At 41.9% G+C, this 71,542-nt stretch overlaps 3 protein-coding genes and 1 long non-coding RNA gene across 16 annotated transcripts; 2 read left to right on the top strand and 2 right to left on the bottom strand.

Moving 5' to 3' along the window:
* Positions 1–14,339: 14,339 nt before the first annotated feature.
* Positions 14,340–19,418, bottom strand: bambia (BMP and activin membrane-bound inhibitor (Xenopus laevis) homolog a). The gene is made up of 3 exons (XM_054765418.1): positions 18,881–19,418; positions 16,648–16,908; positions 14,340–15,272 (listed from the first exon to the last, which is right to left on the bottom strand). The coding sequence occupies exons 1-3, from the start codon at positions 18,954–18,956 to the stop codon at positions 14,857–14,859; spliced, it is 753 nt and encodes a 250-aa protein (XP_054621393.1). The 5' UTR covers positions 18,957–19,418; the 3' UTR covers positions 14,340–14,856.
* A 3,895-nt stretch (positions 19,419–23,313) lies between these two features.
* On the top strand, positions 23,314–30,779 carry LOC129173969 (uncharacterized). The gene is made up of 3 exons (XR_008567334.1): positions 23,314–23,968; positions 24,751–26,682; positions 27,678–30,779. It is a non-coding gene; the product is annotated as an uncharacterized LOC129173969 (long non-coding RNA).
* On the bottom strand, positions 25,930–36,999 carry waca (WW domain containing adaptor with coiled-coil a). 9 transcript variants are annotated; one of them, XM_054765407.1, is made up of 13 exons: positions 36,702–36,999; positions 34,535–34,565; positions 33,740–33,932; positions 30,221–30,312; positions 29,776–29,891; positions 29,574–29,692; positions 29,043–29,291; positions 28,844–28,966; positions 28,617–28,768; positions 27,783–27,907; positions 26,451–26,658; positions 26,208–26,335; positions 25,930–26,131 (listed from the first exon to the last, which is right to left on the bottom strand). In XM_054765407.1, exons 1-13 carry the CDS (start codon positions 36,758–36,760, stop codon positions 26,062–26,064), a joined length of 1,665 nt encoding a protein of 554 aa, XP_054621382.1. In that variant the 5' UTR covers positions 36,761–36,999; the 3' UTR covers positions 25,930–26,061. The 9 variants fall into 9 exon arrangements, with proteins under 9 accessions (XP_054621382.1, XP_054621386.1, XP_054621388.1 ...); XM_054765411.1 differs by having other exon boundaries at positions 25,931–26,131; positions 26,451–26,652; XM_054765413.1 differs by lacking the exon at positions 36,702–36,999 and adding an exon at positions 34,752–34,955 and having other exon boundaries at positions 25,934–26,131.
* On the top strand, positions 35,926–67,647 carry mpp7a (MAGUK p55 scaffold protein 7a). Of its 5 annotated transcripts, XM_054765403.1 has the most exons (21): positions 35,926–36,206; positions 43,389–52,197; positions 52,275–52,423; positions 53,286–53,404; positions 53,501–53,578; positions 54,128–54,208; positions 55,012–55,143; positions 55,231–55,312; positions 55,451–55,536; positions 56,572–56,646; positions 56,979–57,175; positions 57,367–57,431; positions 59,184–59,204; positions 59,335–59,349; positions 60,816–60,848; positions 63,672–63,842; positions 64,775–64,855; positions 65,123–65,216; positions 66,035–66,143; positions 66,272–66,415; positions 66,874–67,647. In XM_054765403.1, the coding sequence occupies exons 3-21, from the start codon at positions 52,387–52,389 to the stop codon at positions 67,051–67,053; spliced, it is 1,800 nt and encodes a 599-aa protein (XP_054621378.1). In that variant the 5' UTR covers positions 35,926–36,206; positions 43,389–52,197; positions 52,275–52,386; the 3' UTR covers positions 67,054–67,647. The 5 variants fall into 5 exon arrangements, with proteins under 5 accessions (XP_054621378.1, XP_054621377.1, XP_054621380.1 ...); XM_054765402.1 differs by lacking the exon at positions 43,389–52,197; XM_054765405.1 differs by lacking the exons at positions 43,389–52,197; positions 59,184–59,204.
* The last annotated feature ends 3,895 nt before the right edge of the window (positions 67,648–71,542 follow it).

Here is a 71,542-nt window from a genome sequence, read left to right as displayed (position 1 = left end):
TCACCAACGACCGACCAATCAGACTCGGCATGCAGGCGGCTGTACTGGATTCTTTCATAGACCCGATGTGCTCACTTGCGCCGCATCTCTGCATCTGTACACCGAAAGAGGCAAAAAGGCTGACTTGAAACGGGTTTTCTGACTGGCTGGTCTGAAGCCGCTGGGCTGACACAGAAGACGATCACCGCAATTGTTGAAATTCCTTCAACAGTAATAAATAAATACAAATAAAATAGAGTAAAATAAATAAATGTTAGGAATTAATTAAGTTTAAATTTTTAAAGCTTTTTTTATCCTTCAGTGTGGTGAAGGTTGTCATTGCTGAAATGACTTAAATAAATTAAATAAATAGAAATGAATTTTAAATGTCTTTAAAATATATCAATTCATGAATTATAACTTCATTTAAAATAATTGTAAAAGAAATTCCTTCAGCGGGGCGCAGTGAGCTTCCTCAGGCCCTTTCGGGACAAGCAGTCGCCTGAGTTGTTCTCGTGCTTTGTGAAACTTCGGGGGGGGTGGGGGGAGAAAATGTAGCCCTCTTTAAACTCAGTCGGTGCTTAAAACCAGCTGTTTGTCCGTCAGCTTCCCAGGTATGTGTGTGTGTGTGTGTGTGTGTGTGTGTGTGTGCATGTGCATGTCACAGGGTGCTTCTTCTTCTTCTCATTTCTTCATCGCTCCTTCCACTAATGACGGTGGTGAGCCATTCTTGGGCCGTGCATTAAGCAAAACAACACATAAGAGAAGAACGTGGCACAACTTCAGGAGTTCACACGCTTCTAATAACAACGCAGCGGCGCGGAAATAGAAGGTCATAGTTCTACGCCAGACCATAATTATCACACGACTGTGAAACGTGCATCTCTCTGTGCTGTTGCTTCTGACACACGAGACGCTTCTGCTTTGTTTTCACACAAAGACGTTTTCCAGCAAGCGCCGTTTTAGGATGGTGATGATGAAATGCCGCAATGTGAAGCACCGTCACACGAAACGCCGGAGCGGGAAACGCCCTCACATGAAACGCTTGACACGAAACGCCGCAGCGTGAAACACCAGAACATGAAGTCGGAACATGAAATGCTGTAACATGAAATGTTGTAACATGAAATGACGTAACATGAAATGACGTAACATGAAATACCGTAACATGAAATGTTGTAACATGAAATGACGTAACATGAAATACCGTAACATGAAATGCTGTAACATGAAATGTTGTAACATGAAATGACGTAACATGAAATACCGTAACATGAAATGTTGTAACATGAAATGACGTAACATGAAATGTTGTAACATGAAATGACGTAACATGAAATGACGTAACATGAAATGATGTAATATGAAATACCATAACATGAAAAGTTGTAACATGAAATGACGTAACATGAAATACCGTAACATGAGAAGTTGTAACATGAAATGCCATAATATGAAATGAGGTAACACGAATCATGGTAACACAAAACGCCGTAACATGAAATACCGCAATATGAAACGCCATAAAATGAAGCGCTGTAACACAAAACTAGGGAACATTTAAATGCCGGAACAGGAAGTTGCAACATGAAATGCCGTAACATAAAACTCTAAAACACAAAACATGGGAACGTGAATCGCCGGAACTCGAAAAGTTGTAACATGAAACACCGTAACATGAAATACCATAACATGAAATGTCGTAACATGAAACACAGTCAAATAAAATACCAAAACATGAAATGCTGCAATGTGAAATGTGGCAACACCATACATGGTAACATGAAACACCATAACACGAAACAACGGAACGTGCAATGCCGGAACAGGAAGTCAGAACATGAAACGCTGTAACATGAAACGCTGTAACATGAAACGTGGGAACATGAAATACCAAAACACAAAAAGTCGTAACATGAAATGCTGTAATATGAAACGCGGTAACACAAAACACAAAAAAATCTGAAATGCCGCAGCATGAAACAACATAACATGAAACGCCGCAAGACGAAGCGCAGTGACATGAAATGCTTCAGTATGAAACGCCGGAACACAAAAAGTCATTACGTGAAATGCTGCAACACCAAACGCTGTAAGACAAAATCCTGTAAGACAAAACGCTGTAAGACAAAATGCTGTAAGACAAAACGCAACAACATAAAATGCCATGATATTAAACATCGTAAGAGAAAACGCTGTAAGACAAAATGCTGTAAGACAAAACGCTACAACATAAAATGCCATGATATTAAACATCGTAAGAGAAAACGCTGTAAGACAAAATGCTGTAAGACAAAACGCTACAACATAAAATGCCATGATATTACACATCGTAAGACAAAACGCTGTCACATGAAACAAACGCAGCATGGCTGCTTGGTTTTCACACAACAATGTTTCTCCAGCAAGCACCATTTAAAGTTCTCTGTCAAAAACCGAATCACACAAACGCTAAAAGAAAAGCGAGGTTTGAATGTTTGCCACCTTGTTGTGTTCTGTATGAAAGGCGCTGGCAAATAAAGATAGAAAAGAAGATGACGTGTTGACTGCTTGGGGAAAAAAAGGCGCATCTGTTTCAGTCTTTTACTGAAGTCTTTGACCATTTTGCATGTCGTGTCTGGAAAACTCTGCCTTTTATCATTTGGTCTGCTTTCCTGTGGCGCTCTTCCTCTGCAGCAGGAAGCTGAGAAGAAACCGTAACCAAAGCAATGCATCCAACCCCCGGGTCCACCCTTCCTCTCCTGTGCCCATCTTTTGATGAGCATTGCTGGCTTGCAAGGAAATGAAGAGGGCCGACTCCGACTGCGATGAGGAGTCATCACGCGCAGGGAAAAGAAGAAGAAAAACAATCCGCCTTAAACCTTTAATCTGTTTCTCATCATATTTTCTTTGAATGTTCGCAGGCCGGCATGTGTCCCCTAAAAGAGGGAAGGACGGTGAGGAGGGGAGAGAAGGAGAGATTGTTAACTAAACTGTAAGTGGTCGTCTGCTTCAGGCGGTAACAGGATATCATAATGAGTGAGCCCTCCCGCTGGGCATCTCTTCCTGTCTCTGCTCTGCCTCACACAAGCTACCGCAAGCACTCTGTTTGCCTTCCTCTGACTTTATTTCAACATTTTCTGTGGGACGGGATTGAGTTTCTTCTTTTTCTTTAGTCTATTTCAGTGTAAACACGCTTTACATGCTGTACAAAAACACCAGCGTCGGACAACATGATACAGTCCGAGCCCTTTTTAGGCAAATGTTCACTAATGCACCCCTCGGACTGATGATGCATGGACTCTAAAATTACTGTTTGGGAGCAAAAGTCACACATGCCGAGGGCACAAAGTACTTTTGAGAGTACTGCCACATCCTGGAAAAACAGGACGTGTCCTGGAGAAAACGGGATGTGTCCTGAAAAACCAGGACACGTCCTGCTGAAAAGCGGACGTTTGGTCAGCCTGGAATATGCCGCTTGGTGAGAAGCAGGTAGAAGCTGATTGGCGCTGTGATATGCGGACCTGGGGGGCCGGCACGGGGGTGTGGGTAATGCTACCGTGGAGACAGACATGCGGGGGAATGACTTTCATTAGCCGAGGACTCAGCAGGCTCCTGTCACTCACCCTGCTACTGGAGCAGAACCAGGACGGAGCGGGCCAAGCATGAGGGAGCCTAATCAACAACGCGGCAAGAAAAACAAGCTTCAAAGTGGACACGTCAATACGCACATTCAGCCACGACAGTCGGGAGACGTGTGAAAGCACAGAAAGTCCTCTGTGCTTTCCTGCTGGACGTCCAACCAGCACAGACGTCCATTAGATGTTAAATCAGCACACAGTTTCCCTGATTCTGCACCAGGACATCTGAGTCATAAGAGTCCTCACATCCTCCAAGCATCTCAAACGAGCCGTGCAGGAGCTCTCACTGTTGCTGAAACACTGTGGGCAGCACTCGTGCGCTCCCTCAGAGACTGTAACAAGGATCCAGAATGCTTTGCGGACTCGTATATTCAGCACAAATGGAAGGAAGCTCTCAACTATCCCTGTTACGTCACTGAAGACTTCCCCTGGACGAATGTGATCCTCGCTGGGGGAGATGGGATCAGGATGAAGTCTTTTAAGGGGGTCGTTTGGGGTCTGTGGTTGGACCACATGCACCTTGTCTCTCCTTGTAGAAGCGCAGCGCCTGTCTGTCTGTCAGCACGTCTGCGTTCATCATCTGGTTCCTGTTTGCAGCTTTATAAGTTCCTCCTTCAGCACCAACAAGCAACACCTCGTACATTCATCTGGCTGCCCTCATTACAACACCGAGTCACGGAGGTTGACCTTTCTGCCGTGCGACCTGGGGGCCATTTGCAGGCTGCGCTGTTTTTTTTATGAAAATGTAAAAAAACAACAACAACAAAAACGGACAAATCCGCGGTAATTTCAAAATAATAAAGTCGAAGTTGTAGTATTACGAGGAAAACGTCTTTTTTTTCAAGAATGAACTTGTAATCTTGCGTGGATAAATAACGCCATTCAAGTTGACGTATTAAAGAAAAAAGTTTAATGAATAAAACTGTAATTTCTGGAAAGTTAAGTTGCAGACGAAGTGATAATGTTACGAGAATAAAGTCAAAATATTACGGACATAAAGTCCAAACTACAAAAAAAACATTTACAAGAAGAAATGGGAAAAAAAAACAGCTGTAATTTTACCAGAATAAAGTCAAAATATCAAAATATGAACAAGAAACAACAAGAAAAAATTGTATGAGGATAAACTCATCACATTATGAGGAAAAATAATGTTGTTTTAATTGCAAAGACTTTAATTATTGAAAAAAAATTCAAGTTGTAATATTATGAGAAACAAACAAAACAGAATTACGTTGTAATTTTTGGAAAATTATGGTGGGGAAAAAATTAGACTATTACTTGAATAAAGTCAAGATATTATGGGAATAAATTCATAATATTCCGAAAATAAATTTTATAAAACCCACGTCAGTAGAAAGTTGAAATATTTAGAAAATTTAAAATAAAAAATGGAAGAAAAAAAGAGCAAAGTTGATAATAATAATAGTTTTTTTCACCAATCTCACCAGTATAAATAACTTCTTAGCATATCGACGTGTGCTGCTTTACAGAATATCAAAAACGTCCGTTCATTTTTCACCGGAGAAAGTTAGGACACCCCAGTTTGGGCTAGTCATAGTGTGCGTGTTTGAGTGAAATATCGGGAGGTTTTAGGGGCAAAGCGGCGGGCGTGGGGGTGAAGATGGTGGGTGATGGAGAGTCTGGGACAGACCTGCTACATAATTTGGACCAGAGGTGGAACCTGAGAGCCTTGCAGTCTGACAGGAAGCGCTGGCTTAACTCCTGTTCCCTTTACATGACAGCCTGGAACGGCTCGGCTTTTAGAACGGCCCAAATGGGACTTAACTCCTCGCTAATATCTGTTTTCACTACGCGCTGAGCTCGTGCGGCCCCGTCTAACCAGGCAGGGCGGCAGCATTGGTGATGTTCTTGTTCATAAATCCACAAACACCCAGTGAGCTGCATGTCTACAAGGGCGTCTGTCTGAGACTGTGACAAATAATAAAGCCTCTTAAAGCACCTCCGGGTTTAATGCGCCACATAAGGGGGATTACGCTCCAACCAAATGAAAACGCAGCATTTATAACCTGAGCTGTACCCTATCCAAAATCCCGGGAGTCAGTCTGCTGTGCCGAGACACTGGAGTCACGTAAAACAGGTTAGTGAATGTAGGCGGAGCTTTGCTAATGTTAGCAGCTCGTATACATGCTGCCCAGGTGGCAGCGTTTACAGTCATGTGATGTTTCCTCCCCTTACATTTGATTTGACGTTTATCAATGGAAGGATAGAAAACACACAAAGGCTCTGCAGAGAAGCACGTATAGCGTCATGCTAGCACCCTCCGTTGTGAGCACATGAATAAGACAAGTGTGCCTTTAAATAAAATAAAACTGGAATTATGTGCTTTAAAATGTCATTTTTGCCAACATTTTGGAATGGATTCATCGGATTTGCGTTATCTGCTGTGGGGAAATTAGCTTTGGTTGTTGTATGTTTTGTATTTTGTAGGACCTTTTGGAAGAAATGATGAACAAAAACCAAAGCATCACTGTGAGTATTTGATCCCCAAACAAAAGTAACTTAGGAGAAACCCTTGCTTGCACGCGCGGAGCTTGTGACCTCGTCTTGTAGTTGGTCAGCTGGGTTGCAGGCATCTCAGGAGGGATTTGCAGATACTCGCCAAATCCTGAAGGTTTTCAGGCCAGCACTCAAGGTTTCCACAGGGTGAAGGTCTGCAGGCTGACTCGGCCACTCCAGCTTCTTAATGCGCTTCTTTTTGAGTTGCTCCTTTGTTGGTTTGAACCTGGTTTGGGTAGATGTCCTGCTGGAAGACCCATCCATGACGCATCTCGTGGGCTGGCGGTTCTCAGGCCCAATCATCGGTCTTTGCAGAGAAACGGCGTCAAAGCGGGATACTTCCACCCAATCTGGTCCATCTTTTTCAAGTAGATTTGCAAAAACAAAACGAAGATTTGTTGGTTCGACTTGCTTATGCATATTTGGAGATATTTGCTTTGGTGTTTGAACCTTTTGGATTTTCAATAACAAAAAGCAAAGTACCACCAGAAGTATTTGATCCCCAAACCAGCCTAATTTAGGAGAAACCCTCGTTAGCAAGAACAGAGCTTGTGAGCTCGTCTTCTGAGTTGGTCAGCTGGCTCGCACACATCATCAGGACAAATGTGCACAACTCAAAGGTTCAGCTCTCTCCCTGTACGGGATGGATGTCCAAAGACTGACTAGGCCCCTCCTTTGTTGGTTTGAACCTGTTTTTGGAAGTTGTCCATGACTCATCTTGTGTCAGCCCCATTCATCAATCTTCCGTCAAAGCGGAATGCTTCCACCCAAACCGGACCATTACCTTTTTCAGGTTCATTTGCAAATTTGGTCTGAATGTGGTTGTCATGCCAGGAGGTTCTCAGCCAGGATTCTGGAACTGTGAAACATCAAATACATCAAATACAGCATTTACATGAAGTGCAAAAACAGCACGGCCTCATCCTCCCCCCTTCGGTCCCGCCTGCAGACAGCCGAGGTCTGCCCAGTGTTGAGGAGACAGCCTTAATTCGCTTCTGGTTCTAATGCTCCACAGATGAAGGACGCCACGGTCGCCGTAACCACACAGGACGTCGCTGGCTCCTGAAATGAGCAGGTCTGGGCTGCAAGCAGTTTCAATGTGCTTGTATGCGGAGAGGAGACGCTAAGTAGGAGCTCCACCCCACAGGGGAATTATCACAGAGATCTTTTGAACGAGGGGAAAAATGAAGAAAAATGTGGTGGAATGGCCACAACCTCCCCCCACATTTGGAGGGGGAAGCAAATAAAAACCAGAGTGGCTGCTCCCAGTTTTCAGGTTAGGTCCAAAGTAGCTCAAGCTCAAGGAGAAACAGCATAGATAGCATGGAGGATGTCTCTCTCTTCTCAATCTGATAAAAGAAGCTTCTTTTTTTAGCCATTTTTAGCCTTTAGTCTTCGAGATATGATCTCCACTGTGGCCGTGTCGTGCTCTCAGTGTGCGGGACAACAATGGATCTTCTCAGAGAGCCTGCAAGCATGTGCCGAGGACCTTGACCCCGGCAGTAAACAACGTTTCCACTCGGTGATGAATAGCAGACCTGAGCACGACTCGCATCTATTTCCACCCCGGCTTCTGACTCCGCCGAGTCAAAGAGTTCAGCCAAGCTGCTAAATAATTAATACCTGTCAATAAATAGCATGCAACTCCCTTTTGTTAGCGAAGGCTGCAAGTTATGTTTGGCTGGCGTCCAAGCTGTCTTCTCCTCACCGAGCCGAGGCGTAATTATCTCCTCCGTTTTTGGCCCTGATCTGAAACCCAAGTAAAAGATCATTTTACACTGAAGACGTGCTACAGCGGGGGTGTCCTAACTTCTTCCACTGAGGGCCACATAGTGAAAAATGAAAGGATGCAACTTTGCCAACTTTGTAAAGCAGCACGTGCGGATATGCTCAGAAGGTACAGTATGTACCTGTAATGTACCTGTAAAGTACCTGTAATGTAACTGTAATGTACCTGTAATGTAACTTTAATGTACCTGTAATGTACCTGTAAAGTACCTGTAATGTAACTGTAATGTACCTGTAATGTACCTGTAATGTACCTGTAATGTAACTGTAAAGTACCTGTAATGTAACTGTAATGTACCTGTAATGTAACTGTAATGTACCTGTAATGTACCTGTAATGTACCTGTAAAGTACCTGTAATGTAACTGTAAAGTACCTGTAATGTAACTGTAATGTACATGTAATGTACCTGTAATGTACCTGTAATGTACCTGTAATGTACCTGTAATGTAACTGTAATGTGCATGTAATGTAACTGTAATGTACCTGTAATGTACCTGTAATGTACCTGTAATGTACCTGTAATGTAACTGTAATGTGCATGTAATGTAACTGTAATGTACCTGTAATGTACCTGTAATGTACCTGTAATGTACATGTAATGTACCTGTAATGTGCATGTAATGTACCTGTAATGTGCATGTAATGTAACTGTAATGTAACTGTAATGTACATGTGCGCGGTGTTTCACCTCTGCTTGGTGGCTGGAAAAGCATCTTTTTAATGTCAACTTTTTCTTCAATTTTCCAAACATTTCAACTTTGGTCTTAAAATACTCTTTCGTCATATTATGACTTCATTCCCTTAATATTATAACTTTTTACCAAACCTAATTTTCCAAAAACTACAACTTCATTTTGTTTTGTTTGCTTGTCATAATATTTTCCAAAATGACATCTTTTTGTTGATATGTTTCAACTCTACGCTCCTAAAAAGACATTATTTTTACTCATATTACGAGTTTATTCTGATAAATTGCAAGTTTTTCTCGTTCATTTCTCTGTTATTTTTGGAATATTTTGACTTTATTCTTCTTTATTCTCTATTTTTATTTTATTTTTTTTTTATCATGCTAAACATTCCAATCGGTGTCGTCCCTTCCCTCTTTTTGTCATTCTCATATAAACATATTCCCGGCCTCATCAACAATTCACCTCCTATAACGCGTCTGTTTACTTTCCACGCGTTCTGCCGTAGCGATCTGTCACTCAGCGCCGCTGCATCAACGGCCGTGGCGACATTTTCCCAAAAACATTCCCAGGGAAACGTCATAAAGCGCTCCAGCCGGGGAGAGTAATTACCCCCCCAACGTACAGCAGCCCCCCGTCCCCCAGGCACTGCACTCAACATGTGCTTGCTGTGTCACTTACAGCCAGAACATCAACAAATAGATACATTCCGTTTGTCAGGAGGAGGGAGTTTTAGTGCTCCGCTGGCTTTTATCGCGTCCCAAGTTGTTCAGCAGCGTGAAATAACGGGTCCTCTCTGGCAAAACACCACAACATGTTGTACGACTTCACTTGACGGAGCCAGAATAAACACCAGATGAAATAAAGAGACACTATTTAATAGCCTGTGGGGTTCTTTTACAGGAGGGTTGGGGTGGGGGGTGGGGTGGGCTTAGGGCAGGGGTGCCCAAACTTTTTCCCCAAAGTGAAAAATGAAAGAAAGCACCTCAGCTTTGTGATATACTGCCGGTGAAAAAGGCTGTTATTAGTGTCAAGTTTGCTCCTTGCTCTTTTTTCCCTGTTTTTGCTGTTTTTGCTGTTTCTTTCCAAATATTTCAACTTTCTTCTTCAATAATCTTTGTAAATGTTCTTTTTGTACTATGACTTCATTCCCATAACATTATAAGTTTTTCCCCCAACTTAATTGTGCAAAAATTACAGGTTTGTTTTGTTTTGTTTCTCATAATATTCTGACTTCTAAAAAACACGTTTTTTCTTTAATATTTCAACTCTATGCTACTAAAAGAGGATTCATTTTCCTCATAATATGATGACTTTATCCTCGTAAAATTGCAAAAAATGTTCTCGTCCGTATACAGCTTTTTTGGCTGATGCTTGACAAAGGCTGGAGTTTCACTGACCCACGGGTACGCCACAGAAACTCAAGTCTCACTGACTCGCTGGTACTCGATATTGAGGTTTCACTGACTCACGGGTGGAGCGCTCATCAAAGTCACACAGCAACACTTACAGATTTTGGAATCAGTACACACATAAAGCACGCCCCATTTGTAAAACGCCCTGCCCATTTTGGACTAAATTTAAGACTTTTAAGTGCGCCTTATGGTCGTGAAAATACGGTAATTTAGACATTTTTAGCCTTTGTAGCACTAAAGTGAAAAGTTTTAGACGTGCACTAGGTTTCGAGTAAATCCATGTGAACTAAGCGTGCTGTGTTTGTTCCACCTGACTGATAAAGTAGCTTTGGGTTGCGCGTGCGGGGATGAGGCTCCGTAATCCCTGGGATTTTACAGCAGCGCCACACTGAACAGCATCAGAGAAAACATCTCGTACCGTCGTACCGAGTTCCGAGGCTCGGCTGTCAGCTCAAAGTGCACTTCTCCATTCCGGAGAAACCCACAACACACACACACACGCACGCACGCTTTGGGAGGTCACCGCAGTTCTTCGTGTTGGTTTATCAAGTGCACGGTGCTCAGGTCGTCATGGCAGCTCCTCGTCCGCACACATTGTTGCCCCGAATCAGACGGAAGAATGTGCTTCAATCCAATCCAATCCTGTGTTTATTTCCAGGAATTCTTAGTTTGTTTGTTACTGCGAGATGGTAAACAGCCATGAAGGATCACTGATATTATTTAGACCACAACTACTCCACAATGAGTGATTAGGTTGTGGGGCTTTCTCTTTCCCGTGCCTTCTAAAGATATAAAAAGAGGTAAAAAGAGGCAGGTGATGAACGCATGTAATGGGACACAACTATTAAAACACCTCCAAAAAGCTCCAGCAAGGTTTTATTTATGGTTTTCTGTGCATGCTGTGAGCGTGTAGTAACGGGTACATTCATGATAACATGACTTGAGTCTTTGTAGAGCACTCATGAGTCATTGAAATGTGAGACTTTGTCGCTTACCAGTGAAACGTGAGCCTTCGTCCAGCACCTGTGAGTCTGAAAGTTGAGTTTTCGAGGACCATTGAGCCAGTGAAATTCGAGTGTCGAGTACCCGTCAGTGAAACTCGAGTCTTTGTCAAGCATCAATGAATCAGTGAAAGTCAAGAATTTGTCGAATACCCATGAGTCAATAACACTCGTGCATTCATCCATCACCTGTCAGGCAGTGAAACTTCAGTATCGCGTACCGGTGAGTCAGTGAAACTCAAGTCTCTGTCAAGTACCCGTGAGTCAGTGAAACTTCAGTATCGAGTACTAGTAAGTCAGTGAGACTTGAGTTTCTGTCGAGTACCCATGGGTCAGTGAAACTCGAGTCTTTGTCAAGCATCAACGAATCAGTGAAAGTCAAGTCTTAGTCGAATACCCGCGAGTCAATGAAACTCGAGTTTTGGTCCAGCACCTGTGAGTCGGTGACACTTCAGTATCGAGGACCGGTGAGTCAGTTAAACTCGAGTCTCTGTCAAGTACCTGTGAGTCGGTGACACTTCAGTACCGATTACCAGTGAGTTAGTGAGACTCGAGTCTCTGTCGTGTGCCCTTGGGTCAGTGAAACTCGAGTCTTTGTCAAGCATCAACGAATCTGTGAAAGTCAAACCTTTGTCGAATACCCGCAAGACAATAAAACTCAAGTTTTTGTCGAAAAACAGTCAGTCAGTGAAACTTGAGTTTTTGACTACCAGTGAGTCAGTTAAACTCGAGTCTTTGTGGAGTACATGTGGGTTAGTGAAAGTCGAGTCTTCAACTAGCACCCGTGAGCCAGTCAATCTCGACTCTTCATTGAGAACCCGTGATTCAGCTCGGCAGGAAGAAAAAAGGAGAGTTGACTTGAGGTTACGGATAGTTCTAGTGTAACACTTGCACAGTTAATGACGTCACCTCTTTTAATTTAGAAATAGGTAGCAGGGGTGAGTTAACCAGCACCAGTGAGTGCCAATTCAGTAAAAAAAAATGTAATGACTTGTTCATGACTCTCACATCTGTGCTCAACAGTACATCCTGCTTGAATCCCATGAGGACCGATCGTTTAGGCTCCCCAAAGAGTCAAAGAGTTGCATTGATTCCCGCCATTCCTGGTCAACGTGAGGATTAATAATGTCTGCTCCCACAGTGGGAGGTGGGCACCCCTTCTTGTGTGTTCAGGTGTTGACGGGTTCCGTGTGTGTACACACTACACATACAGTATGCACTGTATATGCAACCAGAGGGGGTAGACGCTGGGATACTACTGCAAGGATCGAACTGCATGTACAAACATCAGGAGTGTCGCTCGTGTGAGGTTGGAGGAGGCTGCTGATGCTGGATGTGGAGGTCGAGGGAAAGCAGCAACAAGCTGCACAAATTGGGTCCCTTTGATGGCAGCCGGTCAGCCACCTTGTTAAATTTGCATGTGGATGAGGACAGCTTGACTGCCTCTTGTTGCGCAAAATGGACGATGCTAATGATCTTTCTTGCCTTGGCTGCCGGGCTATTGTCACAACCCAACTCTGACTGATGGACGTCACTCAGAGGAGTGTGTGTGTTCACATTGACTGCGGTTAACTTATTTTTACACTTGACTGGCCGTGAGGAATGTGCAAATATACCTGATTATTGCTTTTTCTATGGCAAAAGTAACATATTTAACATAACATATTTAAGAATTGTGTTCCACTTTTTAAATTTAAATTGTTTGGGCTTGTTTTTTGTCTTCATGTGTTTAAATATTTTTTTTATCATTTTAATACTTTATTTTAATACTGGCACATTAGTGATGTTAAAATGTTAATACACGTTTGAGAATAAAAATATCTTGATCATAGACGGGTTGAAAAAACTGGCGTCCAGACTGTCGGATCAGCGTGAACACGATGTAGTACATAAGGCACACCTACGTGTGGCGCTGTAAACAGACTCGCAAACAGAAACACGTGACGCAACAAGACTATAGAAGAAGAAGGAACGCATGCACATCGTCTTCCGCTTTCCCGGCTTATTCGGATTGACGACGAAGTAGAATAACCTCTGCGGGTGACTTTGGAGTGTAAGGCCAAAAAACTCTAAGGAAAAATGTCGACTGAGAATCATGAAAGTCGAAATATTCAGATGTTACTTTGGCTTTTCGACATCAGTACGCAATCGGTCACTTCTGGCCACGTGATAGCGACGTCATCATTCTCGGTAAGTAGTGTTTTGCTTTTCGTAACACGAGCAGTTTCAGAAGTGGTTGTCTTTTGTGGAAGTGCCACACGCACTGCCTCATCTTCCAGGCTGCCACCTGACACCCCAAGCCAGCCAAGTGGACTGAAGCTAAAGCAAATATCAAGTCACATTAGGCAAGCCAAGCAGAAGACATTGTTATGATTACATGTGTAATAGTCCTGGGGGGGCGAGAAGACAGAGAGACCCCCCGAGCGCTGGCAGAGCCCCCGCTAATGCAAGCTGCCGTTAAGTGGTTTGCTGCTAATAGAGGTTTCCTGTCCTAATGCGCTCGCAGAAGAGAGAAAAACTATCCAGTGAGGTTTAGCTCAACACTAAATAATATCCATAAAGTTAACATTACACTCTGAAGCTTTGCCAATGATGATATTATTCTGGAAAGGGAAAGTTTTGTACTGTTTCTAGAGCCAGAAAAGCCCGTTTATGTATCGAGGTTATGCGTAGGCGTGCAACAATGCATGCATCTGTATCGAACCCATCCACACACATCGGTGTACATTCGGTACCAGTAGGAATCCAATGAAACAGTATTGCATTATTCAAATTTCGGAACAGATGAGTCAGCGGTAAGATGCATTCACATGCAGTAAAACTTGTCACTGCATTTGTAGCGGCTAGTTACATGCAAAACCTGAAAAAAGGTCAATCGTACCCCCTGGATTCCGGAAATGTGTTTTCTACACTTGTTATCGTTGCTATTGTTTTATGATAAATTGAAAAAAATATTTTTATGGCTTAAGTTTTAAATGTGTTGCCTTGACTTCGGCTGTGTTGTCATGTTGCTACAGTATATATATATATATATATATATATTTGTGCCCCATATCGTGATAGCAGGGACTGGGCAGTAGATAAAAGTGAATATAAATCTATCAGCACTGGCAGAAATACTGCCTGTGAAGAAGGGGGGGGAAAAACTTGAACTCTGGGGAGAAGCACCCACACTGAGTAGTAACAGCTCAACTATAAAACAAGGCCTTACTGTTCAACACACACACACACCCAACATGAAAGCACCACCCTGGTAGGCAGACCTCTGCATCCTGCTTCACATGCAACTTTGGAGGTGCCAAAAATGAGACAAAAAAAGCTCCAAAAGTCAAATAAATAAAAAGTCACTTTTAATGAAAGTCTTTGAGGCTCCCAGTGGAGCTTGTAGTGTGAACACACAGAGATGTTGAACATTGGTGTAAAACAACAAGCTTGAATGTAGCAAAGGAGTGTGCACCGCCAGCAAGTCCTTGTCACGACCTGCTGTCACTGTCAAATTATCCTTTTTAAGCAACAACTTTTCTTTTGTTTTTACAAAATGTGCAAAATTGGGATGGATGTGGAATCCTTGGGCGCTCGGCGTACACGTCCAGGATACCCGGGAGCTCTCGCTCCGCCCTCACCGTCCCGCCCTGTCGGGTTTCAGCGCGGCTCCTCGCCGCCTTTGCCTTTTCATTTTTCAAGTAAAGTGCTCCTCGAGCAAAAACCACACGGCATGAGATCAGTCTCGTGTTTTTTCGCCACTGGTAAAAATAAATGAAAACACAGACCCAACAGTCGGACGGGAGAAAAATATGGGAATGTTTTTTCCAGAATAAAAAAGGGGGGCGGTTCCCGACAGGAAGTCATACAAACTCCAGCTTGCCATGGCCGCTGTACATCCCCCAGTGAACAAGGGACAGGATCTTCTCGTTGCCGAGGTCCGTCTGCCGCATCTTATCGCAGGTCAGGCAGCAGTTTTCGTGGCCCGTGACGGGCACCATGCACTCCAGGTCCAGCTTGGCCACATGGCCTTTCTTGGTGTGGTGCCCGTGGAAGCTGTAGTGGAGCCGCGACAGCATCTGCTGCCGCTGGTCCTGCAGTCGCTTGTTCTCGCTGCGCAGCATCCGCAGCGCCAGCATGATGAGCAGCACCAGGATGAGGCCGCCCGCGATGGGCACGGCAATCACTGCCGCCCGGAACCACACCTCCTTGGCCGAGGCCAGCTCCTGAACTCGGGTCACCAGGTTCTTGTTGTTCTCCGGCTGGTACCGGCTGTGATCTGCACACACAGATTCAAAAAATGAGCACTTCTGGAGTTTGTGACATGATGAAGTAGAGCAGAATACGCTTATTTTACCACCCAGTGACTCAAAAGCATCATTCCTGTGAAAAATAGGTCCGTTTATGTGTCGTTAATGTTGTCATCACTAAACAGCGTGAAATGACAATGGCGACATAACTGTCTACTTCCAACGCATTAAAATATGCACACAGTGACTTCCTGTTCAGTGCAAAGTAGGCTTCACAATAAAAACACAGCAGGATAAACAAAATGCACACATTCTATTATTTCTTTTTTTACATGACCGCAGCAGCTCTGTTAGACAATAGTACACTTAAATATGAATCATTCTTTATACTGTATGTATGAAATACAACAGAACACCATATGTAAACAATCATTTTCATAAAAATATGCACAAATGAAGGAAAAGCATGTCAACGTGAAGGCAGTGGTGCTCCTGTTTTTAGGTATTTTTTTTAGATTACCGCGGCAGCTCTGTTACATACATATGTAATATATATAAATAACTCAATATAATGTATATATAAAATAGCATATGGAAACAATCATAATAATGCACAAATGCAGAGGAAACCATGCCAATGTGCAAGCAATGGTGGTCCTTTTAAAAAAAGATATTAATTGAATTATTTGTTTTTGATTACCACAGCAGCTCTGTTAGATAAGAGTATATAATAATTTACAAAAATATGTATATATAAATAAAAAACATAAAATAAAAATACAATAAATATACAAATGTACATAATAGATGATACAAAAAATAACATAAAAACAAGAATGCAACTAAAAGTATGCACAAATGGAGGAAAACAATGCATTGGCTAATTTCGACAACGGTTTGTCAACATCAGCCAGCCAGTCCGGGGCCATCGACGTAAACGGCTTCCACTGGGCAAGTAATAGGAGGGCGGGGGGCCTGGTCAAAAACAAGTGACTCACCTTGTCCCAACTAAAAGCCAGAAATGAATTGGACTTCATCAAATGTGTTCTTTTGGAGACTGGGGGTGGGGCCTGGGTCACAGCAGCCACCTATTCTTTCCTACACAGACTCATCAGCGAACATCCATTCTACACAGCACATTCCTACGGGGGGGTTATATCTGATGTCCCTCCAAGAAGGTAAACTGGCCACTCCCTGCCTGTCCAGCACAGTTTTACAGTTTTAGCCTATTAAAGTCAAGTTTTATAACCGGGGAAATTGGGATAAAAAAAGTTGTGGGGGCGGGGCAAGTGCCGTCCATGTGTCCATAAACAGAAATGTTTTTAAAGACCACTTTTAGTTCACTTCATCTTTAACTTTACCCCCCAGAAGGCCAAATTAATGCTGAGCAATTGTGCTGCTCACCTGTGGAGTCCTTGGTGTGCGCCAGGTCGTGCAAACCTCTGTAGTTGCACATGTCATCATGGCAACACTCTAGCACGTCTGCACTGCCGTCTGCGCCCTTCTGGCCGCTGCAGACGGCGCGGGCGTCTAAGCAGCCGTGGGTTAGCGGGGAGTTTGCGCTGAAGGGGTCCAGCATCTTGGTGAAGCAGGCGTTGAGCTCCGACTTGCACATGTAGCCCGTGGCCACGCAGTGCGCCTCGTCACAGTAACACCTTATTTCACCTGGAAAAAAAAAATAAAAAGAGATAAGGCGATTTGTTGGAAAGCGACCCCAGGCTCACACGAGTCACTTCAAGTGTTTGGGCGGGACTCACTGAAGCAGTGGGGTTACAAGCAGGGCTGTGAGCGAGTGTGCTTTTGGCTTGATGGATTATTTTCAGTCTTTCTATTCATTTCTGTCTACAGTAATCCCTCGTTTATGGCGTTTAATTGGTTCCACACCCCACTGTGATGAGTCAATTTCTGCAAAATAGGAGTCCTTATTTATAAATGGAATACTTTGAGAGTTGGAGCGTAAATACGTTTAACATTATTAGAGCCCACAGGACATGAAATTACACCACTATAGTACACCCAATATAGTAGACATAATAAGAGAAAATCAGACATTTAAGACACAGAAAACCTCTTTATGACCTTCTAAACACAGTAACATTAGAGTGACATTACTGAAACCCATTGACCAGTGAACAACACTACATACAGTATCATCACGTCTTTGAATGTGTCTTCTGAATGCCTTTTATTTCTACTTGACTTGAATTAACCATTTTTATGCTTGAAAATTAAGCAAAAAATACATCAAATGTGTTACATGTGCATATTTTTTTAAATACTCGGCTGTATTCAACCAGGAAACAGCATGATTTAGTCATATATTCATGAAAAACCGTGATAGACTCCAAGACTGCCAAGACTCCTTTTCCTTTCGTTTGCACGCAACCGAGCTTCACTTGTGGCAGCCTGGTGGAGGAGGAACGGGAATGGGGGGTGGTGTTGATAAAAGCTGAGGTCCCAATTTAAAGCGGGTGCAGCTACCTTATCATTATGGCCGCATGCTTCCAAACAGACCCAGTCATTAGTTCATGCACGGCCCCTTTTCTTTTCACAGCACACTCACCAGCTACTGTCAACTTATGAGATTCATTTTTCTTCTCAATGTGATGCAATAACTTGGATACTTCTGCTGCAAACTCAAAATGGGTGGGGTGGGGGGAAGCCTTCTCTCAGTGCCAGTTCCCTCCTGTGTGAATGTTCCAGTTCAGGAGCACATTCATTAGATCAGTGTTTTGCCTGGGAAGGATTGGAGCAGCAGGGCCCGGCAGGTCATTTGGAGAATATTTCATTAGAGAGGAGAGGCCCCTTTGTGGGCTGCAGGGAGGAGGAAGGGAAGGGGGGTGGTCGGCATGAGCACGGAAGCCTTTTTCGGGCCCGAGCACCAGCAATAGCGGTGCGAAGGCCCGTTGGAAACTGCTATGTTTATTAGTATTATTATTATTCTTGCGCGACTTTCCTCCCATTTTTGAGGGCTTTAACGTGCATGAAAATGCACCAAAATTTGCCAGCGCGGTCTGGCGAAAAATTTGATATTTTCAGGAGTCCCAACACAAACTCCCAAAATTCACTCAGTAGCGCCACCTTTACACGTGTAACAAAATAGCCCCTGCCACGAGACTTGGTGGAGACGTCAATCATGACAGGACGCACAAAAAGTCTCAAGAACCCACATTGACAAATAAACAGGAAGTCGGCCATTTTGGTCTCCAACGGCAATTTGGGGCAAAACCAGGGGTTGTATTTAGACGAACTACTTTTTTTTCATGAAAGGCAGCTTCAAAATCGTAGTGTAATGTATTGATAGTTTGTCACCTGGTAGCTGACTTTCCACAGGGAACTACCGGTGCTAACTAGTAGTGTAATTACAGCCTGGCTAACTGCTACGGAAGCCGTACTTACGGTAATTACAACTGTTTTCTACAAAGTTAGAATGAAACCAGTTATTTTAACAGTTTCAAACAACAACAACAAAATGCCGCCATTTTACGATCGTGACAAACTAGTTCCAAGACTAAACGCTATGTTTTGCTAGTTGTCAGAACGCTAGCATTGGCCACATTTTTTGGAAAATTTGGGCAATTTGAAGAAGACGACCTTATGGACACATAATAAACTGTGTAAATATACAAAATAATACCTTTGGTGAGAAGAACAGCCATGGCACAAAGTTCCAGTTGGAGCCAAATTGAAATAAAACTGAAGTGACGCTCCATTGACGCCAAAGTTTGATGTGCCCGCTACGAGCAGCACAGTAGTCCCCGGAGCCAAGAACTGGACGTGGGAGAAAAGGCGACGCTTTACATGGAGCTACAGCCAAAAAGTGGACATTCCTGTTCAGTGAAAAAGTCGTCTCGCAAAGTAGAAAAAACATCCGACATGTTTCCCCTCGCTGATGGAGGAAGAACAGTTAAAAACGACCCAAAGCACCGTGTGTACTTCAAGTCCAAACAGGAGGAAAGAGTGGATGTAGTCCTGCTGTAAAGAGCGTCAAGTCGGCTATAAAGTTACAACTGCTGGTCCGACACTCGCTCGCGTGCTTTCTCTCCTACCGACGACGATGTCGCATCATCTTTAGTGTTCCTGGACGGAGAACTTGTCGGAAAGGGCAGACATTTCCGCTTTGTCGGACAGTACGAGCAGACCCAAAGTGGTCACAAGATATAACAGAAGAAATAGCTGTGGTCGGCTAGAGCTACGCCCCCTTCACGCTGATTGGTCGGTGTGCTACTAGAGGACGTTTGAGACAACCCCGTAACCGGTCTTTTCAAAATAAAGCCAGTCTATTGTCAAACGAGTGTTCCTATTACTTTTTCTTGTGATGTGACAAGAGCTGAACACTCTAACAGCACATTTAGAAAGCAAACGATTTGGAGACCTAAAATAACAGGCACTATAAAGCCTGCACATTTTAACTCAATATTAAAGGCGTTCGATTTTGAATTTTTTTCTCAGGCAACAATGTCGACCTCACTATATAGAAATATGATATCATTTTATTGTAGTAAAAGTTATTTAAAACGGTTTTAAATTACATTTGAAAAAAGAGGCATCTTGTTTTATTCAGGGTATATCAGGTAATTATGGTAATAGTATCAAGTATCATGTAGGGGTGGGCGATACCGATACTGCTACTGATACTTTTTACTTGCAAGTGTTTCAAGATAATTGAATCGTTTTTCTTGATCATAATTAGAATCACACCACACAAGTATTTGTGATTTAACAGAACAATATAGAAATGCAATACAACACACACATCCCCTTTTATTACTTACATAAAATACGTAAATAGTGAAAAAATAACTAAACATTTGTGGGGGGGGGGGGGGGGGGGGGGGGGGGGGAGAGAAGCACATATATAAAATAACTGGAAAAACGTCGATCACTTCACACTGGTTTCGACCCGGTGCTGATACTAGATATTGTCGATATTTGGATCGCCCACCCCATTCAAAAGTGGGAAAACATGGGTACTTTTTAGTAGTAGTACTATTCGCATCATTTTGACACTTGAGTGGTGACATCATTTAGGTCACATTGCATAAAAAAATCGAATAATTAGTGCTTCTGCCTTCCACATGTATGCACATAAAACATGCTCCGATATTTCATTGCAGTGCGCATATTTGGAGTTTGCATCGGTGAGGTTGTTGTCACTAAAGTACCTGCAATGTCATCCTCCCTGCTGGCAGCCAGGTTGACGCCGCACTCCTGCTTGTGCCTGCAGGCGACCAGACTTGCTCTTGCTGGTGTCTTCGGGGAGGAGCGGACAGTCGTTTAGAGAAATTAGCAATCCAAAAAGGCTCATGGCGCCACTCAGACCGCAGCGCGCGCGCGCGCGCACGCACATACACACACACACACACACACACACACACACACACACACACACACACACACACACACACACACAATCGCCTTTCACAATCTGCAATGCAAAGTCGACAACATAGAAGAGCTGAAAAATAGCAACTTTCTTTGCATTGGAGGCAACATCGCTGCATGCCAAAAAGCTACAAAACAAATGTAGAATTAAACCCTCCAAGTAGTGCACGTGTACAACTGAGAGCGACAAACAGGATGAGGAAGGATACAGCTTCAGGGGATATATTAAAAAAAAAATACACACACACACGACAATTACTGCAATTATCTGCAATTCACTGAGGCGCCAGTCCAGGGCCGTGTTACGTCAGCTGTGCACGAGAACGATTTCTTTCATAAAAATGCACCACTTAAAGTATATCAGTATGTTTATCGTGTCAGCATGTAAAGATTTGTCTATGAAAAAAGGAGCAGAATACGTCTCGGTATTTAGTTACACAGCATAGCTAAATGCTGCCACCTAGCGGTGAAAATTGGTAACAGCATCTAAAACCGCAGTGCATCTTATTGGCTTGTTGCTAATATGTTGCCTCTCACATATCCTTTTTAACACATCTATAGGTGACAGTGAAACAGAAGGTAATTATTAAGTTGTAAAAGTCAAAAGGTGTCATTTTGTCGTTGAGCTCTCGTGTGGGATCTCATACCAGGGTTTCCAAAATCTGTCCCGAGGGGCCGTTTGCGGACGACACCTTGTTTTTTTATTGGCCCTTGACATGCATTTCAATACATTAGAATATCGTGCAAAACGTATTGGATTTGAGGAGCTCAATTCAGACTGAGACCAATAAAAAGTAGTTTATGATAGCATATTGTATTATTATATTATACATTTACAATATTTCAACTTTTTGGGCAATTTATGAGATGCTGTATAATTACATAATATTTGTAGTATTATAATATACATCATTATATATATTGTAGTAACATTATTACAAAATAACTAACATTATAAAAATTCAAATAAGAAAATAAAATCAAATAAATCTTTGGTATGGTTAGTCTGTTCCTATGTTGATATTTGGATCGACCCGTCCACCTGTGATCCATTTGCTTTGTCGCGTGGTGTGTCTATCACGCAGTATCATGTCGTTTAGTTACATTGAGACGGCACAATTCCTGTGAGGAAAAGACGCATTGTGTGTGTTTCCCTGCTGGGAGGATGAGCGTTAACAAGCTTTTCAGCACAGGGAGGAGACGGGGAAGTCACGCTAATGACCCTTTATGCGTCTGCTTTCACGCATTAGCAGCCCTTGCAGGTGTGACCTCTGCACAGACGTGCCACAAAAACACCCCGCTGCTCGCCGGCTGTTGACATGATGGGCGGAGGTCTGCAGGTCAGGTCTGCCTGAGCAACCCAAACTCCAAAGCAACCCTTTATTTATTTCTGTATTAACAGACTAAAACCAGTCATCTAGATTTGATATCCCCACTTTGAAGACCTTCAAATGATCTCACGGCACGGCAGACACACTTCCTCCAACACCTCCATGCCTTCCCTTTGATGTGAGCCATATCAAGGATGGCGGAAGAGCCAGGCAGACTGGCTCCTCGCTCCTCCTGGTGATAACGGGGCGAATGTTCCCTGCATCAGACGCCACGCTCACTTGGATGCTAACGGTTGAGGTGCAGGGAGATGTTTCACTGCGGCTTTGATGATAAAGACACTTTCAGGCCTTCATGGAGATGCTATGTCGTCGCTGGAGATGATCTGTGATGGTCAGGAGGTATTCGCTGAGATGGGACGGCATTTAGAGTCTGTGCTAAATCGTAAGGTTTTTCCGCACAGCACCGAGCAATAGCTCAGGTGGTGCCAAACATACCCCGCCCACTTACCCAAATCATTCAGTAGCGCCACCTACAAATTCCAGAATTTACCCCGCGCCACCAGTCTCAAATTGTCACCAAATTTGGACAAAAAAGTCTCAAACAAACGTAAGCAGGTCATTTCGGGACAAAAGGGCTTGTACTTTGACAAACTCCTCCTAGGGACTTTGACCCAATGACCCCAAATTAAAGTCACAGTTACTAGACAGATGTGCGATTACATGTTGTGAAGCATTTTAGCCTATGCCGTAAGATGTGGGCGGGGCCTGGCGACAAACTTTGGTCAGTTGGCCTCAAAGAGGCTCCACAAGGTTAATCTTCATCATAACGGGCAGGTATGATGAAGATGACTTCCTGAGGTAGGCCACATGTTAGCCTACTCGTTCTTGGGGACCTTGGAGGTTGACTTGAAATTCAGTGCGAGTACGTGAGACAGACGGATGAGCTTAACTTGCAAACCATATGCATGTGACACACACGCGGTGGGTGTGGCATGGTGGCAATGTTTGGGGCTCGCCTTTGACCATCAAAGTGTCATCATTGGACTGCAGATGGTCGTATCTTGTTTATTTTTTTTGCATTTCAATCACAGTGGAGGCTCCCAAGTGAAACACGGTGCCGTCCGTGATGCTGTGATCCCTTGTTTATCACAGTTAAGGATTCCTTATTTATGAGTGGAATATTTTGGTAGAGCAGAGAAAACCTGTTTACAGCCTTCTAAGTACGGTTCTTATTAGAGCCATCTAGACATGAAATAACACCCCTATAGTCACCTTTACACTCCTGTATAGTAGACAATACAGACTCAAAGGTTCCTTGGGGTGTTATTTCATGTCTAGAGGGCGCTAATGTTAAAAAACGGAATTAAGTTGTAAACAAGTTTTCTATGCTGTAACAATGAAAATATTCCATTTATAAATAACGGGGGAGTCACGATACACTCCGCTCACGAGACGAGGCGATGCACGATATTGGGTTCACGAGGACGAGGCAATACTTTAACATTACTTTTAAGAAAACTACGACAAAATATAGGAGTGAACAAAGTTTTTTTTTTATATTTAACTGAGTCCATTTTTAAATGTTTTCTAACTTTGCATGAATGACCTAAGCATGATGCTTTTAACTGTTGAACATTTTTCCACAAATTGAAACAAAAACTAAAAATGACAAGTTAAAATCATGATATCAGTTGTAGCTACCACTGCTAATCATTTATGTTGATGTGTAGTTACGAAAGACGCTAAAAGAAAAACTACAGTTCCCATTGTGCTTGGAGTACCTAACCAGGAAGCAGTGAAGAAGTCCGAAGTAGCCGAAATAGACGCTAGGATCACAGGTTTCGGTGGAAATCACGTTCAGCTATCGTGTTTTGAGCCTCATTTGACTTAACATTTGATCAAATTGAAGTCCGTTTGATGAAGTGTAGAATGGGACATGACACCAACACAGCTGTTGAACTCCGATGGGGGGAAAAAAAGCACCGCCGAGTGTCGCTGGGAACACCGAGGTAGGTTGGACTGCAAGGTGTAGATGTGTGTAGAGCACTTCCATATTCCAGTGTGTGTATTATCATTCAGAGATGCGCTGCCACAGCTCGCAGTCTGATTGGCTTCTGGATGCCCTGTTCTTGACAGACGGCTGTTCTCTAAACGAGAATTATTGTCACCTTTTAATCTCGACATATTCTCGTGACAACCCGAGTAAATAAGGAATTCTGTTTCGTGGAAATGTACTTATCACGGTCGAGATTACTGTACGAAAATATACAGGTTCACTTGGTCAAACAAGGAGTACATTAGTATGGAGCCCCCGAGGGTACATTTTTGTATTATCTCGCAAAACTACGTGAAGCTACAGGACACACTTCCGGTCCTGTCATAATTTGCTTTCACGTAGCGGAAATCGTGTGGAAACGCATCATTAGTTGCCATCTTCAGCATTTCCGCATCCCTTACTGCACAATTGCAGAGGTATACAGTGATACTGTAACTATTGGAACAAGTTTTCAATTCCGTGATTGTAATTCGGCTCGTCTTTTTGAAAATGAAATGCTAACATCCGGTCCTAGCTAGTGTTAACACATCACAGGAAATACATGGGATTCTTCCACATGTGTGCGCTGCTTGTCCTAGAAGTAAACAGTCATATTAGAAACTCAACTAATTGCTGCTCTTAATTTGAAGTTTCAACGCAAACAATCCGCTCTCAACACGGAAGTACAATGCTCTTAATGTAAATAGTTTTGCATTATCTCTCATTTTTTTTTACCCATCAATGTTTTTTTTCCAGGTCTCCTTGGGGGCTGTAGAGTTAGTAATCAAGTGAAGCTCGGATGTGAAAAAGCCAAGAAGACATGAACCCTGGAGAGACATATTTTATTTCATGTGTCATATACTTCAGGAAACAATAGACAAAGCAACGATGTGGTCACCTTTTACTGAATGAATGTGTGACGGAGACGCCAGCATGGTGGAAAAACATTTTGCAGCGTTTGGGATCCTGCCATTCAACAGTGAAGGACAAACAATAAGTAGGATGGGACATGCTTATGGTGAAGATCTTGTCTTTGTGTGTGTGCGTGCATTTTGCGTGACAGGAAAGGTAAAAGAAGCCAACAGGAGAGGGACGTGTAGGTGAATGAGACTTTCAACAAGGCACTAGCATCATATCAAAGCAAACCCAACACTCCAATAAAATAATCCGGGTTCTCTTTATCTTAACATGTTTATTATCATACATAAAATTCACATTTGACCTTGCCTGGTTGCGTCTTGCCCCCTTCCTACCTACACTGAGTGCAAATCAAACTGCGTGGATCACTACAACTCTTCATAAATAAAACCTTTGAATTGAGTCCACTGGAACTGTACAATGGAATGGGCTTGCAGCTTGCAGAGAACATGTTTCGAATGGGAACCTCCAGGATGTGCACGTGGGAATGATTCAAAGCAACACGCCGTCCCATCTATGAGATTTTGTCTTAGGAAACCACACCAACACACCAGGCACTATTTTGTCAGGGCCATGAAAAGCTGCGAACAGACCACCGAACCACTAGGGGGTGGTTTCGTGCATGTTAGCGCTTCACCCCAAGAGGGCAGAGGAGGGAAGAGAATCATGGCTTCGCCGATATTCGAGGAGGAAAGACTCATGTTCCAAACGTGTGTTTATGTACTTGCATGCTCACAGCTTCAATGATCCATGAGTTACCGTGACGGGAAAAGGCTAGCTAACGAACGTAGCCGCCTAGGTGCTGATTAGTTGGGATGTCCAAAGCTCTGATAGGCATGGCTTTCCATGGCTTCCATCTACAAAACATATTTACAACATAGATAACATCTACAAAAAATCTACACTTATTTTTCTCTCATGAGGTTTTTTTTTTGTTTTTTTTTGTTTTTTTAACAAAATCTCCCCCCCCCACATCCTCCTCTCCAAACAACTCTTCCTTTCCTCCCCTCTTGGTTCTCCCCCCCCCCTCGTCAAAGCGGCCCATGTTAAGACAGGGCAACCGCTTTCCCTCTGGCCTCCAGCTATGTGCAATGGATCTCACCCCACCCAACCCCTGTCATTCCAGCTTCTACTTGCAACGAGAAGTTCTCAGACCATGAAGGAATTCTGGTTCTTCAACTTTTCAAGTTCTTTGATTTGTTGTCTGAGGAAGAGTATCCTGTGGGAGGAGTGCAGAGTGAGACATGAGTCGTGTTTTCCACTACGACAGATGCTTGTTCATAAAGCATACTTGCCTCTGCTCTCGCAATGTGGCTTGGATTTCAGACACTCGGACCAAGGAACGCAGGTTTTTCAGCTCGGTGCAGTTCTCAGACATACAAATACTTCCCATCGTGTGAGCCTCTTCACGTAATCTTGATGCCTGGACACAAAATGCTCCTTATTAAGACTACAAGATCAGGATTCCAATAACTTCTTTTAGTGCATATACTTATACTATTAGTGCATATATTTATACTTGAGCAGTTGGTCCAAACCTGTTTCTCTGCATGCTCAGCAGGCCAACCTTGGACATGTTTAATAAGATTCTCATTGAAGTGGGCAGCAAGTGCGGGGGTGAAGGAGCAAGACGGTCGGGTCGCCACGGAAGTAGGTGGAGCAGACGCTGAAGTAGGGGCGTTGCTGGTGCCGCTGCCAGGTGGGACATGGTTGGATCCCGGGGAAGGACTCCTCTGACTGCTGCTGCTAACACAAAGTCCGAGTCAGTGTGTGAGTTGACACCAGCCTTTTGTTCTACCAAACCAGGAATGATCTATGATAACCAAATAAAGTACATTACACATAACTTACCACTACTGCTAGGTTGCAGGTGGATGGTAGAAGCAAATACTGTATTACATCTATTATGTTGTAGGTTTTTTTTTATTTTAAATCATCTTCACTTGTGGATTTCCACTAGTCTTTGTGACCATAAATGAGATAGTCTCACCTTCAGAGGTTGTGCCACAAAAACACTTGAGTCACTGACTGAATAGATGAGTCAACGCTTTTATGTTCCATCAGTGACCAGCAGATGGCGCCACTACGTTACAAAAGAGCTGATTTTGAATTTACGACAGGGGTCTTCAATTTAAAATTGAGTAAGTCCGTTTATGCTATTTTCCACAGCGAAGATCCGAACCTTAGTTTGCCTTAAATTGCGTCAGCCAGAGTAGCTCATATGAATATCAAATGTAATGAAACCATGCACCCTACCCTTGTCATCACCCTACAACCAGTTTTTTCAAATAGTGGGGCGCGCCGCGCTGGGGGAAGGCACAAAAATATTTCTGTCCCTTGGGGGACATTAGGGGCACGATAGAGAATAATTGAGAACCACTGCCCTACAACACACTTATTTTGGCACCTAAATTGCATTTAAAAGAAAACAGGAGATTTCACATAAATAATAAAATGTTTAACTGTACAAACAATGAATGAACACAAGAGGCTTATTTTTAATTTAAATGAAACTGCAATGGTTACTCTGGGGGGGGGAACGAATAATATGGCTCATTTTGAGTGGCGTCACCTCCTTTGCTGACACGTTAACCGTAATATCTGAAGTAATTACGCCGCTGCGAGCATGATTATATATTTCCCCCATTCACTTTAATTGGTCACGGGTGTGTAAAGGGCTATGATTGGGGCCAAGGGCCGCCATTTGGTGATGGCTAAATTAGGAGAACATACTGATTTGCTCTTTTCCTGTCTCATTCTCTTAGCCGCCATGCAGCTGCTACAATCATGACATGAGGACACACGTGCTTCTTCACACGGCATCGCTTAGGATGCCGTCATTGCTAACAGGCATGTGGAGGTGTGCTTACCCCTGGCGCTGAAGTGTGCGTGGAGAAGCGGTGCTAGCATCGTGACTGTGTTGCTTGTCGCTGGGGAGGGGCTGCTGGGATGTCTGCTGGGGATGAGATGTCTGCTTGATGGCTGGTGTACTGGCCTACAAACAAGTACCAAATGCAACATGATGACTTTTACGTAAGTGGCCATTTAACATCCTTGGGGTCTTGGAATGGTTTCCAAGATCTATTTCTGATCCAAATTTAAAGCAGAGAGTCATGGAAAAAATGATCAGACCACCCTTGTTTCTTCAGTTTATTGATCCATTTGAATGCCTGCTACAACTAAAGGTACATCTGTTTGGACAAATAGAATGATAACGTTTTCCTCTCACATTCCAAAAACATGCACGTTAGGTCAATTAGCCACAGGTATGAATGTGGGAGTGAATGGTTGTTTATGTTCCCTGCCATTGGCTGGCGACCAGTCCGGGGTGTACCCCACCCCTCGCCCGAGGTCAGCTGGGATGGGCTCCAGCATACCCACAACCCTAGTGAGGATAAGCAGCATAGATGATGGATGGATGATAACAAATATAGCTCATAAGAGTTGAATTAAGAGCTGATATCTAGCAACCTCCATGGTTTTCTTGATGATAACCAAAATCACTGAAGTTCTCAGATGAATAGCTGTAGCATTGTACTGCCAAAACATGGAACTCTTACGAGCTATTTTTGTTGTCATTGTTGTATTTGCCCAAACAAAGGTAACTTTAGTTGTACCAGGCATTCAAGTGAACAAGAAGCTTCAGAAACAAGGGTGGTCAAATCATTTTATCCATGACTGTATCTTCTTCTCCAAGCATCTACCTTTGACAGTGAGATGACGGGCTGTGTGCCGAGTAGGGGTTTGAGGGGACCAGCGTTGGTTTGTGGGGTGCTGATGCGTGGAGAAACGTAGGACCTGGGTGATGAGGCGTCTGACGTTAACGACATCGGCGACTGGTTCGACTGCTGAGCTGCTGACAAAAAAAATAAGATCATATTAACCAAGAGGGACAATCACCAAAACCTTCTCAAAAGCTGCTTGGACTGACCTTGGCTGGAGAGTTGAGCAGCTTGGGAGAGAATTGTAGTAATATTGAAAGCTGATGGTCCAGCAGTGAGGATTTTATGAAGCATGGACTGTAACGAAGCTTGTGTGACAGCAGCTGTCAGAACTACAAAGGGGAGCACGTGAGTTACCTCATAGAAAAACATGCAATGTACAATAATGTATAAAGATTGGCAGCATACCTTCATTGATTTTCGCCATGTCCACGCTGGCGTTATTGAGCTGCAGGGCTGTCTGAAGTGCTGGAAGAAGCTGACGTAACAAGGTGGGGTCCTGCAGAAGCGGAGGGGCTGGGGACTGCAGGACCGGCGAGACGGGGACTGTGGATGCTGATGATCCGGGGGGGGCCGATGCGGGGTTCACGCTTGCTGAGCCAGAAGATGAAGATTGGGTGGCGTGAGTCGCTGCGGGCTTCTCCACCTGTGCTGACTCTGAAGACAACAGAAAGGTTAGAACTTTAAGCTGTTCACCCCGTTTAGATACGATACATACAGTGAAATTTCATGAGGAACAAGACCACATGACAATGTACTGCAATCTACTAATAGAATTTCTTGCTTTCTACATTACACTCTTCTGCACTGTGTGTGTATGCTAGCGGCCCGCCTCCACCCCACACCTAGTTTGCGACGCATCTCCTTTGCCGTCAGTATATAAGAGATTCAGTGCTAAATAACAAAAACATCTGAGATTGAAAACCTGGAAGTCCTTACTTGATGCTGAAAAGCCAGGGGGTGCTGATGCCTGCATGGCCTCCCTTCTGTAGTCTCTGTCCTTGGGGAAACTGTTGACAACTGCCGTCTGTTTTGTTGCGTCTTTTTGCCGCTGTTCTCTGCAAAATAAGAGCGCATGCGTCCATGAAGTTGAGCCTGTGTTTGAAGATTAAAAATATGAGAGTCAAGTGTACACTGCTACCTTTCCAGCCATTCTTTGGGCTTCTCCCACTGGGACACCTCTGTTCGGCAGTTGTAATAATATTTCTTCCCGGACGAGCTGATGTGCTCCGACCAGTCATCACCTGGTTCATGAGGCTGAGAGAAATAGAAAGAGAATAAAAAGGCACAGGATGCGTGTATATTTTTCTTCAGGGTCTGATGCAAGAGGATGCAATGTCATTTGGTATTGCTGGGTGCTTTGCACACATGCTTTTTGAACAGAATCGCCAAAAAGATGGAGCTAATATTGAGTAATAAAAGCTGTGCACCCGTCTCACAAATGACAATAACGATTATTCACAGAAAGCGTAGGTTACAGTCATTCCAAGCATCAACAAGTCCACACAAGGATGGCAGTAGGACATCAATACGCTCGGCAGAAGACAGACAAACAATTCAAGCTGTACTTGGTTGACAACACTTACTGTGTCTGAGGTTTTGTTGGGATTAGGATGTGAGTTGGAGCTATGCAGGGTGCTGTGGTTGTGAGAGTTTTCATGTGGGGAATTACTGGTCCCTGCAACACAAGACGGAAGAGACGTTGTTCATCGCAAGCAACAATTACGGGTCCAAAGTCTGTTTAAGAACATTTCCTCCACTTAGCAAGCATTTATACCTTTCAGAGCAGGCTGTCTCATCGTTGACACGGGTGTGTGTGCAGCTTTTCATTGACAACTTTTAAATAATAAAAATAATAAACCAAGCTGGATTGTGTATTGTATGTATTCTCCTGTCACATCCTATCCACTTTGGACAAAGTTTGCCATGCATGAACGATCAGAGGCTGCAACGGCAAACACAGCTCAGTGTGATAAGACACAGACTGCATTTGGCAGCTATTGAAATGCAAGAAGGAAAATCCTACAGACATCTTCACATGCTTCCAAGTGAAAACAACAGGTCCTCCCCCTCCTGTATTGTAGTCGACCTGCAGTGAGCAACTATCCATCCATCCAATTTCTATACCGCTTCTCCTCTTTAGGGTTGCGGGGGCATGCTGGAGCCTATCCCAGCTGACTTCGGGCGACAGGCGGGGTACACCCGGCACTGGTCGCCAGCCAATGGCAGGGTACATATAGACAACCAACCATTCACACTCACATTCATACCTATGGACAATTTAGAGTCACCAATTAGATGAAACATAATACAAACCATTTGCTTGGGCGAAAAACGCAGATATCTGCTGGAGAAGAGCGTGCCATAAAGACAGAGATGCCGTTTCAGGGCTGCAGCTCACATTGTGCTGCAAACAGTCCCTTTTAAATACTATGTATGTGACAACCACGGACATAAAGAAAACGGTCATATTCTGACACTGTTGCAGTTCAGCAGTGGTGTGAGCGGCCAATAAGGAAAGGGTATAAAAGCCGTGCGTGTAAACGGGTCAGGGTTAGCCGTTCGCCAGGAAGCAGGATATTTGCAGTGAGGTTCGGTCTCGCACATCGACAGAAAACCCAAACAGTGTGTGTGCAGTTGCCATGTAACTTTCATGTAACTTTGACATTGCACTTTGGATGTTAGAACTCCCAGAGACCTGAAACAAACCTCTAAAAAAAAGGGCCACCACTCGGGCTGGGCGACTGATTAATTGAAAAATAACCAAAACCGACACCGAGCTTCCAATCGACGCAAAACTGCAGTGTTGGTTATTTCGAGATTTGGCAAATGACGGCGTGATCCAACTGTATTTACGCCTGCATTTACCCAAAATCATTTAATTCTTGTTTATAAACATCGCGTCATTTCATTTTTAAAAGAGGTGCAAGTTGTTCTCTACTTGTCATAAAGAAATATGCTAAGTTCATTTTGAGATGCAAATAACTTTTCACTCTTTAGTAAAACACTGGAGCAGTGTGAAAGTTACGGAAGCACCATCTGATGACGCAACACGAGTGTCATCAGACATCATGATGATGGGAATGTGCAAATGAGATAAGATTGCAAAAGCACCAAAGGCACCCCTGATAGAAAGACGTGCTTTTCTTCCATTGAGGCGTTTGTAGGCAACGTGATGTCGCTTGTCGTTTTTAGTCCGTTGTCGTTGGTCAGCAAAGATAGGTGGAAAGGAAGTGCAGGAATGAATGTCATCAGCAGTCATCCAACTCTTAGCAGAGATCTCTGCTGACGTGGGCTGACTCACCAAGCAGAAGAAAACGCATGCAAGCAATTAGTATGCAAAATGACTAACAGTGATAACCGCGCTTTTATCAGTGCTCTCAGCTCTGCAACTTCCCAGGAAATGGAATCATTCTACCTGCAACCGTGATACCAGCTGAGCTTTTCATCCATCACTAATTATGGGGCATGGCATCAAACGCCACCTGAGAATATTTGCTCAGCATGTCACAAAGTGGCCGACAGGTTTCGGCCAATCGTTTACAGCAGACTGTTCATGTGAAAATGTCGTAAGACAGCAGTTTGTCCTGAAAGCCACCGTACAGCAGTGGAGGAACACCACAACACAGTTGTCAAAATAAAACACTCCTCTCCGCACACCTAAATAGCCATAAAAGAAGATGAAATTGCTTCACTAATTGTCATAAGTTGAGTTGTGCGTTTGTGTTTCCAATGTGTGCGCGCAGTGGAAGCGCACCCCCTCTGCTTCACATAGGTGTGTACAACATGAACAGGTGTCCACTGTGGGACGTGACAGCGATTGATTATAATCCAATATGGGCACTGCACCAGCGATGCACATTATTGTGGGACGTGTCAATAATTAGGCATTTGCCGGCTAACCTAAGCGCTGATGACTACGAAAAAGCCAGAAGTTATGTGAAGTAATTCAAAGCTCTAAGACTAAGGCCATGGTCACATGAACGCATACTTTCAAAAACACATTTCCTCAGGTGTGGACTTAAAAAAAAAAATAAATAAAAATCTAACCACATGAAAATGCATTCACCAGCCAATCAGAAGCCTGAAAAACAACCACAGCCGACTCGGTCATGCATTGTAACACCTCTGTTCATCAATATAGTAAGATTCTACTCTAGATGTACGACGGCGTGTACTTTAGCTTTCAAATCAGCACTCACTGACACGGAGCACAGGATTTTTGTTTTGCATCACCTGTGCATGTCATAACCAACACCTGTACGTCATGTCCCGGTGGTAAAAGATTTAAAAATATGATCACGTAGCACATTTCTTAGGACACTACCCAAAAAGCTCAGTTTTACCCGTCCACACACATTACACGGAAGGCGGGATTTTGAAAATCTTCTAATCCCGCCGTTTTTAAGGACGAAGACTCATTTGCATGTGGACATGAGGCCAAAACACAGAGAAAAAAAGAGTTTTAAAAATAAGTGTTTGAGCATCCAGAACCTAACAATGAGTGTTTTGTGCTTACATCATCCTACTAACAGCAGTCAACTTCTTTTTACAGTTAAAATATTAATAAAAGCTTACCGGCACGCCCTCTGTGCTGTGTACTGAAATCTATTAGAGAACAGTGAAGCCGTCTAATATGTAGATTATTATTTGCACATGGTTTGTTCTTGACATGTTCTGTATGCTAGCCACACGAGCCACCATTTCCCTGCTTCTACTGAAGTTTCACCTAAACTGGTGGGGTGAAGTAGTCACACCAGGAGTGCAGTGTTACTGCAGCAGTGCATTCATCATGGCTGCTATACATGTTTGTTTCATTAAGTGGCATAAATACCTTCTTACTGCTTAACATAAGCAGCAAACTAAATTAAAAGCATAATTACTATCAAAAAGGAAAACATGTTCACCAGCATGCAGCGGAATAAATACTTTGTAAATACTTCAGTAGCAATGTATCATCACTCTTGTTACAGCTTGGATGAAACTTTACAAAGATGCTGAGCAAGACCTCCACAAATAGTTAGGGTTTTCATTTCTCCACTATTCAAAGTTGACGATTCTTTCCTTTATTGGACTAAAATATACTGCATTTCTGAGTGTCTCACCTCCATCTCGATCCCGGGCCCGGTGTGCATGGACAGCCTTTGCTCTGCCGTGTCCTGTGCCGTCGCTGTGTTTGTTTTCAGGGCTGTCAGACCTCTTGAGCATTTTGCAGGGAGGAGTGACATCTGAGGAGTCTCGCATCTTTTCATGGCGGTGATCCCCTCCTGGGTGGCTCTTGGATGAGTATTTGAGAGCCTGAAGAGGGCAAAAATGGCACTATTACAATATCAGCCCTCCATCCTTTAACATCGGGTGTTAAAGCAGAAACAGTGTCATGCTCATTCACAACAGTGCTCAGGTTTATGCTCAATTGTGATATCAATTCATATCTTTAACCGAAAACAAGCCATATATTATGTTGTGTACGATAACGCAAAAAAGCTCGACCAGATCAACTGTTGGTTGCATTATTAATTTTATTTTTAAAAACTGTGTTCTAATGTTACAACTTCGTTGCCAATGTGTTTAGACGTTTCGAGATGTTTGCAACATTTAGGCCTGAGTCAATCTAGCTAGCAAGAGAGCTAACAGCAACAAGCTAATAGCCCTGAACTGCCGTAAAACTCGCCTCAGGCTTTCCCTTCAATTAATACACTCGTTATTAAGTCGTTGTTACCCGGCGGTGTAAAACCGCGGGGTGTTTTTTGCTGCGTTATAAGCAACTATTCTACTTTTCCACTTTATTTTTCGCACTGGCTGGGGCCTGTTGAGCTCCCGAGAAGCCTGAACCAGTGAGTGTCCATTTTAATCTGATTTGCTGCTAGCAAGCTAGCAGGCTACATTCAGCTAACAAGTACCTGATAGGGCTGAGAATCTCTTCGGTCACACCTGCAATTGTAAAAGAAAGAATACGTGAGTGTACAACTCAAACCGTCAAAGATAAGAAACAGTTCAAAGTGAATGTGCAACTTTCCAGACACTTATTTTGGTTTCAGTAAATAAAAATGGCGGATTGTCAAGCGCAGCTATATGGAAAGGAAAAAGCAGAATAAGTAATGTTAAAAAGGTGTTTACCCATCGCCGAATCTCGGTTGTTTCCTCGCATACATTACCATCAATGCCGTGTTAGTGTGTTTGGAGTGGGATGTGAAAGACTTATCACGGTACTGTGTTTTTCTGGATAATTCGGCGAGCTGAATTCGTCGATTTCAGCCTAGCTGGTTAGTACTTCAATGCTATCGGCAGCAGTGGTGGAAAGAGCGCCCTCCCTCGGTCAGGCCATGTCACGTACAGCCGTGTTTTCACCCCCGCTCTGACGTCACAGCGCAGCAGTGCGGCGCTTAGCTAGGGTGCCAGACAATCCCGAGAATTCGAATTTATTATTTTATTTATTTTGGACCCGAACAAAACACAACAACATATGTCTTGATTATTATCAAAACATATCAACTATTCTACACAGCACAAATGTTGTAGACAAACGGCATGTACTGGAACCCATTCACAAACCTGGCGACGTTTACAAAGAAACCCCGCCTCTTCCGGTAGCAACATCCGCTGTGACTCACTCACTCTATCACATCTCTTCATGTGTGTAGTTTGGCTTATAAAACGACGTAAAATAACGTAAATTTTCAAATGACTTTAAAATAATGCCACAATGTTTATTTAGAGCAACAAGCTATAACTAAACTATATAGTTATCATACAAGCCCTATATAGATCAGTGACTTCTTCTTTGCTGACATCTAGTGGCCACTGATTGATATTGCTATTTTTTTAGATGGTTAAAAACAACAACCAAAAAAAAAGCAGCAGTTATTTTACGTCCATAAAGTCGAAATATAAGTAGAGACGTTCTCGAAACAGGTGCATACATTCAGTAGGTGAGACACATGGCCTTGAGATAGATAGCCTTTAGGGGGCGGCATCTAACCATTTTTACCTGCCATTTAGGAGGGGAAATCAATATCATGAAATTTAGAACGTCAGTGCTTAAGTTCTTCCATTCAACTAGTTCAGGATATAGCTGTGTATCTGCGACCATGAAAACATGTGTTCATAGTAATCATTTATTGGTTTAGCTAAATAAATTATGTTTTTACTGTGATTGGCTATACAGCACACCAATGAAAATAACGCCTTCCGTAAAAGAGCCCGCCTTTTAAAGACACAGGCCAATGAACAAACAGAATGGGCGGTCCCCGTTGCTTGTGTCGCGTACGACACAGACCGTAGATCAGTTTTGCATGTCCCCGATGTTGGACAAATAACATAGTATCAAAACAAACAAACTGCTCCCGAGTCAGCTCTCGAAAGATAATTTTATTCTTCTGCGAGAGTGTTGCTCGACCAAGACTCTGCGTTTGAAAGATCATTTTAGCAGCGAGAAAGGGAGTTATGAAGGACCAAATCACAGTTTTGCGAAGTGCAAACTAAAAACTGTTTTTAAAAAGTTTTGCTTTTACGGAATGTTTTGAATATACAGAAACCAGCAAGAATCCATTCAACGCCGATCTCAAATGCAATGTAAGTAGCAACATTGTACGTTGATATACACACGCTATCACAACACCTATTTGCCAAAGCCACGTTAGTTTCGTTTTTAAATGCATGCGTTCCACCAGGCTGTGTTTGTTTCATGATGAACAAAGAGGAAATAATAGGAGTTTTGCCATTCTGTTGCTATTCCTTAAACGCTGAAACTCCACACCATACAACTTTCATAATTGTTTTTAATGTAAATTGACCTGATCTTGGGGCTAAAATGAATGCTATGTGAACACAGAGCTATCATGTCCAGCTGATGTATAACAATGTAGAGGGAATAGTGTATAAAGTGTTCGAGCCTCTTAAAGTCAAGTACAGTGACTGGATCTTGTCACGCCAAAACCACACAAGTGAAAATTCAGCACTTGGTCAGCCTCCCCCACATTCCCAACTCAGTCATTTACATACTTTGAGTTTGCATGTACTAATTAAACAGGATCCATGCGGTTTTGTCAACAACATTTTTTTCCCTACCATTTTGTCTGATGATCCAAGATGGAAAGAATCAGCCCTTTTTGGTCCAAATTCATCATTTTTATCTAATCCTTTGTAAAGCTGCATCATCTGTCACTACAGAGACACTGGAAGAGTCATACTGTATGCCTTTCTGTGAAAATGTGTCCGTCGAACTTCGTTCAGTTCTTTGATAGAGAACAGCAAATTGTGCAAAAAGTATTGAAACATTGAACAGCTGGACATCTGCATTCTAAAGTTTAGAGAAGTTCACCTGTAAGAGGTTATCGTGCATCTTGAGTTCATCCTGAAATTTCATCCGAATGCTGAATGTCCCTGACTTATTCTAAATAGTGTAATTAAGACAGTAATCTCTGGCTATGAGAAAAACAGGAAGCCACTTTGAGCACCGGGGGGAGTGATATTCTGATATTTGACATATTTCTGTAATAACGTCTTAAATCCCTAATGGTTTGTCTGTGGTGTTGGCCAACCCTGACTGGGAACTGCCTCGTTCTCTTATAAAGGAATGTTTTTTTCTCTATTTATGAGGTCTATAGTTTACATTCCATTCTGGAAAAGGGAGTATTTTGGTCCACTTTGGCAAAAATGTCAAGTGTATGATGGCTTCTATTTTCCATTCTGAGTGATTTATGTATTACATTTCTCTTAATTTCAAATGACAGCAACAGTATCTGAATAGTAAAATGCCTTAAAGGGATGAAACAAAGTAAAACTTGCAACATATCCGATACCAACCAGAGTTGAAGACCTGAGCAGTTGGGGTTCCATACCTTGGTTAAGGAAACCTCAGTACAAACGGAGGCTGACACTACAATTACCAATCCTCATACTTTGGTCCATGGGCTTGAACCAACCTTACGCAAATCAAGCAAATGTTTTCTTGTTATTTGAGATACTACTGCAGGACGGTTTCATTGGTACTAATGGCAGGAGGGAGACAGCATCTATACTGTCTATACTGTGGCTCTTTTGTCCAATGTGTTGGTCGTCTCTACAGGTATCTCCTAAGCTCCCGACATTGCTCACATTCCTGCTCACAGGTTTGGAATGCTACGAGATTTCAGCTTCTGCAGGGATACAGACATTCTGGTCCAGACTGACTGACTGTTCTGTATGAAGGGCACCACCCCAAACAACAGAGGGTATACAGCAATGTAATTATCTACCGCAATATGTCGCTTCACTGGGTTGGTTGTCTATAAAAGGTACAGGTGGATAAATGCCTAGATAAATGAATCTAGAGTCAATGGAAGAATCGGACAACTGCATACATACCACCACCTGCTATCGTTTGGTTTGGTTCTAAAGTATCGTAAAACATTTGAGTACCCCATTGGTGGCGCACCAGTTGGTACGCTTTGGTATGCTTGTCGAAGTTGGAGCTAGAAACATGGCTGTCCAAAACTGGTCGAGAGAGAGTTGACCAAAAAGTCAAAGCGCTGCATGACGTCAAGTGATGCCAGTCAATTACGTAGCTGATGCAGCTACCACTATCCCGTCAGTGGAAAGGCAAGGATTTACCGATCCGAACCATACCGTGGAACTTATATAAACGATATACGATGGAAACGATATACATGTGGTATACGATAGAGATTTGAATTGCAATACTGCATGTTAATAGTAATTTCCTGCAAAATTGAGAGTCGCCACACGTCGGCAACGTAATGTAGCGCTCTAGCTAGTGAGGCACTACAATGCGCAGCAAGGCAGTACACTAATACAGTCTGATCATTTTGTCTTTTAACCTATGCCTTATTGTAATTTTCCATATTTCAACTAAAAATAAAGTAAAATAAGGATTGTCTTTATGATTTAAATGAATTGAGCAGCATACATATGAAATCCACCGTGACACCTCCTTTGTTCCAGCCGCACAATCTTCCATTCATGTAACATTTCTTTCATTCATTCATTATTCCACTTTCTAAGTGTCTGTCAATCCGTCCATCCAGCTACCCATCCTTCTTAATCACGTATTACTCCATTGTATCGCTAATCCCCGATGCGAGTCCACAATGACTTTGTGAGCCTGCTCCCATTGTGGGACGGAGAGATTAATGTAATGTACTTGGCAAGGTCATACTGAATGAACGACACTGGTAGTGATGCTGTTCTTGTGCCCCCTTCCAGCTTCCACAGAGGTGTAGGGTTGCTCTCGGTGTCGATCAAGCCTCTGCTTTGCTGCTTGGAACGAGCTAACAGAGCAGATAACTGACATTAGACACCAGCGTTATTTTTGTTTTATGTCTGCAAATACATTGTCAGAGACATTCATGTCGGTAAAGTACAGCATCCGGGATGGCCAAAAAGTCCTAGTATCTTGGGAAAGACTATTGAAATGCTCAAAATTGTTTTCTGTACCTTTGGAACTAATCCAATTTAGGATTTACAGTGTGTCCCACAGGACTGCTGTCTATTTGTGATGGGTGTGGTGGTGGGTTGCAGAGGCTTGACATAATCGTATAATTTGCATAAAGCAAGAAGAAAACATGAAATGCAAAACATTTAGAACTACTAATGAACTTTCTTCTGTCGTTTCTTGTTGTCGTTTTGTTTAATGTCACAAACAAGACAGAGCCGACAAATGTGCCAGACTTTAGATGTGAGGCCCAGGGATGGTACGGTTGTACAAAATGATGTCTAAATTTGACTCTACTGTCTCAAAATGAACTCAAGTTTGGACCTGCCTGTGCGACTCTGTAGAAGATTGTAAACAACCTGTCTGGAAGCCGCGCTGTCTTACCAGGCGACGGGTTGGCGTTACTAAATCCTAATTGGCAAATGTTGTTTTATTGATGTGGGTTTCTTTCCATGGCCCTCCCTACCTACCGTGACCATTCCTTTTATGTCTGCTCTTTAAATTATGCAATATCTTCAGGAAAAACTAAAGCCAAACAGGCCGACTGTGTCCTATTTGTGTCTCCCCCCCGGCAAATCACAGCAGCCACGCATGTTTTGACTGGTTGTTTGTTAATGTGTGAGGTTTTTGTGCTCACTTTTGGCCAAAAGCTGCAATCACCTGCCTTGAACAAAGAATTATTGTTGCTCCTTGACCTCAGAGCCTCATGTTTTCTTTAGCAGCTTTGCTAATTATGCACTCCTGTGATCATGGAGGATTGTGTTTTGATATGGAGTGCCTCTGATCTGTGAACCAGCCTTGGGTTTGGTGAAGATTGCATTGAGAGGAACGTCCATCCCATGCAAGATACACATGGTAATAAATGTAATAGTAATGAGAGGAAACTAGTATCACCAGCAGTGTGTTTTTAGGTACCAGTGTCCGCAAGTGGTCCACATCTGCCAAGTAAGCGATCCATGAGCATTTACTCAAAGCAACAGGACCAAACTAACTGTGCTTAATGAGTGTTCATGGAAGGGCTTCCAAAACAGTGCTGATTTGTCTAAGTGTATTTTCATTAGTGGATTTTGTCAGTCAGCAGAAACTCTGGTTTTCATTGTCTAAATTACTGTATGTGATGTATGTGTGGTACCGAAGGAGTGTACCAGAGAGCTGCAATGACAAATCGATGATCCAGCGATTATCCAACTAATCGACTGTTTTGGTATCTGATTGATCTTACTTTGATTTAAAAACCTAAATATCCTCTGATTTCAGCCTCTCAAATGTGAAGACTTTTTAATTTCTTTAGTAATCCATGAAAGCAGACCTATTATCTTCACACTCATCAGCTTTGACTTGGGTCATGTTGGTTTGGTCCGTCTAGGGCCTAACCTATTACTCAATTTGATTTTGAAGCAATAATCTTCAGATTATTTGCGGCCTTAGAAGTCTCATTATGTTGATTATGGCTGTTTTTTTTAAGACCCGATACTGTCTGTACACCCTCCACGACCGTCTCGTTGGAATATTGTCGGGGAAAACCTCTGATCTGTCTGAAGATAATCTGATACTGTCTGTAGACACTTGAGGCAGTCTGTCCCAAGACCGGTAATGTCTTTTTATCTGATATTGTCTGTAGACCTTCTAATGCAGTCTGGAGTACTGCAGTCTTCCCTTATGATATTGTCTGAACAGTTTGAAGACATCCTGATCATTTCTGTCCTATACACCTTGTGATACTGTGGTTAGCCGTAGTACTATAGGCTGTCACGTAGTTTAGCAGGAGTGTGTGTGAATGTGAATGAAAGAATGCTTTTGTATTTGAATTTGAAAGCGTGTTTTCAAGCGTTTGTGTGTTTATGTTAGAGTAGCCATACATTAGACGCGCATTCATTCATCTCAAGCCCATTAGGCTCCTTGTGGGTCTCACCCTTTGCTGTTTATTGAAAGCAATTAGAGCAATTTAACTGTATTCATACTATTGTGTTGGTGTGCACGCTGTGTAATCCGTACGCTGATGGTTTATCTCTTGTGTCCAAGCTGTAAGCAGTTAATCTGAGTAATGGCATTTCATGATCTCAATAAACGTTGCCGTGTGTGTTATTCGCACTCATCTGAGTGTGACTGTGTTGCAAGGCGTCAGGTAATTTGCTAGAAAGTTTTGGGGATGGGTGACCACCGCAAAGTAGTTCTTTTTTTCTGTCGAGGCACAAAGCTTGAACACAGGACACCAACTCAGGCACATAAATGATGGCGTTCATTCTCTGCCGCCTAAATATAAAACAGCGGGCTCATCTTTTAAACGGTGTCTCAGCTCGCCACTAATGATAGGTAGCCCTACGGATGTGCCTTTAAGGTTGACTTTTTCTGGCTGTGGTGAAATGAAAGTATGATATTTATAGTTTGCTTTGGTTCGAGCTGGCAGCCATTGACACAGATTCCCTGGTTTTCAAAAAGGAGTGAGCAGAATTGCGTGTTGTCTACAGATGACAAACTTTGTTGTGTTCATGAAGTTGTAACGCTACAGTCGTACCTCGGTATTCGGTATTCATTTCATTATCAAACCGAGACGTACGAAAACCGAGGAAATAAGAAATCATGCAAATCCAGGTAATTCGTTCCAGACACCCAAAAATGAACAAAAAATACAGAATAGAGAATAATAAATGACAAATGGATGGAAGTTAGTGTTGATGCACATTTATTTCCCTTACATCAGGCGAGATTGCATTCAGTAGTTTGTCAACATCCATCTATTTTCCGGGCCTTTTTACTCTCTCACACCTGGGATGTGGTCCTAAAGAAGTCGACCGGATGCCTCAGCCACCTCATCTGGCTCCTCTCAGTTGGGAATATGAAAATTGGAGCCTACAAAAAACGAGGTTTGACTGAATAAGTACAGTATATTCAACATTATTTTGTTTTACAGTGTAGTGGTTCAGGGCTTTCAGCTTCACAGTTTCTTTCCCCTTTTGCATGTTTTGGGCATCTTGGCCATAACAAACAGCTTGTTCTCACTGAGCAAACAGATCAGCTGTCTTTCACGATCAGGGAGGATTTCATTGCCATAGCAAAAGAGCAGTTGTGTTAAAAGGGTGATGATGACTTGACCATTTGGCACCCCGTGAACAGAGGAGTCTTATAAGCCAAGTAGGTCATCGATGGAAGGATGACTGCATGTCTACCACAAAAAGGACACAGACTTTGGGTGTCCCACCAGCAGTTCCAATTGGCTGCCTTCATGTGCAAGATGCGGTGTGTTGTTGTCACATGCTCTTCATACAAGTCACTCTAAAAGCAAACATGTTTTTGACGAGTTGTGAGACTTGTTTGTACTAATCCGTGTCAAGAACCATTTGGCAGCTGGTCTAAAGTTTGCAACTGCAGCTGGTATGTATTTCTCCCCGCAAGAGAACTAGCTTGGCAGAGGTTCTACAGACAAGTGTTGGGTTGCCCCGGTAGTGTTCCAACTGTGAGAATGAACTGACCGTGAACCCAACTCTCAGTAGTATTTCCAAATTCTTTAGGTTAGAATTTGTATAGATTCTTCATAGCATTAAATTTGTATTCGCTCTCACTGAAAAATGTTTCCTCACCTAAAAGTGTGCAAACTGGAAAGGTTGCTAAGTGCAGAGCGGTTTATGATATGATAGCTCAATCTTCGCAGGGTTTCCCCAGCCTGTCTAACGTTTAGACGGTGGTGGAATGCAAAGTTGAAAGTTCAAACAAACAAATGCGTCCAAGCAATGGAGTCACAAATGCCATCTCTGCACACGCCTGCTTGTATTCACGCTGCATGTGTGTCATTTGCATGCCTGGTGTTCAGTTTTCTTTACTCAGCACCGAGCATTTGATATCTTTCCGTCACCACCAGAAGTTGCTTTTAGGTCAGCTGGGGATTAATGGAGTGTGGAAATGTATCTCCAACTCTGAGTGATGTAGACAGCTGCAGACATAAAACTATGAATGGGTGAATGAGTCGATGTCTAATGAAGTATTGTATTGTCCAGGTGTTTGTGGGTATTTCTGTGAATGATACAGACGACCCCTGGTATTCACATGAGAGTCAGGAAAGGCCAAATGGGTTAAAGATGTTATTTTGGACATATCTGCCCTTTTTCTTTGCAAAGTTGGATTTTTTTTAAACCCTGTAGACATTTATCAACTGACAGTACAACTGTAACAATCAATCAATGATTAATCCATTATTCATTAAATGATCAATTGTTTTGGAATTTGATTAATCATGAAACATGTCACTATCCTCTGATTTCAGCTTCTCAAATTATATCATTTCCTTAGTCATCCATGAAAGCAGACCTGTTATCTTTGTGTTTTAGGCAAAAGAAGATATTCACACGCATCACTTTGGAGAACAGCGATGGACAAAAGTCAACAATGGGAAGAAAATTTCCAAGTGGAAAGTTGAAATAGTTGGGGAAAAAAACACAGCAGAAATGGAAAAAAACAGCTGGAATTTTACGAGAATAAAGTCAAAGTATTATGAGAAAAAAGTTGCAAAAACTCGCAATATTAATGATGTCATTTTAGGAGCATTTTACCGACAGTATAGCACAAAGCTGACATGCACTTGTTGTATATTATATCGTTGTTTTTATTATATTTGAGTTATATTATGAGTTGGTGGAAAAAGTTTGGACACGCCTGGTCTAGGATCTCACCGATTCCGTTATTAATCGAAACAGCAAGCTTCAGATTAATCCACTAAGAAAATAATTGTTAGTTGCAGCGATATGTATAGAACAGATACACAGATACTGTTTTTTTATCGATACCATTTGGTCCTCACAGTGTCTGGCCCTTGGACAAATGTAATTGAGGAGCTCTGCCATCGAGGGTGTTTTATTCGATTAATTGAACCAAATAATCAATAGAATAACTGCAGCCCTACTGTGCGAGATAGTTATGCCAAGGCAGGCAGGCTTGGCAAGGCGAGCGGGTGTGACTATATGTTTGTGGCTATAAATCCCCCTTGGTTTGTGTGTTCATGCATTCATTTGGAATCATAAATGCTCTTATAGACAATAGAGACATGAAGACTTCCGCCAACATGGGATGAGTCACCGAGTCGGTCTTTCAAACTGAATCACTAATGTTGGTGACACATTCATCCATGGTGGTGGTTCGCCCCTTAATGTCCCCTTTCAGCTCACCGTGAGACCATAGGCACCCAAAAGACCTACGGTATTTAAATAATGTTAGTCATTTTGTTCATGGGCCGTCATTCAGCGATGCACAATCACCGCATTGTTTTTCACGCCCTCTGTCTTGGTGCCAACTCTCCTTTTCCCTAGCAACCCATGCAAAGCCCATGCAAATGATTAGGAATACCAGGAAATGGGATTACACACACACACACACACACACACACCACTGCCTCCAGTTTATCAGTTTGAATGTGCACTTGACATGGAAGGGTGGTGGAATGTGTTAATTGGTGTGCTAACAGACAGAGGCCTTGTGTTGCCAACATTCAGCAGATACGTGTTCCCCTTCCTGACTTTTATGAAATTGGTTTATCCTGTTTCCTATTTCTCTGCAGGTTTTAGTATCATACGCTTATGTCGGGTTTTATCTCATCCTGCACACGGGTTAGGTTAGCATCGAGTTCAGGTTGAATCACCTTGCTGGCAAGAAAAGCGATATTTAACTGACATTTCTGTTGTCTTATCTTTATTTGTGACAGAGCGTGCTATAAACACAGTAAGAGAGTAACAAAGGAACAGACTCTTTCACTCGGGCTTCTTCAGGGGCCTCCTGAGGCTTTGGGTTTTGCAAAGGAGGGTGAATGAGAGCTACGTTTCAGTGAGGATGCTCGGCAGTCTGGAATGCTTTTTCCAATGCAAACGCTGGAGTCACTGATTTAACGCTTTTCTCACCAGAGAGGCTCACAGTGATAAAAGGGCAGGATTGTGTTTGGTGTGGAGCGACTTGGAGGCAAACAAGTGCCCCCTTTTTCACATACTGGAATAGGAACACGTGGACAAGGTATCATTGAAACAATTCTCAATGTTGTTTTGGCGTCCTTATGAAGTGAGAACTTGTGAACAAACTCATGCACACGCCACAACTCTGAGTGGAGTGGGCACCCAAAGTCTACCACTGGCTACTGTACTGATCCCAGTTTTCATAATATACAGGTTGTCCCTAAAAATCTTGACACTAGGGGTGTCTCGATACAACTTTTCACTTTCGATACCGGACAGTAATGGTGTTCAAATGTTACTTGCCGTCTGAGCTCCATCCTCATCCAACGTGATGCCCCAATTTATGGTCGATGATCAGACATACTGCAAGCTTGACAAGTTTCTAGTGTAAAATAAAATATTCAGGAGTTCGGAATTATGGCGTCACACCGATAAATCAGATAACATTAACACATTCAATCCCAGCCATTCTTCAAAAGACAACCCCTTCAGCAGCGGCCATTTTGGACCATTTTGACTGATTTTTCAAGGCACACAGAATGTTGTGTTCTATGGTTATATACAGCGAACACGGAACCCACTTTGCATCGTTCGTCAGGAAAAAAAAGGTCGTTTCTACCTTTTTCTGTTCTTTGATAATCAGCAGTAGAACGGGTAAGTTTCAGGAAAATATCAGTTCCCAACAAAAAAACAGAGAAAAACATTTTTTTGTGACAAGATCAATTTCAAACATTGTTTTCACTGTGACACAAATTTTGGATTTTGTGACAGCTCAAATATCGAAACCAATGCAGCACAACATGAACAACACAAAAAAGCCTTGTTTTACATCAAAATAACAATTTATTTACAAATATAACACCATGAACTATTTACAGTTTTCACATTTGGAACTAAACGTGTGTGTGTGCACGCGTGTGTGTGCACGCGTGTGCGAGCACGTGCATGCATTAAAATTTCCCCACAATGTGTAACCCTCTGCACGCTTACACTCCTCCACGCTCCTTCACTTCCTCCTCGCTATCTAGCGCGTTAATACATGCAAAAGATCACGCAGAGCTCTTACCAAATGCACTTCTGCCACCTTGTGGCCGTTTTTATGGCTTAAAACGTCATGAAACGTGACCTCTTTTATTGTGCACTTGCGTCATCACCTCTTTTTGCCTGTTGCGCAAAAAACCGTAAAAAACGTATAAATACATCTTTGATATTGAGTGAGTTAAAAATCCTCCAATAACCGATATTTTAACTGTTTAACTGTCCTAACTTCCACTGACCTCACTGGTAACCAAACATTCACTTTCCCAAGGAAGACATTTTGCGTGCTAGTTGCACCAAATGATTGAGCACACAAAAAAAGCACACAAAAAACCTTATCAGCCACCTGAAACGCCAGCGCCGCAGCGTTTGAAAAGTGAGGAGACCTCCGTGGCGTCACACCGGCTGCTGGGAGCGTGTGCCCGAATACGGTGCACCTTGCTGGGCCGGACCAGGTGGCTCCTCCCCTCTATGCTCTGGTCCTCCTGGATAGTGGATGGTGGATGTGGTGGTAGTAATCATGTCAAATTTGATTAGGACAAACCAACAGGTACAGTTGGTCAAATCCAAATTTGTTCCAGTCCTCCTTACCTCCAGGTGTGCACAAAGTACAGGTCAATCCAAATGTAAAAAGTAGATATCAAAACGTTATTGGTTATCGGTACCATATCGGTCAAGAGAAGCAGAAAGTTATCAGGATCAGTTTGGGAAAAAAAGATATGGTGCATGTCTAAAAAGAATGCCTCGTTCATGGCATAAGTACGGGACATATTTAAAAGAAGCGTGCACGTCTCGTATTGATTCCTCGGCTTCTTCTCTCATTCTCCTCTCCTTTCTCTTCTTTCATCAACTCTATGAATTATGCATATTGCTCAGACTTCCTCTTCCCCCTCAGTAGCGCTGTTAGGTTATTCTGTAAACACCCCTCACACGTGTGTGTGTGTGTGTGTGTGTGTGTGTGTGTGTGCGTGTGTGCGTGTGTGCGTGTGTGTCAGCTGTCACGCCGAGCACTCCATGAATAACCTGAGCATGCATGAAGGTTACCAAGCAGCATGTAACAAAACCTGCCGATTAGTGAGGCTTAATGGCTACCTGCTGTTCTCTTCCTGTCTGTCTGGCGTTGCTGCACAAATCCACTATCATCTCATTAATGTCAGGGTACTTACAGTACGCACACTCACCTCTCTTTCACTGCATGCTCCAAGTATGCGACCTGAAGTCTTCCTGTTTCAAGGGCCTGTGATGTGCATCTTTGTGTCATTTGGCCGCTCGATGGCACTGCTGACTCATCTTAGCCCCTCTCCCTCTGCAAGCAAACATCTGTTGATGCTTGGATTGAATGATGACTAGCTGTTTTCCACCAAAAGGAAGGTGGTGTCATGTTTCATTGCATGTTTAGCAGCTGCCTTACAGCGGAAAGGAAAGAACCGTATCAATCATAAATCTGGTTTTACTTGACCGATTTTTGCCATTTAAAGACTCCCAGGCAGTTTGAAGTCCACACTTCGACATGCTCCGCCCCCTCGTTTTTTGCATTCGTGAGGTCAAATACTGGTGAGAGTGAAATCGCCCATGAATTCATTTATGCTGTGAGTGTGGGAGTGTGTGAGGGAGGAATGCCTGAGCGGTGGCTGACACTGCCTGTGGCCTGGTTAATGTGACCGCGTGAGACAATGAGCTGCTGTTTCTCTATGGGAAGCAGGAAAACAGGAAAGGATGGTGGCGGACCAGAGGTGATGTGAAGTTGCTCATGATCATTCAAAAATGGAGAGTAGCATCTTAATAATACTCGCTGAGGTTAGGAAATATCCGGTTTATACTGCACTGCGCTAGCTCACACTCCAGCCACCATTTTATTATACCTTCTTGGTGGACAGTCATGAAACTGGGATGTAATCATAATAATAATAATAACTTGTATTTATATACTGTAGCTGTCAACACGTACTATGTACACTGACTACTCTAAAGTAAGTTTCGTTTCAGTAGTACTGCCTCGTGAGAAGACTTACTGTAGTAAAACTGCTTGTAGAAATGTTGGGGGTGTACTCACTTTTGAGAGATATGTGCTTTTCATACCTTTTATCATACAGTGCAATTAAAACATGTAAAAAATATATTATTATTATTATTATTTGAATAATAATATCGTTTTTTTATTTCTATTTATTTTTTGTTTTATATTTTTTACATGTTTTACAAACAATATTATAATAATAGTATTAATAATAATGCTTTAAAATATTATTATTTGTATTACTGTTATTATTATTATTATTATTATTTTTATTATTATCATATAATGTTCCACATGTTTTATTTTTTGGTTTAACTTTTAATGGGTAAAAATAGCTATTATTATTATTATTAATAATAGTCATACTGGCAGCGAGTGTGAGCAGGACTGCAGTTTAAGAAGAGGTCGCTCCACATTGCCTGCAGGTGTGTCAGTTAGTCGTCAGACTAGGCTTAGGACGTGTGCTGCTACACAGAACAAACAGAGGGCAGCAGAGCACACACAGCATGACAAACATCATCTAATATTGTTTTGAAACAATATATTTTGTTTACATGTAGAAATATTATTATTATTTGAATAATTATTATTATAATGTGTTTTACATATTTTATTTGAACTGCATGATAAAGGGATATTATGATGATGATGATGATTATCATTATTAATATATTTATGTAAGAACCTCTCTTTTGGTTTCTTTTGCTAAATATTTAGTATTTTATGTTGTGACAGCTCCACCTAGTGGTCATTTTTGTCACTACAAACTGAACAAGTAGTTAAGCTTTTGAAGCAGAATAAAATAGCATTTGTCAAATATTTAACATCCATCCATTCATCTTCTATTGGTATATATGTTTATGTGTTTATGTTTCTTATGTTCTTATTCTTTCATTTGTTTTATTTCTTTTCTTGGGAGAATGAACAGAATAAGATTTTCATTGCATGGTATAACTGCTGTTTTACTATGCACATGACAATAAACTCTCTTGTATCTTGTATCTTGTATCTTGTATCTTGTATCTTCTATGCCGCTTATCCTTGCACTAGGGTCTCGGGTATGCTGGAGCCTATCCCAGCTGGCTTGGGGCGAGAGGCGGGTACACCCTGGACTGGTTGCCAGCCAATCACATATAGACAAACAAGCATTCATTCTCACATTCATACCTGTGGACAATTTAGAGTCGCCAATAAACCTACTGTAAACCTTTTTGGAAAGTGGGAGGAAACCGTAGTACCCGGAGAGAACCCACCCATCCACGCACGGGGAGAACATGCAAACTCCACACAGAGATGTCCAACGCAGATTCGTACCCAGGTCTTCCCGATCTCCATGCTAACCACTAGGCCAAATATTTAACACGTTATTACATTTAAACAGTTTTTGTTCTTCTAGGAAAGAGTGCATTTTATTCCCCAAGGAAGAGTTTGTGAAGCATGAAGAGCAAACTCCATGAATAGTTTGTGCAGTTTGTGTCAAAGTAGTTAGTGCTGTGTTTGTGGTCATAAAAAAGGAGGAGGAGGAGGAGGAGGGCACAGGCGTTTTGGATGGAACAAGAGTTTCAGGTCTGTTCAGGTGAGCAGAAAGATACACTTGGCGGGCAGGCCACTTCCTGTATGGGAGGATTGCGTTTTCCTGCAGTGGAAGGCGGGTGGGAGTGCCTGCACATGCGCGTCACGCCCGCCGCCGCTTTTCACTTGCAGCAAGATCAGGATCTGGTAGGTCTGCTTTTGTTTGCCTGATGGTTATCGTGCAGTATCTATATTTCCACCAAGGAACACAGTATGTGATATCGGCTTGTTTGGGATTGTTCTACACACTAGCTGGCTGAATTGTTTATGTTGGCAAAAGCGACAGAGTCCCGTGTTGCTTTATTGTCTCTCCTTCTGTGACCACAGGAATCCTGTTATGGCAGCCTGTCACTCATAGGATTTTTACTATTGTTCTTTCTAATCATTATTATTATTATTATTCTTTTATCAGCCAGCATGAAAACTATAAAGACACCGGCCCATCTCCACCCCCACCTCTCTGTAACATCATGAGCATAATGCTTCCATTTCTGCGGTCAGTGCCATCAGCGATGATGATGTTCCAGCCTGGGAGAATAAAACTTGCCACACAAGTGTAAAACAAGTGAAGCACTGTAGAATTTAAAAACAACACGTTCACCGTGATAACAAATAGGAGCAAAGTGTCATCTCGTTGCTGTGAATGGGAACCATCATGCCAACCAAAAAGCAAAATAGTTTTTTCTTCTTTGATGCTGACGGTACAGTGGTCATGTGATGTGCTGCGAGGTCTTCCATGAGATGTTTTTCCTCGCGCTTGAGGACCTGATGACGAAATGATTCCGTTGATGACGAAAATGAGACGGCAACGAGCTGAATGTGGCTCTTTGATGACTAAAACCTGACGAGTCGCATGTGAGTTTTCGCTGACGAGACGCGGGTGGTCTATCACAGTGGTCAATGTGACAACCTTTTTGTCACCCACAGACCGGCTCGTTTTCCCACAAATCTCCGGAGGAAGATTACTATGCAGTGTGCTAGCATGAATGAACTTGAAGTTGTGCACCGACCAATCAGTAACGTCATCGAATCTTACCTTGATGCATTCCCTCTGCTAGAGTTGGCTAGAACTAAACAATAGAATGCTGTAGAATTAATTAATGGAAGCACTGCTGCTTGAATTTTTGCACAGACAGGTTGCTTGGCAACCTTATCTGCCTGCTACAGCTCAAACACGTAAAAGGCACACATACACCACCCTGGATTGACACAAGCTGCTGCCAGTAGGATGCAGACACATAGCCACACACCGCTGATCCACGTAGGGGAAAGGGTAGCGCCTCTGCATGGGCGGGACTCGAAGACAGCATAACAGAATAGGCACTTCCTACTTTGAGTCTCCTTCCTTGATGGACTCAAGTCCAGCGCTGAGCTGTGTGACATCTTCTAAACATTACACCAAAGACTGAAAATACGGAAAAGAGTGTTCGACCGATCTCCACTCGGGATAAACGAAGTTGTACGTTTCGCCACTTGGTATCAGCATTCATGAGCAAATATGAGGTGAAAAGAAAAGGTGAAAAATACAGTATAGTAGTCTGTCTGTGCAGCGTGGGAAAAAGTTAGCACACGAACAATGGTGCGTTCAAAAACCATCGAACAACGTGGTACGTGCTGTCGCTCGTACATTTTTATTCTCTTAATATTTTGTCTATTCTCATGCACTAATACTTTGATTTTCTTATTGTAATATTATAACTTTTACCCAATCTAAATGTCCTAATATGGAAACTTTATTCTTTGTTTTTTTGCATTTTTAGTTTTAAAAATTTCAACTTTAGGCAATTTTTTTCTCTTAATATTATGACTTTATTCTCTTGTTTTGTCTTTATTCTTGTCAGATTATTGTTTTTTTCCTCATTTTTGCTGTTGTTTTGCATTTTCATTTTTTGTATTTTAATTTTGTGTGTTTTTTTTTTAAACAATGGTTGTTGTCTATATGTGCCTTGCGATTGGCTTGTGACCAGTCCAGCGTGTACCCCGCCTGTTGCCCAAAGTCAGCTGGGGTAGGCTCCAGCATAACCGCAAACCTAATGAGGAGAAGCGGCATAGGAAATGGATGGATGGATGGATGGATGGATGGATGGATAGTCTTTGCCAGCTGTATTGTCATGGCCAAACTTTCCACTAGATGGTGCTAGATCCTTCTTTAAAGCCGTCTAGACGTGCTTCTGCTCACACTGACGCATGATAATGTAATATTGTATAGTTTGAACTGACATGGTGAAAGATTTTTACAGAACTGTCTGTTTTTGTACGTTTTGTCCTTTATGGTCCTTTCCGGCATAGTAAAATGTCCCAGGTGTTCATTGCTGGACATGGGGAAGCTTCCTGGATGGAAAAAGAGCATTTATCATATTGGGAAGTATCCCGTCATTCCTGTTTGAGCCCAACAAAAGGCGGAGATCTCGTATTACAGTGAAGTATACCATCCCCGCCCGACCCCCATTGTCTGGTATTCCATTTACAAGCACAATATGACAAAAGCTTCTCCGTGAAATACTGATGGGATTTAGATTCACCCTTTAGATCAGCAGATACAGTACATGTATTTACTGGAGTCTGCACTGCACTGTAAGTCTTGCAAACAAAGTCACGCATGCATGCAGCTATTGTCGCGTTTGATGATGCTCTAAAATCTTCTCTTGTAGGTTTCCTTGGCTTAAAGCCTGTCCTCCAATGCAGGAAAGCTGCTGAGGACGCCCCGACACGATCTCCCCACTGCAGTTTCCCACAGGCTAAGGGGGGGTGATCGGCAGAGCCATGCCCGCCCTCACCACCGGCGTGGGCTCCGAGCCAGGTACCGACCACACTACCCAGCCCAAACATCAGCCTCATTGGTTCCAGACCCAACCGTGATAAGTGAATTTCATGTTCTCCCTGTGGATGTGTGTTTTTCTCCGGGTTCTCCGGTTTCCTCCCACATTCCAAAAACATGCATGTTAGGTTCACTGGAAGATTGTCCATAGGTATGAATATGAGCGTGAATGGTTGTTTGTCTATATGTGCCCTGCCATTGGCTGGCGACCAGTCCAGGGTGTACCCCGCCTCTTGCCAAAGTCTGCTGGGATAGGCTCCAGCGTACCCGTGACCCTAGTGAGGACAAGCAGCATAGAAGATGGATGGATGGATGGATGGATGGATGGATGGATGGATGGATGGATGGATGGATAGGCCACATTCAACCACAAATCACCATTTTTGAGGACACTACAACACAGGGGTGTCCAAAGTGCAGCCCGGGGGCCATTTGTGGCCCATGGCTGACTTTTTATTGGCCCGCGACACATTGTACAAATAAAATTAAACTAAAAAACTACAGCAAAAATGGGAAAAATAGAGCACAAAGGCACAGTGTAAAGATAAAAAGCTTAAATGTTGATCCTAATAACTCAAATAACATATAGCTTTGTCTTTAAATATATATCTTTTTTTCCCCATTTTACAAAATGGTAAACTGAAGTATCTGTCTTAAATTGAAACCCTGGAGACGGCGCCCTCTGCTGGATTCATAACTGCAACTTTTTCTTTTTTTTTGTCCATCAAACCACTTTCTATTTTATTTACCATTAAAAAAATAAATAAATAAATAAATAGAATTGCAAGCAGGCGGGCATGTGCAGTACACCCAATTTCACCGTGTTTGCTCTTCTTACTAACAGGCCTCTATGAGCTGCTAGCAGCATTGCCTTCCAAACTGCAGCCTCATGGCGGCCAGCCCGAGGACAACGCCTTCCTTCAGCACATGTTTGGGGAGAAAAGCCTGCATGCGTTGTTCAAGGTCAAATGAAACATCAGTTCTTCTTCTTGTTTGTCTGGGAATGCTTCATTGGATAAACAATGCCGCCTGTCACACTGGTGAACACTGTACTTTCAGATCCATGAAAAACTGCAACGCTACGAGGAGAGCAAACCCACTCCCATCTCGAACAACGCCGCCTCGCTCACCAATCAAGTAAGCGGTCACACCCCTCCTCATATGCAGTGACCTGCATACTCCCACACCACCCTTTTATGTTTTTTATGGGGTTTTTTGCCTGATTGAATCATTTTCAAGCATAAAAATGGCTACATGAAGTAAAATATAAATATAAGGCATTCAGAAGACACATTCAAAGATGTGCTGTGTAGTATTCTACACTGGTCACTAGGTGTCAGTAATGCTACATTGATGAGACAATGGCGGCCACAGGAAGCACTGTACAGAACAGGAACAAAAAGAAGGAACTCTCCCAATGCTAACATATGTGAGTCCTTATTATGTCTTATTTTGTCTTATTATGTCTACTATATTGGTAGTAGTAGTGCAAAGGTGACTGTAGGGGTGGTGTTATTTCCTGTCCAGAGGGCTCTAAGCATGTTAAAGAGTGTCTTTAGAAGGTGGTCGTCTATGCTCCAACGATGAAAATATTCCATTTATAACTAAGGTGTCCCACTTGGCGGGAATTTACTCATCACAGTTGTGTCTTTAAATGCCGTAAACAAGGTTTGGTCTTTCTTTCAGTTGGTTGAGGAGCTTCAAGGGAAATCAGCGGATGGAGAAATGAAAGAGCTTCTCAAGCTGCTGTCCCAGCCTCATTTAAAGGTGAGGATTTTGTGTGTTAGAAAATAAATTTTAAAAACCTAAAAATAGAAATAAAAATAACAATAAATACAGAATAATAAATACATAAAATTAAATACAACTGATTTTTGACTTTTTTTTATTTCAAGGTAAAATGAATCTATATTTTAGTCATCTTTCCCCTTGGTATACAGTACTGTATATTCATTGCACCATGATCAGTGACATGTTTTTCTCTTATTTACTGCAGTTTTGATATTTATATTGACTCCATTAGACAATCTAAGCAAATGCAAAGGACGCCGTGGCCTCCGGAGGGTGGCAGAAAAATTGAGGAAAAATATATAACATAACATGATGAAAAAAAGAAAAACAAATACATTTGCTTGGTTTGACTTGTAAGTGTTAGAAAAGGAGGGTCTGAGGCTGGGACCATTTGAGAACCCCTGTTGTGGAACAAGGATGATTGGCTGTAATAATTGCATATCTAACCCGGAGTAAGGCAGCAATGGGAAGATTTGGTTGTTTTCCGGGGAGCTAAAGACCAACCTCACAGTCACTGCCCCTCTGCTACTTTACTCTACTTTATGGACAGCTGTTTTGTCAACAAAGCCAAATTCTCCAATATTCCTTCAATTGTGTCCAATATCCAGTTCTTCTTTACTGTTTGCTAACAACCATTAGCATGTAGCCTCTTGAAGAGGGCCAAGAGGAGAAGAATGCAGATTTATCCTGTTTGATGAAAAGAAACTAGGATCTATTTTAAAAGCCACTGAAATGAGCAGGATTGGTGGAACACTTTTAACCCCGCCCCTTTTTTCCAGCATCTCCTGTCAGTCCATGACACGGTGGCACAGAAGTGCTACGACCCCGAACTACCTCCCATGCCCGAAGACATCAACCAAGACGAGGATTCTGTGAAGATCATAAGACTGGTGAAAAACAGGGAGCCTCTGGTGAGTCACTCAAACATTGACTCCTAGTTTTCCTCACTCTTCTTTGACTTCAATCGTGATGGATTCCCCCGCTTGAACGGTCCGTAGGGCGCAACCATAAAGCAAGATGACGTCACCGGCGCCATCCTGGTGGCGCGGATCATGAAGGGAGGCGCGGCCGACAGAAGCGGTCGGTTCCAATACTTTTGTTGTTACTAACTTGTAAAAAAAAAAAACAAACGTAAACGTTCATCAAGTAACCCCAGTCAGGTGTGTGAGATGCTTATGTGTGTGTGTGTGTGTGTGTGTGTGTGTGTGTGTGTGATAGGTCTTATCCACGTTGGGGATGAACTGAAGGAGGTGAACGGGATCCCAGTGGATGACAAGAAACCAGAGGAAATTATTCGCATCCTGGTAGGATTCGTCTCTTTTGTGTCCCTTTTGCTAAGGAATCTACCTCGTCTATGAATGACACCTGCTGCTGGAAAGTGAGGCTTTGTGCTGTCGTTCACTTCCTCCAATCAGATATGGATGACTTTTCAGCGCAAAAGGCCTTCCCTCAGTTCCTTGGTTCGAAATAGTGTCACAAAAGTGGAGATGAAGATGTTTCTCTAAGCCACGTCTAGATAATCCACACCCCTTGCCACTCACGATTTACCATCGTATATTGACTTCTTTTTATCTCACTGCACGTTTTGAGGCCCGATTGTTACATATACGTTTCACATTCGCGTCGCACAGCAGCTATGGTGCGTTCAAGGACCACTGAATAAAGTGGGAAATCTCAATCCTTGAGGAAAAAATGTTTTCAGTGAAGCATAAAGACATAAACATGTAGAAAAATGTGGGTTTTATAAACAGTGGTGCATGTGTGCTGTGCCTTTGCCTGCATTATCACGTATTAATGAATTATTACCAACATAGGGTGAATCACGAGTGTTTTCGAAAAAAAAAAAAATCTGGATTTTTATTTTATAAATTATTACCGACTTCAAGTGTTTTCTTAAAAAAATGTGATAAAAAAAGTAAATTATTACCAATTTAAGGTGAATGAGATATGTTTTCTAAAAAAAATCCAATTAAAAAAAAAATTATTACTGACATAGGGCAAATGAGATGTGTTTTCTAAAAAAAAAATATATATATATATATATATATATATATATATATATATATATATATATATATATATATAAAACCGACTGAGGGTGGGCGAGATCTGTTTTGTAAAATGATAAGTACTTTTAAAAAATGTTATAAATTACAGACTAAAGACAGAAATATATACACAGTATATATTATTATTATCATATTTATTATTCCAAATATATGATATAATTTATATTAAAAACTAAACAGCCACAAGAAAAAACTTTGCAGGGCCATGAATGCTGAGTGGTGCATGTTGCGGGGCTGTCAAATAATCTGCTGACTGTATTATTTCTGCAGGCTCAGTCTCAAGGGGCCATCACCTTCAAGGTTGTTCCTGCAGTCCAAGATGAGCTTTCAACCAAGGAGCCAAAGGTAGGACAGATGTGGCCATAACTGACTGATTGATGTCTTTTCTGAGATACATAATCACGTCAGGGCGGCTTTGGCTAAATCCAAAGGTAGTTCAGGAACCTTACAGCCTTTTCTACATTGGTGCGCTCCAAGCATTACCAGCATTAGTACTTTTCAATCTGAAACAGTGTGTGGGTGTGTCGATGCAAACTAGGAGATGGGGCACAGAGACCTGCTTGGAAAAACTACAAATGATGCTAATCTTAAGATAATGATGATCTTTGTCTTGGAAAGTATTATTGTGGAAAGCAAAGTATCCGTACGTAAGAAATTGTCTCCCCTTTCATGTGAAGATGTTTGTGAAGGCGCTCTTTGACTACGATCCAAAAGAGGACAAAGCCATCCCGTGCAAAGAGGCGGGGCTGGCCTTCAAGAAGGGCTCCATCCTGCAGATCATGAGCCAAGACGATGCAACCTGGTGGCAAGCCAAACATGAAGGGGACGCAAACCCCCGCGCTGGCCTCATCCCATCCAAACAGTTTCAGGAGAGGTGAGAAACTATTGCATCCTAAATAAACACAGAAGGCATCCTACGCCGGCTGTTTTTTTCTCATTTGGACACATCAGTGGAACATGGAACTTCACTGTGTGGCTGCACTTCTCCCATCACTTCTTTGTGCTGCAGGAGATATTTATCAGTCATCAACAACACTAGTTATATTCTACATTGTTTTTTTGCAGGAGATTTGCCTTGCGAAGCCGTGCTGCAATTCTCCCAATCCAGAGGTGCTCCACTCGACGATCCTGTAAGTTTTGCTTCAATGAAATGGGGAAATGTCGGGCTTCAAAGTTTGTTACAGTAATCCCTCGACACTTTGCGCTTCACTCTGTCACCTTTTTAAAAATACATATATTCATGAATAAATCAGGTGGTTTCGTGGTGGAACGTGGCCTGTTGTTAGCCCAAAAAGTATGCATACTGAAGTAAATTGTATGTGTTTTTTTGCCTAAATGAAGCATTTTCAAGCAATAAAACAGCTAAATGAAGTAAAATACCAATAAAAGGCATTCAGAAGACGCATTCAAAGTTGTGATGATATGTAGTATTCTACACTGGCCACCTGGTGTCAGTAATGTTACGTTTATGAGACAATAACCACTGCAAAAGTACTGGACAGAACGGGAATTTAAAAAAAGAACATGTGTGACTCTATATTATGTCTTATTTACTCTTATTATGTCTACTATGTTGGGTAATAGGAGTGTAAAGGTGACTATAGGGGTGTTATTTCATGTCTAGAGGGCTCTAATCATGTTAAAACCCGTATTTAGAAGGTGGTAAACGGGTTTTCTATGCTGTAAGTATGGCAATATTTCATTTATAAATAAAGAATCCTACTTTGCGGAAATTCACTGATCATGGTCGGGTGTGTGGAACCAATGAACCGCCTTAAACAAGGGATTACTGTAACAAACAATCCTTTCGTGAAGAATAACCAATTGGGGGTGGGAGGCAACATTTATGAACAACAGTGCTTCATCATGCCCACCAAAGAGAAAGAAACCCCCTCTTTGCCTTCCTGTGTCAGTGACACAGCACACATTTCTACGTTCTCATGACCTCTTTGTAAAATGACAAAAATATCAACAAGGTGTGTGTTTGTGTGTGTGTGTGTGTGTGTGTGTGTGTGTGTACGCAAAAGAAATCATGGGAGAATCTCTATCCAAATGTTCTGAACTCCTGTGTCCATGGCGGCGTCTTACTGTACAGAATCCAAGGCAAGGCAGAGGACGTCCCTAGCAAGGCCTGTCACGATAACAAATTTTGCTGCATGATGATTGTCCTACAAATTATCGTCAATGATAGATGGTAACACGTGTTGACAATGTTTTTTGAGACCAAGTACATCATATCAAAAGTACATCATATCAAAAGCAATAAAGTTTAATTTAGCATTGTAATTGGAATGTCAAGAGCTTTTACATAAAATTGCAAGTCTAATCCTGGAGCTTTATTAATGTAAGCTATTTTTATGACACTCTTATTCACACTCCGCTGGGGAAATATGTCCACACACTCTTCCTGTGCGAGCTCCCCGCACCACATCCATCTGCCAACGTGAAATTAACTGCGACGGAGCCGAATATCCAACGTACAACCTGAAACTAACTTCACCAATGTGCAGAGTGAACCCTCTTGTCGCCCAGCATGTGCGGTAAAGAAAACAAGCATGCACGCACAGGTCAATTTATCGAGGCCAGCAAAATGAGCGACTTTTTTTTTTTAATCGTTCGATTCATCGATTTATTGATGATCTTGTCAGGCCTGTACGTAGCGCATCATTACATTGTGTTCTTTAGATGGCACACGGGCTGAAAGTAAACAAACATCGCCTCTGCTGGCAGCAGCCAAGCAGTGCACTTTGGCTCCATTCATCCATCCATCAGTGAGAGCTGATTGAGGTTTTATGCTGGGTCTGGTGTGTGCCTGTTGGATACTGTAGTGAAATCACCTTACTTTGTACTGGAAATTAATATTTTTGCTTTGTTTTTTGAAGATGATGTGCCTGTAGAGTTTGGTAGGTGTCTTCCTCTTTTTCCTCGCAATTCTTTCTCAAACCCCCCACCCTCCTCACCCCCCTTTTTAAAATTCAACCTTTTCTGTATAACTTTTATTCCATTTCTCTCTTCCTTGACTGATTCTCACAGTTGCTGAAATAGAAGGTACTACTCATTAACACCTTTTTCATTCTAACCATCTAACAGTGTTCGTTGGAAAAAACATTGGAAAAGAAAAACAATCGGGAAGCTATGAAATAATTCCCCTTTTGCACTCCAAAATATTCAGCAGCCATTGTCAATTATGTTTATTTTCAAAGCTTTCAATCCATTCAATGGATGAAGAGTAAAATTTGTGTGTTAGGCCTCATGAAAACAGTCTTAGTTTCTTTATTGAGAGTCACAAAAAGTACAACGAAGGAGGGAGCAGAAACTACACTACTTCACTTGAAAAAGGCATCATACGTTTCTTTCCGTTATTAAAACAAAGAAAAGCAGAGGGCCAAGCAGGGGAACAACGGGAAGACGCCACAACTGTTAAATGTCCATGAAAGAAAGAACGACAAACAAATTGCTTTCCAGCAGTCAGACAGCCAATCAGTAGCAGGGGCGACCGCTAGTTCTGCCCCCAGCTGGAGCGAGGGCTTCTGAAAACAGGAAAAACACAAACACATGCAGAATGTTGGAGTAATTCAAACTCCAGTAATCCCTTGTTTTTGGCCGTTAATTGTTTCCAGACCCGACCGTGATAAGTGAATTTCCACCAAGTAGGACCCCTTATTTATGAATGGAGTATTTTTGTAGTTACAGAGTACAAAACCTGTTTACCACTTTCTAAAACACCTTTTAACATTATTAGAGCCCTCTAGACATGAAATAACACCCCTATAGTCACATTCACACTCCTATTAACCAATACAGTGGACATAATAAGAGAAAATAAGACATAAATAAGACATAACATAGACTCCCACATGTTAGCATTGAGAGAGTTCCTTCTGTGTGTACAGTACTTCCTGTGGTGGCTATTGTCTCATCAATGCAGCATTACTGACACCTGGTGGCCAGTGTAGAATACTACATATCACATCTTTTCATGTGTCTTCTGGATGCCTTATATTTTTGTTTTACTGCATTTAGCCTTTTTTATGCTCGAAAATGCTTCAATTAGGCAAAAAAATACGTAACATTTGCTGAAATATGCATTTTTTATACTAATAATAGGCTGTGTTCAACCACGAATCAGCGATGACTGATTCATATATTTTTGAAAAACGGCGAAAGAGAGAATGTGAGGGATGTGTGTGCTGCAATTTGACAAACAAATAGATAAAATCTACAGCGAGGCTCGACAATTTTGGAGTGCAACTGTAATGCATAACATTCATTCATTCATTAGAACATGAAAAAGGTTCATATCCATTTTCTCTGAATGACATGCACACTAGTTGCAGCACCATTGTACTTTTATGCCGAGCAAAGGACAACAAAAGCTAGCGTTGTGCATCATAAGCATATGGATGTAAAACAGTCGTATGATCAGCACCAAGTGATGCTGCCGTCCTTTTCTCGTCTGGAATGATAACGTGCCTTTCTTTTGGCCCCTCCTTTCTTCCTCTTCTCATCACCAGAGGATGCTGACTTTATTAGCGGCTGCCGTTTAGGTGAGATGTGTCTTCTTTTGGCTTTGTGTCCCCTCCACTCCTTTCCTTTCCTGCCCCTGCTGCCCCCAACGTGGCCGAGACCTGCTTTTATGCATACAGTGGAGATTATGTCTTCACAACACACATTTTCTACTGGAGCCTATCCCAGCTGAATTCATGTAGAGTAACCACAAGGCATTCTGTATGCTGTGGCTCTACAGCAGTAACTATCATTCTCATCACCATGTGGTTCTTCGCTGTCATGTGGTTGGCATGCATTTGTTGACTTAAATTACTTTTTTTGGGGGGGGGGGTTGCACAAGACATTATTAGTTTGCATGGTTTGTTGGGAATGGAGTTCCTGCAGCCAATGGTCTCGGAAGTAGAGATACACGATATCGTTTCTTACTGATAAATTAGTGCTTCTCAAGACCAATATGGTACCGATATACGGATACGGATAACTTTTTTTTAGAGCTCGATGGCGGGGGGGGTTTGCCCTCATTGCGGAGCATTTGACGTCCGTGAATGTGAATGTTTGTTTACACGTGAGCTCAGAGGAAGTTACAACGGGCTGTTAACATCACAGACGGGAGGAAAAAAGCAATGCTTGATTTGCTCACACACACAGTATGGGTAATCTCGCATCATTAGAGTGTTTTTTTTTAATTACCGGTTATTGGAGCTATTTTTAATGTTATCACATTTATCGGGATGATGTCATAATTCCCTCATGTCGGCCCGATAATTATCGCACACCCCAAGTAGAAACGCATCTAACAGCCATATTTTAACACTAAAACTTCATTTTTGTATTCAAAATGAATGAAAATCACACGTGCATTTAGTTAGTCAGTGGCTGATGCAGCAGCTACAATCTCCAAGCTAGACATAATGAATGTCCCAATGAAACAACACTGCTGTCTCAAGTAGTAATTTCCCAATCAACCCATCATTATCGGTCTGGTAATTATCGTGCACCCCTACCAGGAAGGTTGCACAACATCGCTCAAAATCCAATTTGCTGTGTTTGTAAAGCAATTATTGCCACTTGAAACAATGCAAAAAAAAAAAAGTTTTATGAGGGTATAAAACCTGCTCTAACTGTCCGTGTATTTTTCTAAGTCGCACTATAACTAGTGGGAAAAGACGTTTTTCATCAAATGTAGCAAGGTTATGGTAGCCTGTGGTTGTGTCACTCCAAAAAAGTGGATTTAATTGTTTCAATCGGGGGGTTTCAAAGGCAGCCTCCCTTCAGAGGACGTCATGCAACGGGGGGGCTACCGTACTCTACGCCACAAAAACCACAGCATATTTTGTGGCATTCCGCTTACACTAAAAATGAATTCATTTTGACTTTGGGCATGATTAATAAGAATTGGAAATGATTGAAAAATGTTTGTCTTTATTTTTCTCAAGCGTCTGCGCCTACCCCGAATAAAGGCCTTTGAAACCCCCTGATTGACTGAGCTGTGTGTGTGTGTGACGTAACGTAACGCACGACTGCCGTTGAGCACTACGCTTGTTTGGAAGTGTGGTGTGGTTACACGTCCCTGCTTGAGACCATAACACATGAATGTGGTGCCTGCTGCAGGTCGGAAGAGCGCCGTCGTACCGTCAACCTGACGTGAACATTATTGTGAATTTTGAGGGCAACATTTCTTTCCTTTTACTTTCCTCTCATCAGCAGAGTTCCTTATGTACTTTGTCCCCCCTCCTTCCCTGATTGATCCGACCATTAACATACTGTTTCAACCCAGATGTTTATATTCTTTCATATAATTATGCTTTTATTGGCTTTTGGCCACACGTGGGGTGTTGGACATCAAGCCATGGAGTTCCTTGCCAAAGTTCTGCAACCACGAAGCTGCAGGATTATGTGCGTTGGAATTTGAGCACATTCAGACAATAAGATGAAATTTGTCATTTGTTGTTTTACAGATGGCTTCATTGTTTTTTTGTTTTTTTTAAATCTCCAGCAGCCCATCCACTCTGCCGTATAAATCAGCCGTAAAAACTGCATTATTAAAGCCTATTATTAATATCAACTTCACATGAGCTTTTTTTCCCATTTTTTATTTTTTTTCCCCAAAGTATTTCAACTTTCTTGTGAAATAATCTTTGTAATTTTTCTTCTGGTAATATTTTGACTTTATTCTCATATTATAACTTTTTTCCCCCAACCTAATTTTCAACTTTATTTAGTTTTGTTTGCTTCTCATAATATTAAAAAAATATATTTTTAAAAGAAAAATAACATATTTTTTATTTAATATTTAAACTACTGTATATGCTACTAAAATGACATTATTTTCCTCATAATATTACGAGTTTGAAAATTGTGACTTTTTTCCTTTTTGGAATAAGACTTTTTTTCTTGTCATATTTTGACTTTTATCATGTAAAATTACAGCTGTTTTTTTTTCATTTCTGCTATTGTTTATTTAAAAAATTCTTATTTTCAAAATTTTCTTCTTGTAATAATGACTTTATTCCCATAATATTTTGGGACTTTTCACGCAACCTAACTTTAGCTTCTCTTAATATTACGACTTTTTAAAAAGAACATATCAATTCTTCAATATTTCAACTCTATGCTACTAAAAGGATATTATTTTCCTCATAATATTACAAGTTTATTCTTATGACATTTTTTTCTTGTTAGAATACAACTTTTTCCCTGAATATTTTGACTTTATTCTTGTAGTTGATTTGATGTTTTATTTGGTTGTTAAATTCTATTTTTAGAATGTGCCGTGGTTGGGAATGCTCCCCAGGCCGCACTTTGGTCACCCTTGTTATATTTCATATTTCATACATTGCATGTCTTCATTCTGTCTCTAGTTGGGTTTCGAAGAAGCTTCCGTCTGAGCAGGAGAGAGAAAAAGACCAACAAGTCAATGTACGAGTGTAAAAAGAGCGAAATGTACGACACGGCCGATGTTCCCACCTATGAAGAGGTGACTTTATACCGCAGACAGGGCGGAGCCAAACACCGGCTGGTGATTCTGGTCGGTGAGTAATGTGACGTTAAATGTTTCAATGATATTGTTTTGCAAAATCGAGTGCCCAGGCAATTGAGTGCGGCTGTTAATAACCCGCCATGGAGCCAAAGAACGTTGTGAGTCTCAGCCATTTGATGCAGAAGGTGAGAAACACGATTGAATTCCATCTCGCCAGGATGCACGGGAAGTCCGCATCAACAAGAAGTTCCATCCATTCCTCAGATGTAATATTTTGCATTGATTTCTGCATGTAAAACGATCTTTTTTTTTAAAATAAAAATGCATTTTTGCGTTTCTGGAATGGATTACAGTTATCCTTCCAATTTCGCAGCTGCACTCTTACCAGGGTTTTTCAAAAATGAATAAATCACAGTGTTTCGTGGTTGAATGTGGCCTATTATTACTAAAAAAAAATGCATATTTAAGCAAATTTTATATATTTTTAAGCATATTTTTTGCCTAAATTGAGCATTTGCAAGCATAAAAATGGCTAAATGAAGTAAAATCCAAATACAAGGCATTCAGAAGACGCATTTAATGACGTTGTGATGGTATGTAGTATTCTACGCTGGCCACTAGGTGTCAGTAATGTTACATTAATGAGACAATAGCCACCACAGGAAGTATTGCACAGAACAGGATGTAAGAAAAGAACAACAAGGAACTCACCCAATGCTAGTGTGAGTCCATATTATGTCGTATTTATGTCTTATTTTCTCATATTATGTCTACTATATTGGGTAATAGGAGTGTAAAGGTGACTATAGGGGTGTTATTTTATGTCTAGAGGGCTCTAATAATGTTAAAAAAGTGTATTTAGAAGGTTGCAAACTATGCTTTAGCTCCCAAAATAGTAGAGTGTAGAGCTAATTAACCGTGATAGATGAGGGATTACGGTACTTTCTATGGGAAAAATGTGCATGTTTTGTTTTTTGCCTGCAGGACCGACTGGGGTTGGCTTGAATGAGCTTAAAAGGAAACTTTTGATTTGTGACCCTCAGCACTTCAGTGTGACCATCCCACGTAAGTTGTCCTCCCTTTTAGGCGCGTTTGTTGCCTTAAAACATACGTGTGTGGTCTCATTTTCACCCTTTGTCACATGACTGAATACTCTGTTACCTAACGTATCGCTGCAGGTGTGTATTTATCTGCTCTTACGCAGTCATACAAACAAAGCTCGTCTCGGTGGACTGTAGTGTCGACATGTTTGGACATAGGGTGCCCTTCCACGCCGGCCCAGCAGTGAGTGTGTGTGAGACGGAGGTCATCACCTCTCTCTCTCTCTGTCAGATACCAGTCGGCCGAAGAGGAACCAGGAGAGCGATGGTGTGGAGTACCATTTCATCTCCAAGCATCTCTTTGAGACGGATATTCATAACAACAAGTGAGTAAAAGCTTTGTTGATGTTTCTGTTAACTCTGTCAATGCCAAAGACGTACTTGTACGTCTCTTCTGTTTGTTTTGCGCGAGAGGCAAAAAGAGGTGATGACGCAACTGCATGCTAATGGATGTCACTTTTAGAGCCGTTTAAAGCCATAAAAACGGCCACAAGGTGGCAGAAGTGCTTTTGATAAGAGCTCAGCGTGTGAATTTGAATGGACAAAAACATACGTGACAGCAAGGAGGAAGTGGAAGAACGCGGAGGAGTGTAGCATGCAGAAGGTTACACATTGTAGGGAAATGTTAACACATGCACGCACATGCACACACACACACTTCAGTTCCAAATGTGAAAACTGTAAATAGTTTGTGGTGTTATATTTGTAAATAAATTGTTATTGATGTAAAACAACCCTTATTTGTTGTGTTTATGCTGTGGTGTAGTTGTTTAGATACTTCAGCTGTCGGTCACAAAAGCAAAAAAATGTGTCACTTTGTGAAAGTTATGCTTGAAATGTATATTTTTCTCTCTTTTTTTAGTCGGGAACTGATATTTCCCTGAAACTTACCTATGTTCGACTGCTGATTACTAAAGAATGGAAATGGTAGAAACAAACTTTTTTTTTTCTGATGAAAGACGGGAGTCTAATCTTTCTTTTGGTAGGTTCCGTGTTTGTATGGCCACACAACACAATTTCTGTGCGCCTTGAAAGATCAGTCAAAATCGTCTAAAATGGCCGGTAGTGAGCGGGAGGTCTTTGGAAAAATGGCTGGCATTGAATGAGTTAATAAGCCCATTTTTTATGTCCTTCTGGCTTTCAGGTTCATCGAGTACGGCGAGTACAAAGGGAATTACTACGGGACAAGTTTAGACTCCATACGCTCTGTCCTGTCCAAGAACAAAGTGTGCCTCCTAGACGTGCAGCCTCATGTGAGTGTCCCATACAGTATTTTCAGTATCAGTGTCTTTGTGCCAACCTTCCTTTTATGTCCTCCTTGTGTTTGTGCCAGCTGGCACCTGCTGACATTGTCGTGACCTTTATTTTCTTCTTTCTCCAGACCATAAAGCACCTGCGCACGGCAGAGTTGAAGCCCTTTGTGGTTTTCATCAAGCCTCCCACGATAGAACGACTCAGGGAGACCAGGAAGAACGCTAAAGTCATTTCAAGCAAGGATGAGAAAGCATCCGCTAAGCCCTTTGCAGTGAGCGCACAACATACTCATATGTCATTTCTCATCTCATTCTTTCTCCTGGATCATTTCACATCATTCGCATTTATTTATCATTGCCTCATTTCTCCTTACAAATTGATCATTTATCATTCATTTATTCTAATAATTCTCATTTCTCATGTCTCACTGCTCATTACTCATTGATCATTTCTCATTGGCCATTTAGAATTTCATTCATTTATCATTGCACATTTCACAATTCTCATGTCTCATTGCTCATTTTGTCATTTCAGAAAGACAATTTATCATTTATCATGCATCATTTATTATTGCACATTTCTCATTTCACAATTGTCATTTCTTATTGGTCGTTTCTCATGTTCCATTGCCCATTACTCATTTCACAGTGATCTTTGTGTACGTGATGTGTGTTGATGACGGTGGTGTTTATTTTCGCTTCATCATCCATTTTTCCCCTGCTTTGACAGGAGGAGGACTTTGAGGAGATGTTGGCGAGCGCCCGGACGATGGAGGCGCAGTACAGTCACCTTTTTGAGAAGGTGATAGTCAACGATGACCTGACGGAGGCCTTTGGGGAGCTGCGTTTGGCACTAAAGAAAGTGGAGATGGATTCTCACTGGGTTCCTGTCAGCTGGACTCACTCCTGAGGCCTGCGCAGCCTGGCAGGAAGAAAAGCGGAACATGCAGGCTTGGATCTTTGCTGTGCTGAATCTGCGTGGATTTCAAGCTCAGTTAGATGTTTTCGGGTCTGTGGGCATGTTTCTAGGAAGCACTGATCCAAATAGAGCAAAGCCTGGACCATCCCAGTACCAGCAGAACATCAGGAATGCCAACCAGGAGCCTTTCTTAAACATTGGACTATGAGAAACCAAAGGAACTGTCATGTTTCTTCTCATCAGATTGTACAACGTGGGAAATATGTTTGCCTTTCAGTCTCATTATGTTTCTATGCACCAAGTCATTGTCTGGTACATCTCTTAAAGGGCAGCGTATCCTTAATTTTATGAGAAAAGTAATATATTTTCTAATATCTGCTAGTTTTGGAATATATTTTCTAATATCTGCTCGTTTTTGTAACATTTTATATACAATACATATCTCACTTTTCCACAGCTCAGTTGGACTTTTATGCTAGAATTTGTTTGGAAAAAGTCTTGTTTCAGGGATCATTTGCATTTCCTTTTATTTGATGTTTCATACGTGGGTTGCTTGTCAGTTTTCAGGTTCATTAAAGCAGCTTGTCTTTAATCCGGTGTCGATGTCAACCTCATTTACGCCTGCTTTGGATTTGTTTTCACCTCTAATTTTAAAGCACAATTATGTCCTACAGAGAGAACATTTGTGTTACGGTGGTGAGTGAGGTGGACCACAGAATGCAGAGGCAGGAGGAGTGAATCACCGTTCAGAGGCAGTCACAGGTGATACAACAAAAGGCGCTGAGGTCCGCACCTTGCGGAACCCCAGGGAGAAATAAGTCACAAAGGAAACCAAAATTATACAAAGGTGCAGGTAAGGGGCAACTGGAAGGGACCCAGCTGTGGAGACGCCGAGCCGTGAGCGGACTGGAATGTCATACGAAGAACCGACGTCTCACAGCTGCCCCTAGTTAGTCTTAAGTAGGGGATGGACCAATTAGGTGCAGGTTTGTCCAGTTGTCCCAGCCCACCTGTGGGAGCAAAAGAGAGACAGAACAGGGCGCAGGGACACTTTATCCTATTGTTGAATAGGTTGATGTTATTGATACTTCGGTGTTCGTACACCACGGTTTTTGACGAAAAGTATTGCCAAAATGGGTTTAAGAGGTTAAATGTCTGCTTAAATGAAGACGTTATGGTCATGCTAATCTAAACCTCGAAAAGAGTACAAGTTCTCTCAAAGAACTTGAGAGAACTCTCAAAGTTAATGAATGAGAACGTGAACTTTGTAATGCTATTGAATCAGAAAGTGTCTCCAAACTTTTGACAGGTAGTTTATATTGTTGCATAAGACACGAATTTGCATTGTCACCCACAACACTAAGCTAAGCTCAGATATCATATATTCAACTACATTGGATGACTTTTAGCGTTTTTTTTGTGGTTTTTTTTGTATGAAAGTGACGCCTCCGCATGCTTTCATTTTTCTCTGTCACTATCCAACAATGAAAAACTCAGATTTTTGCAGTTACTTTGCAGATTAACGCGAAAAACAATAATTTATACTATATAATATTATAAATATATGATCAAATCATATATGGTCCATACAAATATAAACTATAGTATATTTAGTAGTCCCTAACAAAAAAATGTCCGGTATGCTGTGTATCATTCAATTTGATTGCCAAACTGTCTCAAACTCAGTGCAATGAATAATAGCGTCCACGAGGTGTCGCCAAATAACCAACCCCCACCCCACTTTAACCCAAAGGCAGTACATGTTCAATGACAGATATACCGTATTTTGTATCTATAAGCCAAACCAGCCAAACTATGAGAGAAAGTGTGACTTATATTAGGGAAATTTGCTCTTTCCGAAGATATGCTGTCATAAAAATGTGAGCTTCTAGCTTTGCCGTCCTCCATCACGGCACATCATTCCTGGTGAAGCAAACATCTGTTAGTGAGAAAGAATGGCACGCGCCTCAACACACAAGCCCCTCCCCTCCTCCCGGCCTTTACACTTAATAGGAGTGGACGCGGTGACATTTTGGCAGCGCCGTGTTGCAGCAGCAGGAAGACATTATCTCTTTTTCCACAGGAGTAAAAAAAAGAAAAGTAAATATCATCTGCACCCCCGGCATGAGGAGGGATAGTTCATATTTTTTCTCTTGAAGCTTGTATTTCCACTGCAGATACGTCGTGTCCACGAACACCCGCAGTGCAGTGCTGTGTAATTATGCACACGCCACTGAAATGGAGCTCCACTGTTTGTGCAAATTAATATTTCCCCTTCCCGCATTTCAATTCACTGCAATTATATTCTTAAAGCTGCATGCACGCGCCTGCAATTTTATCTAAGCCTGCCAGAAGTAGTATTTTTTTTTACACATGATTCACTGCCATAATGTATATAGTAACATAAAGGACTTTATATCCACTCAAAGCAGCATTTTCATTGGTTCTTTCTATCCACGTGATATCTGTTTATTTAACCTCTTAGCCCAGGGGTGTCCAAACTTTGCCACATAATAACAAAATGACAGGATGCGACCTTGCCACTGTATTTGTTATTTATGTTTCAAGAAAAACCTGCATCCCAGCTTTTCATAACATTATTACTTTCTTCCCATAATATTCTAACTCCCCCCCAGCCTAATTTTCCCAAAATTACAATTTGTTTTGTTTCTCATATTACAACTTTAAAAAAAAGGACCATTAAAAAAACATATTTAAAAAAAAATATTTCAACCTTATTCTATTAGAATTACATTATTTTTCCTCATAATATTCAGAGTTTATTCTCAGACAATACGACTTTTTTTCTCATTAGAATTTGACTTTTTTATTTTTAGCTTGTATGTTTATTTTATGTTTTTTTTATTACAGCTGTTTTTTTCCATTTCTGCTGTTTTTTTTGTTTTCAGCTTTTTTGTAAATTTTCTCCTTGGAATTCTGACTTTATTCTCATAATATTTTGACTTTATTCTCATAACATAACTTTTACTGCAACCTAATTTTCCAAAAATTGGTTTTGTTTGTTTCTTATACTATTACAAGTTTTAAAAAAAGGTCTTTTTGGCACAATGGGCCACAATGGGCCAATTAAAAAACAACTGCGGTGCACTTTGGACTCCTGTTTCAACGTCTAGATGCTTTGCTGTAAGCAAGTTAATAATATTACAGTTATGTTATTTATGAGGCTACAAGCTAACACACACAAATAATTAATTACAGTTATTGTTATTATTATTATTATTATTATTATTATCTCAAAAACATAATATTTTGCAAATTTAACCCATAGCTGTCACGATTCGCGTGTCTACAGCTTGCCTGCTGTAGTTCCGGTTTCCCGGCCTTTATTTTGTTCCACTTCCTGTTTTCTTACGCTGCGTCTTCAGCTGCCTTTACGTTTCCGTTTATGAGCACCTGGCGCTAATGAGAGTGTTTGTTGGATGATTGCCCTTTTGCCGCGTGCTTTCTGTAAGTTTCCCCTTTTCTGCTCTGTAATTTATTATCATGAAAGCCTTTTATCTGCACTGCCTTTGCATTTTGGGGTCGCGATACCCAACTCTTTCGGAAAACGTGCTGTTTTCGCCGCTGAAAGTATTTTGAAACTCACGGAGCAACTCTAACGCTTCAACAGGCTGTCGAATGCTCCAATTCAACTGGCCTTACTTTTACTTTTTCCATGAATTCTTATAAAACCCGCTAAGAAAACCTGCCTTTTAAACTTGATATTCGAATTAAAGTTTTTGTCCCTAGCTAATAAGCCACTAAATAAACGTCACTGTTTATGTTATTTTGGATTAATATGTTTGTTCGTTTATTCAAATCCAACTGCATTTGTGGTAGGAAGCACAAACAAGTGTCCGATCGACTCTCCCTGCTGTAATAAATATTTCCACTAGATGGTGCTAAAGTCTTATCCAAGTTTGAGAGGCGCATATCCATCGTGTCCCTTCCATTCATCAACAAAGTGGCGCGGTGTGTAAAATCTCAGCTGACTAGGTACAAAAAGTCTCAAAGAAGCGTACATTTACCTTTTTAATTCCATTCTCAGTGTGGGCATTGCTTTGATAAGATTAGATTGGATTTTATTCATCCCACAACGAGGACATTTCGACGTTACAGCAGCAGAGCGATACAAAAAGAACAATATACCAAATATCGATACAAGAGAGATCATCTACTATGAAAAGCCTTCTAGAAACATATTAACAATATAGAATAAAGCTAGTCAAGTATGAGATGTCCAAATACGTAAGAAAGTACAATAAATGGAGGCACTGAAGGTATTTCACAGTGAAGCGATGTAAATGAATACATCTTCTAATGCTTCTGATCTGCTCCCTTTTTGTGGCTTTCAGGGTAAACGCCCTCGGACCACAGGAGACATCAAAGAAACTACAAAGGTCTGTCAACAAGCAACAAGGAAAGTTGGCACTAAAAATAATGATTTGCTTATTTACCTATATTATTTGGTATTTAAATG

The sequence above is a fragment of the Dunckerocampus dactyliophorus genome, chromosome 21, assembly GCF_027744805.1.
Source record: "Dunckerocampus dactyliophorus isolate RoL2022-P2 chromosome 21, RoL_Ddac_1.1, whole genome shotgun sequence".
NCBI classification, from domain to species: domain Eukaryota; kingdom Metazoa; phylum Chordata; class Actinopteri; order Syngnathiformes; family Syngnathidae; genus Dunckerocampus; species Dunckerocampus dactyliophorus.
Note: the sequence above shows the minus strand (reverse complement) of the source record. Positions and strands in the feature narration are given on the sequence as shown.

Bases quoted from the DNA above. Each gene is read 5' to 3' on its own strand.
- mpp7a (XM_054765402.1), top strand. From the start codon at position 52,387: ATGCCCGCCCTCACCACCGGCGTGGGCTCCGAGCCAG. The intron at 53,579-54,127 runs GTAAGCGGTCAC...TCTTTCTTTCAG, and splicing joins CCGCCTCGCTCACCAATCAA to TTGGTTGAGGAGCTTCAAGG. The intron at 54,209-55,011 runs GTGAGGATTTTG...CCTTTTTTCCAG, and splicing joins TGTCCCAGCCTCATTTAAAG to CATCTCCTGTCAGTCCATGA.
- waca (XM_054765407.1), bottom strand. From the start codon at position 36,760: ATGATGAATTTGGACCAAAAAGGGCTGATTCTTTCCATCTTGGATCAT. The intron at 28,967-29,042 runs GTATGCTGCCAA...TCCCCTTTGTAG, and splicing joins CATGGCGAAAATCAATGAAG to TTCTGACAGCTGCTGTCACA. The intron at 28,769-28,843 runs GTCAGTCCAAGC...TTTTTTTGTCAG, and splicing joins TGCTCAACTCTCCAGCCAAG to CAGCTCAGCAGTCGAACCAG.
- bambia (XM_054765418.1), bottom strand. From the start codon at position 18,956: ATGGAGCGTCACTTCAGTTTTATTTCAATTTGGCTCCAACTGGAACTT. The intron at 16,909-18,880 runs GTATTATTTTGT...TTTTTTTTCCAG, and splicing joins GGCTGTTCTTCTCACCAAAG to GTGAAATAAGGTGTTACTGT. The intron at 15,273-16,647 runs GTGAGCAGCACA...CTGTGTGTGCAG, and splicing joins GCACACCAAGGACTCCACAG to ATCACAGCCGGTACCAGCCG.